Source organism: Oryzias latipes, chromosome 5 (genome assembly GCF_002234675.1).
Source record: "Oryzias latipes chromosome 5, ASM223467v1".
Taxonomy (NCBI): domain Eukaryota; kingdom Metazoa; phylum Chordata; class Actinopteri; order Beloniformes; family Adrianichthyidae; genus Oryzias; species Oryzias latipes.
The window spans coordinates 1,849,674-1,908,998 of record NC_019863.2 but is presented as its reverse complement, the minus strand read 5'-3'; the positions used below and the strand labels follow the sequence as shown (position 1 = coordinate 1,908,998).

Here is a 59,325-nt window from a genome sequence, read left to right as displayed (position 1 = left end):
CCGCCCAGGAAGGGGGAACCCCGGGGAAAAAAGGGCGGCCCACAAGGGATGTTATAAATATGGCCCGACCAGGCTCGGCCATGTTGGAGGTTTGGCGGGGCCCAGCGCCCAGGGGCAAGGACCAGGACCCACCCCCCAGGGACACGAACACCCCCGGCTCAGGTGTAATATGAACCCCCCCACCGTGCGGAGAGAGCACCGCCGGGCCCAGGGAGCCGGCACCCAAGGGACACGGCCGCCATCGCCAAGGGGCCCGCACCCCCCACCAGGGAAGGGGTAGGGGACAGATGGACCCAGGTCCCACCTTCCTTGTAAAATGTGTGTGCGTGTATGGGTGTTTGAGAGGGTGTTTGTGTGCATGTGTGTGTGTTTATGTTTGAATGTATATATTGAAGGGGGAGGGGTGTGTGTACTAAGGGGGGTGCAGTTAAAATTGGCGAGTAGGGCACTAAGGGGACATCTCCTGATTACTCACAGTGATGTCCCCTCACCCTCCACACCAAGGGGCCCTAAATGTCTAAGGTGCGGTTAAAATTGGCGGGTAGGGTGCCAGGAGGACATCTGCTGCTTGCTTGCAGTGATGTCCAAGCACCCCCCCTACCAAGGACCCTACATGTCTAAGGTGCAAATAAAACCGAAAGAGGGGGGGCCCACTCCATACGGCAACCATAGGAGGGGGGCCACTCCCAAGTAGCCCCCCCCCAAGGCGCATCGCAGGCTAGACCCCCCACCCCCTCACCCTAATATGAGGTTATATAAGGAAGGGGGTAAGTTGGGGACAGCTGGTAGACTGTCCCCCGGTGGTCAAACAGCCGTCCCCCAGCCCACCCCCAGCAAAGGGGCCAGGGCCACCCAGCCCAGGGGCCCACCCCCGGAGGCGCCGACACCCCAGGCCCGGCACCACCCACCCCACACAGAGAGAGAGGAGCCAGAAAGCGTCGCCCCCCCCCGGAGCAAGCCCAGGCCCCCACCCCCAGACGCCGGCCCTAGAAGAGCTCTGGTCAGGCCTCGACGGGACCGAGGAGGCCAACCGGCCGAGGCAACCACTGATTGCCTCAGCGGAGACCCCGACCCGCTAGCCCCCCCGACCCGTACTAATAATGGCCCCCCCCTCCCCCCCAGAACGCCCCCCCACAGGACAGGGCCGACAAGCCCCCCACCCCACCCCACCCCAGACCCCGCAGCCGAAGCGGGTGACACCCAGAGCGACCGGGGGCCCCGAGAGGGTTGTCCCGTCCCGCCCCAGAGCCAGGGAAGGGCCGATCCCAGCCCCAGGCGCAGATGGGCAGCCCATCCGGCGCCGCTGGGCCCCCCCCACCCGAGCAGGGCCCCCCGCCAACCCCCCCCAGCACAGGCAAAGGGACCACCCCCCCAAGCCAAGCCAGACCACCACCCCACCCCCCCACCACGCACCCCCACACCCAAGCCCAGAGGACCACGCAGCGCCCCAGCCCGCCCCACCCAGGCACCGGACCCGACCCCCGACCAACGGAGCCCCCCACCGCCCCCGCCAGGCACCGGAAGCCCCGACCCCCACCCCAAACCACGGCAGAAGGGCAAGGAGCAGCGACGACCAAGCCCCCCACCCCCTAAGTCATGGAGTCAACCACAGGAGACCAGAGAGATTGAATTCTTTCAAAGTTACTTGAGCTTTGGGCTGACATTTTTTCCAAGCTGATATGATCAAACAGCAGATTTCTGTGTTGACTTATGTTTATATTTTTCTTGTTTTTCCAATTTATTAAAATAGTTTTTTTGGCAATACAAAGAGTTATGAAAATGATAGAAGCTAATCCTTCTTCTCTATCGATGGCACTCATGTCACCAAGCACACAAAATGACGGTGAGGCAGTGATTGAAACCTTAAGCCAGACTGATAAATCGGCACATACCTGCTGCCAGAGAGCCTGGACAGGAGTGCAGAACCACAGTGCGTGCATGTAGCTGTCGGGTAGATTATTATCACAGTGCTCGCAAATGTCTGAGTTACTGAGACCCATCTTGAACATCCTCTGTCCAGTGTAGTAAATTCTGTGAAGAGTTTTGAGATGGATTAGCTGCAGATTTGGACTTTTTGTCAGTTTAAAGGTGTTTAGACAAAGTTCTGACCAGAAGCTTTCATCTGTGCTGATGCTCAAATCTGCATCCCATTTTTTTGTTGGAAGGGCAATATTGTTATCTAAATTACATAAAAGTTTGTATATTTTGGAGAGAGTTCTATTCATTGAAAAATTAATCAGAGTGGTAACTACATCTGGTAGCTTTAAATCGTCGTCTTTAATTTTATACTTTTTAGTAATACTTGATTTAAGTTGCTGATATTCCAAGAAGTTATTTATTCCATGTTTGTCTTGAAGTTCCTGGGGGGTTATGAATCTTCTATCAATAATTACGTGCTCTAGTTGTTTTATGCCCCCTGCTTGCCAAGCTGGGAAGTGAATCATTTTTTTGTTAATAAGGATGTCCGGGTTGTTCCAGATGGGTGTCATTCCATTAAAAAATTAAAAAAATTTCCATTAAAAAATTCTGAAAAACACTCTCAGAAAGAATCTTAATTCTTCTGAAATTACTTAATTAATAAAGTAAAACCCTATCAAAAATGTTTTGACTAATAAAAATCTGTGTCACTCATCAACAATTCTCTTCCTTCCAAAGCTTTTGTTCAGACTTTTTTCCTAATGAAGCCAGTCCTTTGCTTTTACAGAATTAGTGTGACGGTGATCATGAAATGATGTCATTTATTGGTTTTAATTAATACGTAATATTAATTACATTAATATTACGTATTAAGTAGGAAGCAAATCTTGAAATGAAACCCATGTTTCATATTTTCTGTTACCAATCATAAAACAGAAACAAACATGATTAGTTAAAAATATGAAAACTCTAAAGTCAACTTAACTCATAACTCAAAGAGATTGATTCAAACAAAGAGCAAAAGTATCAAAACCTTTAAAGAATTTAACATTTTAATGGCAGATTTCAACATGCAAATAGTGAAACAATAGTTTTATTGACACAAAATGAAACCTTAGCTTAAATGTCTAATAACAAGCAAACACCATGCAGCTATAGTGTCGTGTCTTTCAGGTGAGATGTTTTGAAAGATTTAAAATTGCTTTAATTCCCACTCCGATCATCTATTTTCAAAGCGTTCCCTCGTCTTTTAATGAGGATTCTGCCGTCTTTAGACATAGAAAAACCTCTTAATCTAGAAATACAATTTTAACTTTCTTTGTAAACATTCTCAATCAGAAAAATAGCAAAAGAACATGTTAAACACAATTTTCATCAGAGTGGGACTTTAAATCACAACTCCAAGTTTTCCTGACTTTGCAGATGTTTTTGAGGCTCATAGATGACCGTCTACTCTGGTCTAGGATCAACCAAAGCAACAAGAAGTTTCCTGTCCAAAATTAATTATTTTGGGGCCCCTTTCTATTCTACATACTGGTCTCAATGAACAAATAAATAAAACTCACAAGTATATTTTTAGTTTGAAGTATCTTTATGTAATAACAAATGCAAAAAAAAAGTGATATAACATCAGAGCTGCTCTGTCACTCCATGACAATAAATAGTCTTTTACTGCAACATAACGATGCGGGACAGGACGCCAGCAGGTTCTTTGCCGTCGCCGAGCGCTGCACGGAAGCCTTCTTGTTGCCGAGCTTTTGCTACTTTTGCCAGGGACTGGAAGGTCCTGGGTTCTGTGATGGCCAGATCGCTGATCACTCGTCGGTTGAGCTGAACGCTGCTCTAAATGGGGGGAAAGCAGAGTGAGCTGCCGGCGGAAATGCCACAGTGGCGTGCTGAGAAAACGAAAACGCCACCTTTGTGAGGTTGTGCATGAGGGCAGGATAGGTCATGCCGTGCTCCCGGGTCGCTGCTGCGATGCGCGTGATCCACAACTGCAGAAACGAGAAACGCATTCAAACCAACATTTCCTGCTTCTTGTTTTGTCAAAACAACAATTTGGCTTTCTGCTAGTATTGATGCAAAATATATCACCAACAAGATTAAGCTGAAGTAAGTGCACAATAAAGCTCCATAAGGAGTTTTCAGGGGGAAAACCTAAGGGTAACAAGGAGCTGTTTTACCAAAAGCCAAGTTCCATGACCGGGGTTCGGGCCACCGAGGCACCCGCCTTTGACTGCCACCCAAGCCGCATTGCACCGGCCCCTTTTGAGGTCTACTATGGGCGGTGGGCCCATGGGGGATTGGTCCCACGTTGTTTCTTCAGGCTGAGCGCGACCGGGGCCCGTAGGGAGGGCTCTGGTCACCAGGCCCAACCCCAGGCCTGGCTCCAGAGTGGGGCCCCGGTAACACCAACCATAACTGAGTCCTTGATTTTTCTTCTCATCTGAACCGATCTTTGTCTGACTCGTCCCCCAGGACCCGTCTACCATGGCAGACCCTACCAAGGGCAAAAGCCCCAGACAGCTTAGCTCCTGGGATCACTCGAGCTCTCAAACTCCCCCACCACCTTAAGGTGGCGGTTCACAGGCATCTGGTCCGGATGCCTCCTGGACGCTTCCCTGGGGAGGTGTTCCGGGCATGTCCCATTGGGCAGAGGCTCCGGGGAAGACCCAGGACTCTCTGCTGGTCTGGGAACGCCTCGGTGTCCCCCCAGAGGAACTGGAGGAAGTAGCAGGAACGAGGGAAGTCTGGGGATCTTTGCTTAGACTGCTGCCCCCACGACCCGGTCCGGATAAGCGGAGGAAGATGGATGGATGGATGGATGATGATATTCATAATGAAAGTTAAGATGGTCTAAAAACTTCACAAAAACTTTGGAAAACTTCAAGAAACTTTAACAGAAAAAAGCTGAATGGACATTAGTACAGGTGTAGTGGGTTCGTACCGTCCTCATGTTGCGTTTCTTCAGTTTTCGGGATTTGGTGGCGTAAACGAACGCCCTCCTGACAGCCCGCACGGCCAGACTGTAGCAGCGGTTCTTCCGGCCCCTGAAGTGCTGTTGGACGGCGGGACGTTAATACACAATCTCAAACCAACGCCGTCGTTTAGGTCCACACGAAGAGTGCACTAGCAGGACGAGTTAAATGTATATCATAGCCTACACCATTTGAACAGACCAACGGAGGAAGCTCCAGGAAATAGTCACCCCCTTACCCGAGCATGTTTGAGAAGATCTTGGACCTTCCAGAACCGGTCCGGTCCACGGTTACGGATCCAAAGGGGCAGTGTTAAAAACACCATGATTGTGTATTTGCTCGTTCACCCCACTGCTGCCTCTGTCGGCATTCAAACGACCTCAAAGAAGCCTCACGTGCGCACACCGCGGTTCACGCGCCGCAGCAATTTAGCAAACGGGACCAAGGGGTACGTTCGTTTTCAACCCCGCGTTAAAAATAGTTTGCGTGAGTGACGGGAAAAAAAATAACACAACTCCTCAAAATCTGGATTTAAAGAAGAAAAAATATTGACAAAACGCTGCAAACTATTTAAAGGTGAAGTCAAGTCAACCTATTAAACCGTTAACACGGAAAACAAAGAATTAACATCCGGGTCGTGAATTAAAAAAAGAAAAACTTTATTGTAAACGCCACCAGATACAGCAGAAGTATCAGTAGTGCATTAATACGAACATATGAACAAGGATGGAAAATAAAAAAAGATATAATAAAGTTAAAGAAAGTGCCAGGAGGTGAAAATGAATAAATAAATGCAGAGAATGGGTAAATTGATAAAACTTTACCATTTACCAAGTTTAACATTCTAAATAACTTTACAAATTTCAAGACATTTTAAAGCTTTTTTTAATATCTCGTTCTATATATAGTCTGACATTAACCACAAATAAAAAAACATTTAGGATTTTGTTAGAAATGTTACATTTATAAATGTAAAATCTGCAGGAGTAGGAACAAGTTTAGAAAGAGAAATGTAAAGAACACATTCCTTTGTTGGTGAAACTAAGCCATACAATACATGTTTCCCAAACTAAGAAATGAAAGTGTAAATGTGCAACAAAAGAAGTCACAGAAAATTTGCCAAAAAGGTCCAGAAAAGGGATAAAGCCCCAAATAAGCCCTGTCATCTACCTGCTGCACAGATGCTTTTCCCATCTAGATGACACTGGTAGCACTGTGAGAGTCATGTTCTTTGACTTCTCCAGTGCTTTCAACACCATCAAACCATCACTGCTCAGGGGGAAGCTAGAGGGAGCTGGAGTCAACAGTAGCCTGGCTGCATGGACCATCGACTACCTCTCCAACAGGCCGCAGTATGTGAAGCTTCATGACTGTGTGTCTGATGTGGTAGTCTGCAGCACTGGGGTACCACAGGGTACTGTGCTCTCTCCTTTCCTCTCCACCCTGTATACATCGGACTTCACACACAACACTGACAGCTGCCACCTCCAAAAGTTCTCTGATGATACAGCCATTGTTGGGCGGATATCTCAGGGAAACGATCTGGAGTACCTGGAGGTCATCACCAACTTTGTGGACTGGTGTGCTCTGAACCACCTGCACATCAACGCCAGCAAGACGAAGGAGGTGGTGATCGACTTCAGCAGGAAACCACATCTGACTGCACCGGTGAACATCCAGGGCTTGGAGGACTATAAATACCTGGGTGTTCACCTAAACAATAAACTGGACTGGACACACAACACAAATGCCCTGTACAAGAAGGGCCAAAGTCGTCTCCACCTGCTCAGACGACTGAGGTCCTTTGGGGTGTGCAGGACACTGCTAAGAACTTTTTATGACTCTGTGGTGGCTTCAGCCATCCTTTATGCAGTGGTCTGCTGGAGCAGCGGAAGCTCGGAGAGAGACAGGAAGAGACTGAACAAGCTGGTCAGACGGGCCGGCTCTGTCCTGGACTGCTCCCTGGACTCCATCGAGGAGGTGGGTGAGAGGAGGATGTTAGCCAAGCTAACATCAATCATGGACAACCCCTCTCACCCACTGTACCAGACTGTTTTAGACCTCAGCAGCTCCTTCAGTGGCAGACTGCTGCACCCACGATGCAAGAAGGAACGCTATCGCAGGTCCTTCATCCCAGCTGCTATCAGGCTGTTCAACACCAGCCTAAGTAAATAGTTTTCATAGTTTTTGTTTTTTATTCACTGTACAAAAACTGTATATACAGATGACCTCTATATAACTGCACATCTCTTTCCCTGTTTATTTATCAGAACACTCTTACTTTTGTATATATTCTTTCAAATGTGTGTCTGTCTAACTTGTCATTACTGTCTGTACATACTTGTGCCAAACTCCATGCTACTGTGACAAGGAAATTTCCCATTCGTGGGATTAATAAACAAATCTAATCTAATCTAATCTAATCTAAATAAAGAGTAACTGTTAAAAATGTACATGTCAATACTGGGTTTAAAGTTTCAAAAATATGTTTTTGCAATATAAATCTGTGTGAAATTTAGTAACACATGTCTTGTATCTTATTGGAAAAAAAGCAGTAAAAAGGTAAAAGCCAGATCTTTTTCCAAGATAAATCAGCTACATATTGTTTCCAATATGAATAATGTGGCGACGTTATAATATTTTTCTGAAAAGGTGTTTTTAAAAAGGTGTTTTATTACTTTTCCTAGAATGGGATGTAAAACTGATTTTTACCAATAGTTGATAGTGACAGAGAAATATTTAAAGTGAAAGATTGAGGGACCAGTTTTTGACTAAATAACAAACAGTACAGACCAAAAGTTTGGACACACCTTCTCATTTAAAGAGTTTTCTTTATTTTCATGAATATGAAAATTGTAGATTCACACTGAAGGCATCAAAACTATGAATTAACACATGTGGAATTATAGACATGACAAAAAAAGTATAAAACAACTGAAAATATGTCTTATTCTAGGTTCTTCATAGTAGCCACCTTTTTCTTTGATTACTGCTTTGTACACTCTTGGCATTCTCTGGATGAGCTTCTAGAGGTAGTCACCTGAAATGTTTTTCACTTCACAGGTGAGCCCTGTCAGGTTAAATAAGTGTGATTTCTGGCCTTATAAATGGGGTTGGGACCATCAGTTGTGTTGTGCAGAAGTCAGGTGGATACACAGCTGATAGTCCTACTGAATAGACTGTTAGAATTTGTATAATGGCAAAAAAAAAGCTGCTAAGTACAGAAAAACGAGTGGCCATCATTACTTTAAGAAATGAAGGTCAGTCAGTCCGAAAAATTGAGAAAACTTTGAAAGTGTCCCCAAGTGCAGTCACAAAAACCATCAAGCGCTACAAAGAAACTGGCTGACATGTGGACCACCCCAGGAAAGGAAGACCAAGAGTCACCTCTGCTGGGGAGGATAAGTTCATCCGAGTCAGCAGCCTCAGAAATGGCAGCTTAACAGCAGCTCAGATTAGAGAGCAGGTCAATGGCACACAGAGTTCTAGCAGCAGACACATCTCTACAACAACTGTTCAGAGGAGACTGTGTGAATCAGGCCTTCATGGTAGAATATCTGCTAGGAAACCACTGCTAAAGAAAGGCAACAAGCAGAAGAGACTTGTTTGGGCTAAAGAACACAAGGAATGGACATTAGACCATGGAAATCTGGGCTTTGGTCTGATGAGTCCAAATTGGAGATGTTTGGTTCCAACCACCGTGTCTTTGTGCGACGCAGAAAAGGTGAACAGATGGACTCTACATGCCTGGTTCCCACCGTGAAGCATGGAGGAGGAGGTGTGATGGTGTGGGGGTGCTTTGCTGGTGACACTGTTGGGGATTTATTCCAAATTGAAGGCATACTGAACCAGCATGGCCACCACAGCATCTTGCAGCAGCATGCTATTCCATCCGGTTTGCGTTTAGTTGGACCATCATTTCTTTTTCAACAGGACAATGACCCCAAACACACCTCCAGACTGTGGAAGGGCTATATGACCAAGAAGGAGAGTGATGGGGGGCTGCACCAGATGACCTGGCCTCCACAGTCACTGGACCTGAACCAAATCCAGATGGTTTGGGGTGAGCTGGACTGCAGAGTGAAGGCAAAAGGGCCAACAAGTGCTAAGCATTCTGGGAACTCCTTCAAGACTGTTGGAAGACCATTTCAGGTGACTACCTCTGGAAGCTCATCCACAGAATGCCAAGAGTGTAAAGCAGTAATCAAAGCAAAAGGTGGCTACTATGAAGAAACTACAATATGACATATTTTCAGTTGTTTTACACTTTGTTATGTATATAATTCCAAATGTGTTAATTCATAGTTTGATGCCTTCAGTGTAAATCTACAATTTCATAGTCGTGAAAATAAAGAAAACTCTTTGAATGAGAAGGTGAGTCCAAACCTTTGGTCTGTACTGTACATATTCCATGAGATATTGTACCAAAGACTTTAGAATATTCTCCTGGAGTAATTGGGATTTTATATTTATAAAGGAATTCAACAAAAGAAAAAAATACTTTTTGTTTATAAAGAGTCAATCAAAACAAAACATTTTTGAAATCAATAATCAAGGAATTGAGATTTACATTAATGGAGATATCCTTGTTGTTCAAGATTAAATTACTGGGCAGAGAAGTTGTGTTTGTCAATGAGAAATCATGAGAGTAAAGCAGATCATGTGACTGGGAGCAACATATACATAAAATTATACTGTAAAAAAATGACAACACCAAGTTGGCAAATAGTATGATATGGGGCTGCATAGTAAGGGACTTCTGAAAATGTCCAAATCAATTCAGTTTAAAAGTGGACATAAGAAAACACTTCAAACAATTTACTGGCACATCAACTATTAACATTTACAGTAAATAGAAATAAAAGTTTTAAATAACTTTACAAGGATAAGGTCTCTCATATCTTAGTTATGGAAACATGTATTCTTTGGCTTTCACCAACAAAAAATTACCGCCGTTTACATTTTTTGAATGTATAAACTTGTACCTACTCCTGGCTAAATTTTACATTTATAAATGTACACATTTTAATGACATTTAAAAAAAAAAGTTAGGATTTTATCCATAACTAAGATATGTGAGACCTTATCCTTGTAAAGTCAACATCTCCAAGAAAGACTTAATTGATTTATGCACTATCATCTGTGAAGGATGAATACATGTTTTAGAGATTGTAGGCAGAAAAGAATAGTTAAGTATTACAAATCTAGGGTCCAGATTATTGTTTAATTTATGCTGAAAGTTTTTTATATTGCTTACATATGTGTACATTCTTTTTTTTATCTTTGTTTTTGTGAGGAGCTGTGCATTGCATCTTTGTGTGGTTGTGTCAGCGAGAGTTTTGTAATGATTATATTTCATTTGAAAAAACAAAAAAAGGAGCAGTTAAGTAAGCAGGGACACGCTGGTTACCAAACCATGCCTTTCTGCGCTGACGCGTCACGCAGCCGCGGTGGATGCTGGGAAAGCAAGACTCCGGAGGTCAGTCAGTGCTAAAGCGCAGATGATCATGTCGGTTGCGGGATTGACGTCCTTGAGACGCTGCGGCGTTTTAGTTCTACGCTCCCCTGCGGGTCTGGGGGTGAGTATGTCCTCATAGACAGACACAACATTTCCTTTGTACTTTCTGAATCTTAATAATTTGTTTGAGACGAAAAGATTCTGACCGCTACTCCGGTTACGTCACGGCGTTTAGTGGCTAGCATGTAGCCGAGTCCGTGTTAGCTTACGCTTTCAGTTACAAAACATGTCATTTGTCGGTGAACGTAACCTCAGAAACCGGTCAGAGAGCTTTGTGCAGTAACGGAGATGTTTTTGTCTGAAAGTCACTCTTTAAAGCTTCCTCTCGAGATGTTTTACTGCTGTTTTCTACAGTTCAGGTCATTTTCGGGGTTTAAACAATTCCAACTGAGATCTCAAGATTCTTCTCGAGCTAATCAAAACGATTGAAACCTAATGTTAGAGATTCACCTCTAAGTCCTAGTTTTTGTGAATCATTTCAACGGATGTATTTAAACGAAATCCTCTCATAATTGAAGGCATAAACTAAGTCCAATGTTGAAAAGAATGAACTGAAAGAAGGAACCACACAAGCCAACATTTTCTAAGGTCCAGAGACAAAAGTTGATGACCACTAATAATGATAGAGCTTCTAATTCTGAACACAGAAATAAATAAAATAGCCCAATGGACCTAAAAATAATAAAGTTATTAATAGTTTACGTCTTGCTGATCTCCTTTGTTTTATGGATAGAAAACAAGGGGAAAACTTGGTAATCTTACATTTAAGATACACCAACAACAAATCCCTGTACAAATGAACAAATACTAAAACACAACTGGAAATCACAGAACCATTTACAGTCCTGAAAAAAAAAAAGAATTAAAAAAAGCAAATGACCACATACCGAATTACAAAAGCTACCCGATGCAAATGACCAAATTCAGAAACACAACGAAAGCGGATACACTGCTTCTCACAAAAAGGAATGTAATATAAAACCAATCGTGAATGGTTTTTAAGTTATTTATTACTGTTTTCTTTGTGTGGAAAGTGTAAAATGTAAAAAATCATACACGATTAGTTCTATATTACGTCACTTCCAGGATTCAGGACGTTCCCTTAGAAACCGTGGCTCCGCTTTTGTTGTTGTGTTTCTGGATTTGTTCATTTGCTTTTTTGTTTCAGGACTCTGTCATTTAATTCGTGATTAGCTGTTGTGCTTCCATATTTGTTCAATTCTACTGGGATCTGTTGCATCTTAAATGTAAACGTGTTTTGCACCTCTTGGCCACCGTAGTTTTTGTCTGTTTCGATCTGTGCGCTAAACACCATCAATTTGTCACAGGACATTATTTTGCAATTTTAAATGTTTCTGTTAAAGATCGTTCATTTTATGTTATTTAATGCTTTACGTCTGCTGAGTGCAGTTTATCATTTGTATTAAGGGCTCGAACCCGTGACCCCTCACTGATATGATTTGGGACTCGGGTCTGCAATGACGAACGTCGCGCGTTTTATCAAGTTTCCTCAAAGTTTATGGGACCTAATTGATCTTGTACCTTTCACCAAGCTGTGAAATTGATCCAAAGTCACGAGAAAGCTGTTTGGCTCACAAATGGCCGCTATAGGTCCACTGTACCTTGTTCAAATCAAAGTAGAAGCTATCCCAGTAAGCACCGCCACGCATACGTTCAAACTTTTTTTATTTAACAAAAAGCGCTTTTCATACCTTGTGCAACACAAAATGCTTAAACATATAGAACAAACAAAAACCCACAATATTACAATAAAAACACTTTTCCCACTCCCCTCTGTTAAACCATACGACCTTTGACCTCACGCCGTACATTAACACAATACATTTTCCAACGCGGGAACAAAGTTCTTCAATGGCGAAGTGAGCTTCCACGAACGGTGTGTGCGGTGACACCCGGGGGTGTTAAACTGAAGCATTTATTGTATTCATAAAAGTAAAAATATCCTGTTTTAATAAACGTGCTGAATTTCAGGGGCATCAAATGTTTGTTTGTTTTTCCTGGGTACAGGTGGTGAGATGTGCCCAGACGGCCGCCGCCCCCGCCGCTCAACCCCGAATAAAGAAGTTCCAGGTGTACAGGTGGGACCCAGACACCCCAGGGGACAAACCACGCATGCAGACCTATGACATCGACCTCAACGCGTACGTATTTTAAATCTTAGTCTTGTTCTAATGTCCAACGTGAAGCTTTGAAGGAGAAAAATCATTTATGGTTTTATAGAAACCCAGAGATCTTTGGAGGAACACATTTTTAACTTGTTTAGTTGAATCTTATATTATCAAGGATTCATTTGTAAGATTCATTTTTTTGTTTTGTTGGTTTGAATGCACACTTCACCATAAGAGTTTTTGGAATGCTGACACTGCAAAAAACACCTCATCTGCTCCTTGTAGTCAAACTAGATGATAGTTGGAGGTTATGGCCGCTCACGGTCATGTAAATGTCCGTCTCCAGCATCAAACATGGTTGCAGGACAGAGACTAGTTCAGGATCTGCACATCTTTTGAGTAACTGTTAGACTGTCCCACTCTGATCATCTTTTGATTAAAGCATTCCCAGAGGTCTTCTAATGAGGATGATGCCAAAATTTAGCCAAAATTAAAACAAAAAAAAGTTCACTTTTCATTTTTTAAGATGTGGCTTCTGCAGAGCAGCAAAAAACAAAACACATCTCTCAGTTGTGGGTGAGACTTTTGATGTGGAGCAACCCCGCCCCCACTTTCCAGCACCCATCTCTCCCACTAGCTTACAGCCCCTCACACCCCCAAGCTAACATTACAGGTGCAACAAGTGGCGAGCAACATCTGAGCTATCCAGCCGTACAGATAAAATCCAGATTCCAGCTCAGGTAAACAAAAACGGTCATGAATCCGTTTGCATCAGAATGGAGCAGAGCAGGGAGCTCGTGGCCCGCTCAGCGCATCTACGTAAAAACTACAAGCTTTGTTCAACTGCAATTCTTAGTCTGCTCCTGATTCACAACAATTTGAATAAAGAAAAATCAGGAAATTTTCAGATGAATTTTCTTTATATATGTCCTCCATCACTAGGAAAATGCCAGCAGAAGACGTTAAAAACACCAAAAAGACCGTTTTGATTGGAGTGGGTCTTTAATTGTTCTGGTGGTGTTTAATTAATGTGATGTCATCGGTCAGGCAGACGCTGAGGCGTTGTCATAACGGAGAGCAGCAGTTAGATGTACAAGGTGTCGTCTGAAGCCGCTTTTTTCTGTTTCTTCTTCTGGTGATTTGACGCGACAATAAAAAAAATAAAACAGAAATCGTCTGCAAAAGTCTGTGTTTCTGTCTGCAGATGTGGACCTATGGTTCTGGACGCACTCATCAAGATCAAAAATGAGATGGACCCCACCCTGACCTTCCGCCGCTCCTGCAGAGAAGGTCATTCTCACAGTGACGGTTTCTGTGGCGCGATGGATCACCGTGCGGCCTTTGAGATGTTCTTTGTTTTCAGGGATTTGTGGTTCCTGCGCGATGAACATAAACGGGGGAAACACGCTCGCCTGCCTCCAGAGGATTGACCCCAACCTGAGCAAACCAACCAAAATCTACCCGCTGCCACACATGTATGTGGTTAAAGACCTGGTACCTGTGAGTCCACACACCCTTTAAAATCCAAAGCCAGCACGTTTGGGTTCACGTGTTGTGCACAAACTGTGCTCAGATATGTTTAAAGTGATCATAATTTCATGTTTAAGGGTCTAAATGAATTTAAAATAGTCTTTCTGCTGCTTTGAACAATAATGGGGGGCAAGCATTTTCAGATTTGACCTGAAATATCACTTTTTATAATTGTATAGAACATATTTAATAAAATGCCTTATGATTTGAACGTGCTGCTGCTTTTTTCAGGATATGAGCAACTTCTATGCCCAATACAAATCCATTGAGCCTTACCTGAAGAAGAAGGATGAGTCCAGGGAAGGGAAGGAGCAGTACCTGCAGTCTGTGGAGGACAGGCAGAAGCTGGTATTTCTCTGCTCCATGTTCAGTCAAAACGCCAAGACTTGATTGAGTTGTGTTGATGGTTAGAATCCCTTCCTTTTTGCCGAATAGGACGGGCTCTATGAGTGCATCCTTTGCGCCTGCTGCAGCACCAGCTGTCCGAGCTACTGGTGGAACGGAGACAAATACCTGGGCCCGGCTGTGCTCATGCAGGTGAGCCCAGGCCAGACGCTCACGGCTCAGTCAGCACCACAAACGGCAGAACACGTTCATATGTTTGTCCTGTCCCGCTTGGCAGGCGTACCGCTGGATGATCGACTCCCGGGACGAGTTCACAGATGAGCGGCTGTCCAAACTGCAGGACCCCTTCTCGCTCTACCGCTGCCACACCATCATGAACTGCACCCAGACCTGCCCCAAGGTAACCTGTCGGTGCTTTTAGAGGAGTCAGTGTGGGCCGTTTTCAGTGCAACACCTAAATGAACGTCCCTGTTGTCCTAGAAAACGACAGGTTTGTTAATTTAGGCTAAAAACAGAATAAGTAAGGGTTAGTGGCCTTCGAAGTGTGCATTATCAGAAATGAACACACAAGCCTGACGGTTCAGGCCGTTCTCCCACTTCTACCACAGTCACTTACAAAAGAAATAAATATTCAAACAGTTTTTAGGACTTTATTCTTGTTATTTTTTCACAAAAACAGACCATATTTTGAGTGGTGCAGTAGACAGTGCGCTGCTCTGACCTCGACTGCAGCAGCAAAGGAAAGTGAATGTTATGTTGATGGTCACGATGGGTTAAATAAAGCATCAGTTTAGAGAGAAAGTTCATCTCTTTCTGCTTGTTTTTGTCCAGATGATGAAGCTAAAGGTTGTTTTTAAGAAGCCGGCGCAGTGATACAAAACGTTTAGGTGATGTGACCGGAACTTCTTTTTTAGGCGTGCTTTTATCACTGTGCGTTATCACTTTTTAATGCACAACCAGGAGCCAATCAGAGACGAGTATTCACCCGGACCGTGGTATAATTATAATTAAGGAACGCTTTTACAACAGATCAAAGGATGATTGGAGTGGGGTTTGAAAGACCCACTCCAGACTTTTTGTGGAATAGTTCCAACAGAAATGTTCCTCTGAGTTGTAGGCGGGACCGTTGGCATGGGGGTAAGCCTGCCCTCATTTCACGTGATCCCTTTGCCTACACTCTCTCCCACTAGCTTACAGCCTCTCACAAACCCGACCTAACATTCAGCAGTTTGGATCCAGATTCCAGCTCAGGCGAGGAAAACGGAGACGTTCATGGATCCGTTTGTCTGCATCAGAATGGAGCGGAGCAGGGAGCTTCTGCAGATTGTGGCTTCTACGGAACAACTACAAGCTTTTCCCAACACCTTTTTTCATCGCTTCTAATTCACGTTTTCAAAAAAGGAATAGTCAGAAATGCAATTTTAATTGTCTTTATCTGTCCGCCATCATCAGAAAAATGCTATAAGGTTTACATTGTTTTCCTTTTTTGAAAATAAAGACATATCAAGTCGCCACCACACAAAGTTCCTTCTAACAGCATATTGCAATGAATTTTTTCTTGACAAACAGAATCTGTGTGGGTTCCTGCGTTTTACCGATGGTCTCATCCTGATTATAACACGTCTGTCCATGGAATCAAATCTTATCCTGTTTTTATTGTGTACACTTTGAAAATGTGTTAACATTGAGTTTGATGTGTTGAATGTGGAGCTCAGAATTCAGTGTGTTGTGTCTTTCAGGGCCTGAATCCTGGTAAAGCCATAGCTGAGATCAAGAAGATGATGGCCACATATAAGGAGAGGAAGGAGGCCGCCGCCTGAAACCCGTGTTGTTCTTCCATGAAATGACATGATTTAAATTATATACTGATATCAAGTGTAAATAATTGTGGTCTGATGGGCTGTGTGTGCATGTGTGTGGAACAAAATTGACATAAACGCACAACTCCAGGATGAATGGGGAGAGATTGTCGTATTATGTACCAGAACACAGACGTGCTGGTCTCAGCTGTTTGGTGGTTTGGAAAAGTTCATGTTTGCTTTGCGTGCAAAATGTTCTCTGCTTTCAGTTCCCAGACCCACAATATACATGCTGCATACAACTGATTTTGTTTTATTTGGAAATAAAGTCTTTAAATGCACATTTTTTCCCCCCTAAATTTTGTTTTTTGTTGTCATACAGGTTTGTGTCCAGTAGATGTCGCTAACGTGCAGAACTGAAAGCAAAGGCTGGCTCTTCTGACTGCAGAATTATTTCTGAACTTATTGCAGTTAAAGCCAGATCACCACAAATTTAAATGCAGTTTTACGTTTAAAGATTACAAAGATAAATATGCTCCTTAGTTTCTGAGGTGCTTTGCAAAAAGCCAGTAAAAAACAAAGTGGTGATCATTTAGTAATGATCAGAGCAATTACAAGTTCATAATTATAGTAAAAATGAATAAGGAACTGCCTCTTGACGGTCTATTAATGTATAATCTAATGTCGCAAAGCCAGAGCATCTGGAGAGGTGGAGGTTTGCTCTAGAAAAGGAAAAAGAAAAAGGTCAGCTGCAGCGAGACGGTGTCTGTGTGAGAGGAACCGAAGTGGAACGGTGAGGTCACAGGGAGCAGAGATGGAGAAGATGGAGGACTCAACAGTCCAGAACACCAGTGTGGGAAAGAGGTGAAGGGGCGTCTGCAAGCAGGTTGGAACGGGTGGAGGAAGGTTTCAGATGAGATGTGACTAAAGAGTGTCATCGAGAATGAAAGAAGAGGGGGAGAAGACTGTGATGATTACAGGTTGTATTTGGGAGAGACCAGGATGGATCGGGAATGAATCCATCAGAGGAACAGATCATGGAAGATGTTCTGAAGATAAGTCCAGGGAAGCAGATGGAGATTTTTGGACACGTTGAGAGGAAGAACGGGGAAGATTCTGGTAGAAGGAGATTGAAGCTTCCAGGAAAGAGGAAGTCTAAAGAGGAGGAAATGTTTGCTGTTATTGAGGAGGATATCAAGGTGGAGGCGGTTGCTGTGACAACCCCTAACCCTTGTGCTCAGCTTTCGCCTCACCCACTCAAATGCTGAAGAGCCTCTGGGCACGACGCTGAACCCCCAAATTGGTTATAGGTTGTCGTGAGTGTTTGGTAGTGAAGCAGTGTGTGAATGTGTGTGTGCATGGGGGAATAGGACACTTTAGGCCTTAAAGCAGGTCAGAAACGTGAAATATAAGAATGCATCATTTACTGGGGTTTTCTGAAATACTGTTTTTTCTTAAATAATAAAATAAGTGCATGTTCATTGATGGAAACCAGGAGTTCAGTCAGACATGTTTTACAGAAAAGTGTGCTTCTCTTGGAAATATGTGGTACTCATGATGTTTTTGAGTGAAACGTTTGACACGATTTAAACAGATTCGGCTTGAAACCAAAAGATTGTGTTAAATAAAGACAGACTATCTAGTACAACATAAAGTAGGCTGTTACCTCAACAACAATCTGGTTTTCTGCACTCCCACAAACATGTTTTTTTCTTTTCATTTACTGCTAGTGAGCCAATGAAACCTATGGGATGTAAAACACCCCCTTTCAGTCCCTTTCCTTAAACCGCTGGGATTAGAAGTTGAAGAGGGAGGCTAACTGCGCCTCCTGCTCTGGATTACTGGTGTCCTCCGCAGTTATGAACCCTGAGATGAGGCCGAATAAACGCCAGGACCCAAAGTGACCTCAACAAGTTCACTCAACCAAAACTCTGCTTAGCTTAATGGCTAGTAGAACACCGCCTGTTTAGAAATAAACTTATTTGAATCTGTCTATGAAGACTCTCATTCATCCAGCTTGATTCCATTGCAGTAGTAGGTTTAAAAGTTGTCATCTGGACTTGGTTTTTAAAGTTGAAAACGTTTCACCTCTCATCCAAAAGGCTTTGTCAGTTCTGGTAAAAGAGCTGGTCTAGATGTGCTCATGGGGGAGGAGTCAGAACTGAAACTGGATGGTTTACTGCATTGTTTACGTCGACTACATGGAGTCCTTTGTCCTCAGCTGGAGTTAGGGAGACAGTGGCTAACCCCCCCCCCCCGTTTGTTGGGATTTCAAAGAACTGCTGTAGATGGATGGAAGTGCAGTACACCTCCACCGGAGGCCACAAACCTCTGCTACGAGGATCGGGGGTCCGAATTTTAGCCAGAGAGAAAGGATTTGTTTGAGCGAGGAGTGAAAGAATCTAATAAGAATGATAAGAATGGTGGTCTCAGGTTTATTCTTCCATCCATCTACAGCAGTGTTACAGTGTCAGGTCTGACACCTCCCCCGTGAGCACATTTAACCCCTTGTGCTATCTTGTGGGGTCCAGATGACCCCCCCCCCCCCCCTTCCATTGAGGTGTTCTCCCTACCATGACAAAGGTGGATAAAGGTGGAAAGATTTCATGTAATCCATGGACACCAGTGAAGATCACAAATCATTGAAGAAAAAAGGTTCAGAGCACTGTCTAGTGGGTCTAGATGACCCAACTCCCAACCATAAGAGGTGAAGTGTTTTCAAATTTTAAAACAAAGTCCAAATGACAAACTTTAAACCTACTACAGCGACTTCTTTGAATCCCTGTCTCAGGATTTTTTTTGTTTTGTGTGAATGAACATGAACTTCAGAATCCCAAAGGTGAGTTGATGCAGGACAAATGATGTCTCTTTGCTTTACTGCTTTGTCATTGAACTTGTTTAGTTAAAAAAAAGCTCAAAATTAAACATTTGTTTTGTAAAACTGTTCAAAATTTTGAGATATGGAGTTAGTCACGTGTTTTGCTAAAGTGTCATTACAAATTACAGAGAATGTCGATTTTACAGTTCAGAACGTTGTGCAGCAACAGTTTCTATAAATAACGTCATTCAGCTGTTTTATGGTGTCATTTAGTTTGGAAACATGGTCTAACTTTAAGGCTTTATATGAGCCCAACAAAGTGAAACCAACTTTAGCTTACCTAATAAAGGTTTTAAGGTAAAATTTAGCTCTCCTCATGTGCATGCATGGTTGATAAATCATAACAATGTCACAGCAGAAATTAAATTTTATTCGAGATTTCTGCATGAGGCAGTTTTTTGTCAATCAATAGCTGATTGACAAAAATCTGCCTAATTTTCTGCAGAAAAAGACTGTTCTTGTTGAAATTCTAGGTATTTGAAAGCCGACACATGTGAGTAGTCGGTCCCCCGTCCCCACATCCCCACCTGTGGTCTGTTCCACGTGTCCCACTTGGACCACAGCCTGCCAGAGGCCTGAGATGTGGACGGGGAGGAGACTGCAGATATGGGGTGGAACACTGTGGAGCAGTGGGTTCCTCCTGCATTCACAGAAAACATCAGAGCCGGCAGAGCTTGGAGCTAATTGAATCAAAGATCCAAGCCGGTCCTTTCAGGTAAAACATTACTTTGTGCTTTTTATTTTCACAAGCCTGCATGAAACCCACCAGGCAGGATTTGCATTTAAGGTGAAGAGTGTGAGGAGACTACAAGGACCGAACTGTTACGGGGCATTTATTAGTATGGAGGGGTATGTTAAAGTCAGCTGACAGTGGTTTGGCCTGGTGAACCTCCCGCGGCACAGTCAGGATGCTGTAAATGTTTGTTCTTTTTTGTAGACATCTCATCTTATTTTAGTTCACCAAACAGTGGGAGCATGGGAGCATCTCCTATTTGTGTGTGTGTGTGTGTGTGTGTGTGTCTGTGCGTGCATGTGCAGGGGGTGGGGTATGGGGTCTCTGTTGCTGGAAAGAGCAGGACTCAGTTCAGGGGGGCTAATTGCTCCCAGATGTGTGCTGTGAAGACATATGGTTCTCGAATGTCATTGTGGTGCAGAAGAATAGTGTGTTTGTGTGTGTTTGTGTGGTGATAAGCATGCAAACAGTGTTCAGTGGGACTGCAGTCGGTCCAGTTTTGCGTGGTTGGAGAGTTTCTTCCAGAGCCAACAGTCGGAGGAAGAGGAGGGCTGAGTTTAATGCACATAGCAGACAGACCTCCTTCAGTGGACGGACTCGACGCCATAAACTTAGTTTTGGTCCATGGACTGAGGATTCGAACGCTCCACATGTTTCTGTTACTTTGGCTCCTAAAATTCTGGTTTTTGGGGGCTTGAAGGGGTGAAGAAGAAAAAAGGAAATGGGGAGAGAAGAGGGGGAAGGGTTGGAGGAAATGACCAATGAGGGCATTGGAAGGGAAATGAAGGTTGTGGGGATGGACAGAGTCAGCCAGGGATGAAGAAAGCTCGCCAGAAAATGGGGGGGGGGCCTTGAGAAGCTTGCTTTCCTGGAATGCAGCCTCCACGCCGTCTGCTGCCCCACAAATGCAGCTCTTAGGAAGACGGCTGTGCCACATTTTTGTCATCAACCCCCCCACCCCCACCCCACCCCCCCATGGCTGATTGAGGCCAGTGGAGGGAGGACGTTGAAGGGGAAAGAAGGGGAAGCGGTCGGGGGTTGAGAAGGTGTCGGAGGGCAGAAGCAAAAGAAAAAAGGGCAGATTTCAGGAAAGCAAAGAAACCAAATGTTGCTCTGTTCTCAACATCCTTTCAGTGATTCCAGTCAGACTACCTCCCAGAGAGACCATGAGAGCCCTGCTGCTTCTCTGCATGCCAGGTAACTACCGCTGGTTCCTACTAGACAAAGCTGGACAAAGCTTCCACTGATCTAAGATCAGTCTGCAGCCATTTTTCAGCCACCATCACCATCTTGACAAGAGAGGAAATTAGAGGAACACAGACCAAGATAACGCCTTGTACTGTCTTGTGGGGTCCTGATGACCCCCCCCCCCCCCCCTTACAGTGACGTGTTCTTCCTACCATGATAAAGGTGGATAAAGGTGGAAAGATTTCATGTAATCCATGGACACCAGTGAAGATCACAAATCATTGAAGAAAAAAGGTTCAGAGCACTGTCTAGTGGGTCTAGATGACCCAACTCCCTATGTTAACCTGCCTCCACGGCACGTTAACGTGGACCCCACAAGACAGCACAAGGCATAACTGTTGGGATACATTGAGAATGATTACGTTTTACCTTCAGAAGAGACACAAACTGGATTTGGAAGTAGCCGTGTGTAAATGCCTGTTCCCAAGTTAGTTTACGGTGGGTGAATAACTCGCTAGTGGGAACTAAGCTTTTCAATGACTCATTCAAACTACCTTTAATGACAATGAAAATTGTGTTTTAGGTGTTTTTAAGGTGTTCTTGTTGCATTTCTCTAAAGCTTGAGGACATATATTAGAAAAATCAAGATCAAAATTGCACTTCCAAATATGTTGTTATTTAAATCGTTATGATTCAAGAGCAGAATTTACAAGCTTACGTTTTTTTTTTTTTTGCATAGTTTGGCTGAGGGTGCGACTTATACTCCAGTGCGATTTATATATCATTTAAAAAAAAGGCTAACATGCTTGTAATTTCAACCACTAGAGGGCATGTAGGTGTGCGTATCAGGATTTGCTACAAAGAAGAAACGCGGCTCGGTCTCACTCTGTGTCGCATTGTTCCAAAGCGACACAGAGGACGAGGAATTGAACGGATGTGGTGATTTTAAATGATAGAAAGGATTTAGTTGACTTGTTAGCCTGTTCTTAGGTTATCTGGATAATTATTCAAATGTTGTTTTAGCATACTAGATTCTATCCTCTGGCGTGTTAAGGAAGTGAACCGTGCAGATATTCAGTCTATCATTGTTATCTATTCCGTTATGGTTTACCGTTCTAGATGAAATGTCGGTCCTTGCTCCCATATTTTGTCAAACTTATTTTATTGTCAAATTCCGGAACTCTTTCTTTCCCTCTGACATCACCTTTGCACCACTGCTCTTACATCTTAATCTTCAGCAACATCCACGTGAATCACACTCTTTAGCTTATGAAAATCTCTTTTGCACAGTTGTAAAGTGTGCAGTGAGGAGTTTTACTGCCATAAAACGTCTGTAATCAGCCTCATCAGAGAGAACAAAAGTTAGTGGTCCTCACAACAGAAAGTTTGGGGACCCCCACTCTAGCATCCATGTGTTGTGGGAAGATTTGCTGTTTTTCACTCTTCTGATCATTCAAACACCACATGAACGCAGCATTTCTCTAACTTTGAGTTTTACATGAGGTACATCAAGCCGTTGGTGCAAATGGCTCTAAAATAAGACTAGAAACCACAGTTTTGAAAAAATGAATTCACAAAGGTTCTGTTTTAAAATATAAATGGATTTTCCCCTGGTATTTAGGTTTAGTCATTTACTGATGCACGGTTATATTTTATGTTTGGTGTGAATATTTTACCTTCAGGCATTCAGAGCAAACAGCTCAGTCAGTATCTCATTGTAGATGGAAACCTGTTTCCTTACTGTCCATGTGACAATAAACCTCCTTTGAATCCTTGAAACTCTTTGAAAAGATGTCAAAGATGATCAGAGTGGGAATTTAGAGAGCTGCAAAGTTCCACTTCAGACTTTATTCATGTTTATGTGGCCGTTAAGCCATTCCTTTATCAAATGTGGCTTTTAAATATTTACAACATATGAAAGGTAACAGTGTTATATCTGTTTTTAACAATTAAAATACTTTTGACAGACATTTTCTATCATTATGACTTTGGTGCATCCTCATTCTTGTTAATATTAATTATTATGACAACATTTGTATAGAAATCAATTAAAAAAAAGATCAATATACAAAAATTATATAAACAAACCACAAACGGCTCTGAAAAGTAATTGAGACTTTTTACCTCATTTTGCTAAGTTAGTTGACATTTTAAAAATGTAAACATAAATGACAAAACTACATTTTAACTCGTGTTTACATAGATTGTTAGCATTTTTCCTCAAAGCCAAAGAGCCACGATGGAGGGATAAACCCTCAGGTTGTAGAAGCCTGCCACACACCATGGTTGAAGAATAAAACTTTGATTCATCCCACAGCGGGTAAAAGGGATGCACTTTTATGGATTTATTGACATGATGATGAAATGCACTGAAGTAAAGATTATTGAACAAAATAGGAGAAAAGAGTTTATTCTTTCTAAACGATTTGGATTTGACATCTTTGTAAACAAAAAAGCGATGAAAAGCAAGCGTGACATGTTTGGGTTTTCCCTGAGCAGTGCGGTCAGCATCCTTCAGGTCTGTCACGGGGGTCAGCTGTCGGCTTTAACCATTGTGCTGTCTAGTGGGTCATCTAGACCCACTAGACAGTGCTCTGAACCTTTTTTCTTCAATGATTTGTGATCTTCACTGGTGTCCATGGATTACATGAAATCTTTCCACCTTTATCCACCTTTGTCATGGTAGGGAGAACACCTCAATGGAAGGGGGGGGGGGGGGTCATCTGGACCCCACAAGATAGCACAAGGGCTAAACATACTTTTACAAACATTACTTGTATAATTCCCTAAAAGCAACAAACAATAGAGAAGACATTTTTCTAACTGATTATTTCTCTCTGGACATTTTGAACTGGAAACATTTACTGAGAAACTGAACCACAGGTTCCTACAAAATACTCCGTTTTTTTTCTTCTTTTATTTCTGCCTCAGGAGCTTTCATCTTCAACCGACATTTGGGGTTTCTTTGGATTTATGCTCCTAAATGGAGGATTTTGTTTAATCCACAAAGATTTGTGGAATGCTTTCATTATGTTCCAATGAAATTTCAGATTTGGGGGGAAATGTTTCTTGAATTTTGCTCTAAATCCATCACACTGCATCTAAACCATTCGGTTGGAAATTTGAAAAGAGGAGACGACGAAACACCAGCAGATCCAAAGTTCTTGTGATGTTTTTGTCTCATTGGCCCAGCCTTGTGATTTTAACCTGTCTGTGTACATTTTCCACAGTTCTGCTGCTCGCTCAGCAGCATTACTCAGATCCGTTTAACTATTCCGGTGAGTTCACACAGAGAGTTTGGGTCTGCCTTGTTTCTGCATCTGTTTTTCGTTTCTCTGTTTTCTGATGTGTCGCCGCCTGAAGGATCCACCTCCTGCTGTCATGTTTACTCCCAACCTGCCTGGCAACAGCTTAAAAGAGTGAATAGGAGGATTTGGATCCCATTCATTCTGAACATCTTCCACATAAAGTCGTCAATCTCACCAGACACTAAACTTAATATACAGTTGATTATTTTCAACCCAATTCCTGGGGGGAAAAAATGGATTCCGTCTTAAATAATGAAGACTGATGGAGGTGCTTGGATGAGCGGTGAAACGTTTCAAGAAAGAAGATTTTAAAGCCACGACTCAACATCCAAATGCTTAAAATTAAAGGAAAATGTCATTTACACGTTTAAAAAACAAAAAGTTCAGCACACACAGCAAGCTGCTCCATAAAGAGAGACAGAAATGAGCGGAGCCGATTCTCCACTAAAACCCTCAACAATAGATGTTTTGATGTCATTAAATAGTTTTCTATCACACTTCAGTGTTTTTTTTTCCCTCATGAGGGAAACATCACTGGAGCAGAACTGAGAAATGTAGGAAAGGTATCAAATGTCCTAAAATATCTGCCCAACCTTATGGTGAAAATCTAGTAAATTTCATTTAATGCATGTAGACAAGATGAATTTCTAAACTATATAGAACTTTAAATCTATTTCTTTCTACCCAAATAACCCAGTACAGCAAAGAATTGGGAGAAAATGTAAATGGTGGGACATGCAGCTAAACTGGAACAGTCTTCCTGATGAGACAGAAAACAAATCTTTTGATTCAAAATGTGTCAGTCTTTTATCTGAACTCTCCTCTCTTGATTTTTAAATTATTTTGATAAATATAATGAAATTTTATTGTGTAAAGTGCAACTCTGATCAATGTGGATTTAATTTTTGTAATATATAAATGACTTTAACCCTGTGTGGCCCACAACATGAAAAGGAATGACGGAAAGTTTAAATGTTTGTTAAACCCTTTGATGAAATCCACAAAAAATATAATTTGTAATGAGATATAAATAATGTCACTTCTGAGGAATTAAGTGAATAAGTACGTTTTTTTCCCACAACAATGTTAGGCATGCAAAATGAATGTTCAAGGAGAAAAGAAAAACACCTTCTCAAATTTGATTCACACATTTTAAACAGGCCTTTAAAAATGAAAAACATATCAGTTATTCTCTGCATAAAGTTTTGAAAATGAGCTAAACTTTCTCTCAAAAGTATGATTTCATGGAAGCAGCCATTTTAAAATGATCAGGAAAAGCCCTTCTACTGCCTCTAGTGGAATGATGAGGAACTGCAGGGCAGAAAACATGGATCAAGCCATGTATAAAGTCTTTTTTTAAAGAAAATCTTGGATCATACTAATGAGATCGGGGTCTGAGAAATGCGTGCATTCACTAAGAAAAGAATGGTTGTATAGAGTTAGATACAGATGTGTTTTTCAGACATGTTTTTGCACAGCTCTTTTAGAGCTGAAGGTCATGCATTCTCCATCTGTTGATCTTCATCCTCTGTTTCCCCTCTTCTTCACAGAACAAGAATATGACGATTACTTTCCAGGTAAGGCCTTTTAAAGCCCCATATCCGGCAACAGAATATGGCGTTTGAATGTCGCTGTGTGCTTAAAGTAACCCCCTCCGCTTGGGCAGGGGGTCAGGAGTCTGAGAGTCCCGCTCCTCTTCCTGGAACGTATCAGCAGCAGGTTCAGCTCGAGCCCTTGGTGCGTCCAGAGAAACCCGGTACGCCTCCGGTCAGAGCCGCACAATTCTCAGTGTGATGAACAGAACTGAGCTGACCTTGTCTTTCCTTTGGACTAGTATCTGAGTTTGAGACCGAGCCCACGGAGCCTGGACCTCTTGGTACGTCGAGCAGCAGGTTCAGCTTCTTGTGTTTGAGCTGAGCCAAGGACATTGTTGTTTGATTTGTTCCAGACTGCAGGGAGGAGCAGTACCCCTGCACCAGGCTGTACTCGGTCCACAAGCCCTGCAAACAGTGTCTCAACAGCCTCTGCTTCTACAGGTACAGCATGAAGGGTCTGCTTTGAGATCAATACATGAGCAATATTATGTATATTCTATTCAAGTGACTAAAAGATTTGCTTTTTTTAATTAAACTCATGGATGTTATTGTGTCTCGGGGATCTTTGGATCGCTGACATCAATCTCAGACACCTGTGATAGTTGGTTTGGCAGGTGAACCCAATTAAAGAAGGACGTTCCACATCATTAAGCAGACCAACATTTTATAACATTATAGGAAAGAAGAAGAATCTCTGTTGCTGAAAAGCCTGATATAGTTCAATGCCTGGGACTAGGTATGAAAAACCTTGGATATTTCATGGAAGCGTGATCGTGGTACTGTTAAGAGATGTGTGGCTGATCCAGAGCACACACAGGTTGGTGCAGAAGAAGGAAGGTTTCTGCCAGACAAATCCATCGGATTAACCCTTGTGCTATCCTAGGCACTTTACCATTGGGAGTTGGGTCATCTAGACCCACTAGACAGTGCTCTGAACCTTTTTTCTTCAATGATTTGTGATCTTCACTGGTGTCCATGGATTACATGAAATCTTTCCACCTTTATCCACCTTTGTCATGGTAGGGGGGGGCCATCTAATACCATTACAAAGCAGCAAACACAGATTAGAAGCTGCTGGTGTCTCTGGAGCCCCACAAACATCAAGGTGTAGGATCCTCCAGAGGCTTGCAGTTCTACATAAACCTTCTATGCCCCCCCTCCCCTCCCCAAACAACACTAGAGCAGAAACGGCTGCAGTGGGCCCAGACTTACATGAAGACTGCCGTGCAGCCCTGGATGGTTCAGATGCATGGAGTAGTTGGTGGGTTAGGGTCCCAACAAGGCTGCTACATCAGCAAGGAGGAGGCGGAGTCACGTTTTAGGCCAGAATCATGGGGAGGAGCTGGTCGGCCCCTCTAGGGTCCCTGAAGGTGTGAAAATGACCTCTGGATAGTAGGTGGAGTTTCTGACTGACCACTTTCTTTCATGGTACAAAAAGAAGAACCGTGATTTCAGTAACCAAATCATCTTCATGCCTCTGCATTAATGGCTGCTATGGGCAGAAAAGGAGATAAACTGAGGCTGTGGCCCCCATCCTCCCCTGACCTCAACCCTATTGAGAACCTTTGGACCATCCTCAAGCAAATATCTGATGGGGGGAGGCAGGTCACATCCAAACAGCAGCTCTGGGAGGCTATTCTGACATCCTGCAAAGAAATTCAAGCAGAAACTCTCCAAAAACTCACAAGATCAATGGATGCAAGAATTGTGAAGCTGCTCCAAAGTAAGGGCTCCTGTGTTCAAATGGAACTTGACCTATGAAGATGTTTTTATTGAAATAGCTTTTGATTTCACTTAATGACATCCTAATGCAGCAAATTCAACAAATGACCATTTTCAGAATCTAGAAAATGATGTTGAACTCTGTTGTGCCTAAAATTGTGGAACAGTGACTTTGAAAGGTTTTTATTTCTGAAAAAAAAAATACTGTTATCTTGAGGTTTTAATAAATGTTCTAATGGTGAGTGACTTGAAAATTATGCTGACTGTCATTTACATTGAGTATTTAGAAAAATCATAGAAAATATAATTTGCGTAATATTTTGGCTGACCATGAATGTCACACTATCCGTGCTGGGTGTTCATCTAAAGAACTGCAGAAGAAGAGACAAAAAAGGCTTAACCCTTGTGCTATCTTAGATGACCCCCCCCCTTCCATTGACGTGTTCTCCCTACCATGACAAAGGTGGATAAAGGTGGAAAGATTTCATGTAATCCATGGACACCAGTGAAGATCACAAATCATTGAAGAAAAAAGGTTCAGAGCACTGTCTAGTGGGTCTAGATGACCCCACTCCCAATGGTAAAGTGGCTAGAATAGCACAAGGGTTAAAGATGCAGTGTCTTTTGTTTATTCTGCCAATTGGAATTTTGTCAGATTGAATATCTTTCTGGTTTAGGGAGCCGGTTTAGCTCGTGCTGGTTTGCGGCGCCTTCCGTCCGTGAAACCAGGGTTCGACTCCGGGCTGCTCCCTGTTCCCTTCTCTACCTCCGTGCCGGTCCCAAGCCCGGTTTGAGAAGGTTGCGTCAGGAAGGGCATCCGGCGTAAAACATTGCCAAGTTTACCATGCGACTTGTTCGCTGTGGCGACCCCTGATGGGAGAAGCCGAAAGAGGAAGAAGAATATCTTTTTGGTTTAACAAACTCTGTGTTGCGTCCTCCAGGAAAACGTTTTCTGATTTACTGTTAGATTGCATTTCTCTATAAGTTTGTCTTCTGGATCTGAGCTAAATGGCAGAGTGTTGACAGGAGGAAGAATCTGTCCTGGAATGGATGATGACAGGAAGTGGGTGAAGGTTCTCCATCATCCAGGTTTTTCCCGATGTCCTATTGTTGAGTCATTGCAACTGGAATTAAAATCTTCTTCTTTTCAATGAAGAAGATTTTAAGTGCAGTTGCTGTGACTCCACTTCAAGACATGTCAGCAAAAACGAAAAAACAAACCCCAGAGAGGCTGATCTCTCATTGAAACTTCATCCATCTTGTCATTTTGTCGCAGCGTGAGGCGAATGTACGTCATCAACAAGGAGATCTGTGTGCGCACCGTGTGTGCCCACGAGGAGCTGCTGAGAGGTAAAACCCAAACACACCTGACATGACAGCACTGATTGGCATGAGGAGGAAGGACGCTGACGTGCGTGTCCTTGTGTGTTTTTAGCGGACCTGTGTCGTGATCAGTTCTCTCGCTGTGGGGTCATGGCGCTGAGCGGCCAGTGCGCATCGCTGGCAGGAAGCTGTGGGAAGAGCTGCGGTGGATGCTGATGATCAGGAACACCACTCGCCCGGATACTGCCCCCCCCCCGCTCCTCCTCCTCCCCCCTGCATCCTCGCTGTGCTTCTCCTGCACAATCCATTAATCCTGTGCGAAAAGCATCTTGAAAACTTTTCACGCTTCGACCTTAGCGTCTCTGTCTGCCCAGTAAACCCCGTCTGCATGGACGAACATCCTCAACACTGATGCTCTGGTGCTATGAGAACTCAGAGGTGCACAATAAACCGTGAGATGCCTTATTTTAAACGTCAAATATGATATTTTGCATAATGTGATATCATTATCTCACATTTTTGTACTGTAGCTTCATTAAACAAGCAGTGACTGCCACAGTCCATGCAGAAACCACATCCACATGTAGTGATGATGAGTCTTTGTGTTGAGTGTCTTGAGTGAAGCAGATGGTGAGTGACCTCAGTTTTTGCCTCTGTGCTACTGCTTTGTGAAACTAACACAATAAACACTGAGGGTAAAGAAAGCTTGGACTGTTTCTTCTTTTGGGGGGGTGGAGGGGGACTGCAGCTGATAGCTTGGATCAAATCTGAGGCATTTCAATCTTTACCGATAAATCGCAGGAGTCATTCTGCACAAAGATGCTTTATTCTTCACCAAACCTATCTTTACTGTTCTTGTCAGTGTGGAACTATGAAAATATGATCTAGTAGAAAACATACAGGGCTGATGCTTCATTTTCAGTCATAACAAAAAACAAACATAAGACATAAATCAATCTTGCATCCAGAATCCCTTTTGTTCCATCATCACATCTGACTCCACTCTGTACATCCGACCCTGTTTGGGACGCTGCAGCATTTCAGTGTCTTTCCTGTTCTGTTTATTCACCTAACGCTCTTAACCCTTGTGCTGTCTTGTGGGGTCAAAATGAACCTGCCTTGGACAGCACAAGGGTTAAATATAAGAGATGTCTGGCTAACTTAGTGTTTCTTATGTAAATCTTCAGTTTTCCATCCACAGTTGCCTTTTGTTTTACTCAGTAGCCTATAGATGACACAGACTTGATTTGTGACCTAAATAGACTATTATCAACATCCAGGGAGGAAAATGTGGCTTCATTGGATTGAGCTGAACTGTTTGGAATTGTCACAACTGGTTTTGGTTTGTGTAGCACCTTGACAAAACCTTGGCTATGAACGGATGCTCGTTAAATAAACTGAATTAAATCATGAGCAGCTACATCAATAAAAGGGAAAAAAACAAACATTGTTGTGTTTCAAGTTCCACGGTTCCAACTAGTCAGCTGCAAAGGGTTTGACCGCTGTGGTGAAACCTTCACAGAAAGATCAGGCTGATTTGTGTCCTTTTAAGGGTTAAAACATTCTGAAGGTGGGGTTAAACCAGACAACAAAACTTCAAACTCTTGAGGAGGGACCAGAATAATAATAATAAGAATAACCTGTCCTTGCCGTCAAATTAGAAAAAACGTTTAATGCCCCAAAAAAACTAATACTGATTTTTAATACATACTAAGGTTAAGTCCTGGGTTTATTAATCATTGGATGTGTCTAATTTTCCTGTGTGAGTGAATAAAATGAGTGTGTAGATGCATCGTTCATACAGCTGCTGTGACCTGGTTTGTACTGACAGCTGCCCTTTTCAGTTCACTGTAAATCCTGTCACGTCCTCAAGGCCTTGTGCTATCTTGTGGGGTCCAGATGACCCTACCCTTACATTGGCGTGTTCAATAATCCATGGACACCAGTGAAGATCACAAATCATTGAAGAAAAAAGGTTCAGAGCACTGTCTAGTGGGTCCAGATGACCCCACTCCCAATGCTAACGTGCCTTGGAGGCACGTTAGCATTGGGAGTGGGGTCATCTGGACCCCACCGGATAGCACAAGGGCTAGACTGCTGTAAACATCTATGATCAGGAGTGGAAATGGAGTGCTGGGAGTTGTTCTCATGTTTCCCTGAACCAGAAGCTGCTTCAGGATCAGCCACGCCTCTCAGATCCCAGTGGACGTAAACGTGGACGGAAGAGGAGGCTGCCGCCGTTTCATCTCCTGCTGCAGCTGCTCCTTCAAAGTGGACACCTGCAGAAAAAAAGACCGTATCACCCTTCAGAGGTAAATAAATACGGAAAGAGAAACACTCAGAAAATTGAAGGGGCATTTAGTGTGTGTGTGTGTTGTTGTTTTTTAAACTGTGTTCATTTTAAAGTGGTTTGCTTTGTTGACTCTTTCTCCTCCCACATACAGGGAACAGTCATCTACGGTTTTTAGAGTACCACTCCAGTCATCTTTTGATCCATGCTCAAAGCGTTCTCAGTGGTCTTTTCATTATGATTCTGCTGTTTTCAGCATAAATCCAAAAGCCAGTCGTTTTCTAAGACATATTTTCTGCAGAGCGGCATGAGTTTATCAGACATAGTTGTGGACGGGGCTGTGGGTGCCAACCCTGTCCCCCTTCCATTTTACCCATTGTGGAGCAGAGCAGGGAGCTTCTGACCCGCCCAGCATATTTCCTGTCACAAATAAGCTCTTTTTCAAACGGCACCTTCTTGTCTGCTGATTCATAACGATTTGAATAAAGAACACTCAGAAATGCATTTTAAGCTAACCGTAATTTTCTCTATATATGTCTGCCATCATCAGAAAAATGCCACAGGAACATGTTAAAAACGCCGTTTTCATTGGAGTGGGTCTTTAATAGCTGGGATTCTACAAATGAGTCCAAAGTGAAAAACAAAGCCCAACTGCTCCTTTATTTGTGCTAATTTGAGCTCAATTATAAAATCAAAAGATTTGATTTACAAAAATTCATTCCCAGAAGATTTGTGTATTTATACGAGTCTCCACAATTGAGAAAAATGTCATCAAAATGAGGGTGTAAACATTTTGTTTTTGCTTTTATAAACTCTAGGTGGTTGTTCCAGTCCATCTGTAACAAACTTAACTTTGATTAAATCTTTTAGAAAAAACAGCTGCAACTTCCAGCTTTTTCCACCACAATTAATGCACATAAGATTGCAGAGGGACTGTAGATCAATACAGACTATGAGTTTCTCCTTTTTTAATTTTTGGATGCTGGTGTGCCGCGGGATTTTTGTCAAGGAGAAAGTGTGCCTGCAATAGAACACTACAAAAACACTGCAATAGAGAACCTTTGGGATGTGGTGGAGATCAGCATCATGGATGTGCAGCTGATAAAATCTGCAGCAACTGTGTGATGCTGTCATGACATTATGGACCAAACTCTCTGAGGAATGTTTCCAGAACCTTGTTGAATCTATGCCACCAAGGATTAAGGCAGTTCTAAAGGTCAAAGGGGTCAAACCCAGAGCTAGAAAGGTCTACAGTGGAGCAAAAAAAAGGATTTAGTCAGCCACCAATTGCAGTTAAAAAGGTGAGAGAGGCCGGTAATTTTTCATCTCAATCATGAGAAACAAAATCCGGAAAATGACATTGTCTGATTTTTTACTGAATTTATTAGTAAATTATTGAGTAAAATAAGTATTTATTAGAAACAAGCAGGATTTTCCGGCTCTCACAGACCTGTACCTTCCTCTGTAGGAGGATCCTCTGTCCTCCACCAGTGATAATGGCTCCTGTTTGAACTGGTTATCTAGATAAAGACACCCGTCCACAACCTCCAACAGTCACAGTCCAAACTCCACTATGGCCAAGAACAAAGAGCTGTCTAAGGACACCAGAAACCAGATTGTTGACCTGCACCAGACTGAATCTGCAACCGGTAAGCAGCTTGGTGTGAAGAAATCAGCTGTGGAAGCAATTATTAGGAAATGGAAGACATACAAGATCACTGATAATCTTGATCTGGGGCTCCCCACAAAATCTCACAAGAACGGTGAGCAAAAATCCCAGAACCACATGGCTGACCTAGTGAATGACCTGCAGAGAGCAAAGTAACAAAGGTACCATCAGTAACACACCACCAGGGATTCAAACCCTGCAGTGCCAGACGTGTCCCCCTGCTAAAGTCAGTACATGTGCAGAACCGTCTAAAGTCTGCTAGAGAGCATTTGGATGATCCAGAAGAGGACTGGGAGAATGTCCCATGGTCAGATGAAACCAAAATAGAACTTTTGGTGATAACTCTAGTCGTCGTGTTTGGAGGAGAAAGAATGCAGAGTTGCATCCAAAGAACACCAGACCTGCTGTAAAGCATGGGGGTGGAAGCATCATGATTTGGGCTGTTTTCAGCAAAGGGACCAGGGTGACTGATCCATGTAAGGAAAGAATGAATGGGGCCATGAATCATTAGATTTTGAGTGAAAACCTCCTTCCATCAGTATTGAAGAGGAAACATGGCTGGGTCTTTCAGCATGACAACCATCCCAAACACACGTTGCCCGGGTAACGAAGGAGTGGCTTCATGAGAAGCATTTCAAGGTCCTGGAATGGCCTAGCCAGTCTCCAGATCTCAACCCCATAGAAAATCTTTGGAGGGAGAAGAAAGTCTGTGTTGTCCAGCAACAACCCCAAACATCACTGCTCTAGAGGAGATCTGCATGGAGGAATGGACCAAAATACCAACAACAGTTTGTGAAAACCTTGAGAAGACTCACAGAAAATGTTGGACTGCTGTCATTACCAACAAAGGGAAAATAAAGTACTGAGTTGAACCTTTGCTAAATACTTACTTTACAAATAAATTCTTTTAAAAAAATCAGACAATATAATTTTCTGGATTTTGTTCTTATTTTGTATCTTATCTGCTAGGTCCAACTATGATCAAAACTAGAGGCCTTTTCCATCTTTTTAAGGAGGAGAACTTGCCTAAATACCTTTTTGCCCCGCTGTACCTAATCAAGCGGCCGGTGTGTGTAGTTCTGCGCTGAGGTGAGGTGTGTGACAGAAGCAGAGTCATGAAACCAGACCTGCTCCTCCAGTCCTTTGACTCGGTGCCGGTGGGCTCGTTCTCTGGTGCTCAGAGTGCGTTCCAGGTCCTTACAGCTGTTCCTCAGTTTCTCCGCCTCCTGCTGAGCTTCATCCCGCTGTCGCAGCAAACCCTCACACCCACTGTGGGCCTGCTCCATCTCAGCCAGCTGAGTCTAATCAAAGACACCCAGGAGAGACCAGAACTTAGAGGGGAGAAAATGGAACAAAAGGAAGAGAAATCTCTCTACTATAGCTAACGTTTTATTTATCATCAATCTTGAGGCCATGTGAGATCTTTCTGGACTTTACTTTCTGAAAATAACCCTTTGGAATTATCAAATAGAGAAGCCACCAGTGGTTGTGGTGATTTTCTGGATTTTTCTTCTCATTTTGTCTCTCATAGTTGAGGTGCACCTAAAATGAAAATGACAGGCCTCTCTCATCGTTTTAAGTGGGAGAACTTGCACAGTTGGTGGCTGACTGAATACATTTCGTGACCCACTGTATTCTGAGATTCAGCGGTGAATGTAGAAGTTTAGACCATTGACATGTTTGAGCGACAAATGCAACGTCTAACGTGCGATATGAAGCTTCTTTCCCCGTACGTTTTAAACATTTATTGGCTTCACAAGCATCCGTGAGTCATTGTCAATGGATGCTTTTCTTTGCAGGCCATGTTTGCAGTCAGATGAAAGGGATTCGCAGTAAAAAGCAATAAACAAACGCGTTTTATTACTTTCAGTTTTCAGCTTCAGCCTAAAAGAAGCTTTGGTTTTGTTGCCAACACCGTTTTTGTGGTTAAAAACAAATAATAAATCTCAATTTTTAGCAGCGAGAAAATGATTAAGAGCTGAAGATTTCAAGCAACCAGAAAACTATGTGACCGCGTGTAACCAAATACACAACATCAAATGTGGTTGGATGAGAATGTTAAACCAAAAATTGACATCATAAACTAAGGGAAGAAGTTGTGTAAATCTTCACGGCGGACCTCCTAAATGACGTGAAAAGTTCTCCACCAGAGCTTTAGCTCCGGTGTTCTTTCGGCTAACGTAATTCATCTCTGCTGATTCACAACAGTTGTATATTTCTGCTAAGTCACAGAGCGAGTGTTCATTTGGGTGTTGAAAGCGCTCCAGCTGGGTTTGGTAAAGCCGTGCTGGCAGTGGAGTGAGCGCTGGAGTTTGACGCGGTCACCTGCAGCATCAGCATCTGCTGCTGCGCCTCCTGCAGCTCCTGCTCCACTGCGTTCAGGGAGCGGTCCAGCCGGGTCTTCTCTGCTGAGAGCCGCATGCTGCCCTCCTCACACTTCAGTTTCTGCCTTTCAACCTGACTTGGCACAGATGGGGCTTTAGATGCACAAAGACGGTCAAAAGATTTGTTTGGTGAGAATGAAAGATTATCAACCTTATCCAACGTGTTCCTCAGTGCATCCTTGTCCTTCTCCAGCCTTGCAGCTTGCCTCTCTGCATCTTTTTTCTCTGTCTCCAGCAGAGCCACAGCTCTTTGCAGTGCGAGCAGACGCTCCTCCACAGCTGCCCGCTCCGTCTGAGCTTTCTGGATGCTGTGCTGAGTCTCTGCCAAACTTCCTGAGCGCTGTCGGAGTGCCTGATGGGAAGGAGATCAGATTGGTTTCTTATTTCCTGTCATTAGACATCCACAGAGTTTGTCTTCTTTGCTCTGACCTCCTGTGTGTTCTTAAGCTCCGCCTCCAGCTCCTCTCTCAGCAGTTCACTCTGGGTCAGCTCACCCTGGAGGCTCTGCACGCGCTCAGTGAGAGCAAACATGCTTCTCTTTGCTTCAGTTACAGAAGTGCGGGCTTCATCCATCTTCTCCTGAACAGCACATATAATCAGTGTTTATGATTGGGCTCCATCCTCCCCTTGTGGACCCACTCACCTGCAGAAGTCTTTTGTCCTGTTCCACCAAGCTCAGTGTTTTCTGCAGAGCAGTGAGGCGAGTCTGCGTGCTGCTGTGATCAGCTGCAGCCTCCTGGAGGCTCTGGCTGAGAGTCGTGACCTTCTGCTTCAGAGCAGCTTCCCCTTCCTGAGCTTTCAGCAGAGCTTGACTCAGTCTGTCCACCTCTGTCTGCAGCAGAGAGACTTGTGCTTCTCCTTCCGCCACCTGCAGGTTTTAAAAGACCCTTCAGTGTTTCAAACTAAAAGTGAGTTCCGCCCTGTGTAACTCTGTGCTTACACTTCAGTAGAAAACCCCCACTCTGATGGAAATGATGTTTTTGCTGTGTTTTTTTACATTTCTTTCTGATGATAGAGTACATATATAAAGAAATGTATGCATAACATTTCATTTCTGAGTATTTCTATATTTAAATAGCTGTGAATCAGGAGCAAATGAAAAAAAAATATATAGATAGGTGGGTTATGCTGATTGTTGATCCAATCGGGCTTCATATAAACAGTGCATTCCGATCATGGGTCACTACTGCTCTGGCTTTACGTCATGCATAGACGGTGTGGCGCTGAGAGAAAGCTTTGGAGCGCCAACAGGACTGGCCGGCTGCTTCACACCGCTCTATGTCTCTGAGCAGAGCAGCCGGACTCGTAGCTTTGTGTTTGCGGGCAGGGGAGGGAGCTTTGTTACGGTGTTTGCTGCAGAGGAGGTTTCAGACCCCAGTCTGTCGAGCAGCAGGACTCAGGAGAACCGTGTCTCCCATCAGAGGAGCAGCTTTGGGACGGTGTGTGAGCTAACGGAGGCAGCTTTTGAATCATCTCCACACAGTCCTGAGAAACCGTGTAAACAATCATTTAAATTTGTGTTTCCAGTCGTGTCCCGACAAAATAAAGGCTGATGTTATTCCCACATATTTACGTGCAGCCAAGATGCAGATAGCAGCATTGACTGCGTGGATTTTAAGTTCATCCAAAGCTAGATGTTGTTAGCACGTGTTAGCCTAACGCTAACCCGTCTTCTTGGTCTGTTGCGCCGAGAATAAACCACTGACCGCACAGAATAAAACAAATTATGAGCTAACAGGCACTTAATAATAATCCTAACAATAATAAAATCACATTTAGAAGATCTTCTCGCTCTATGCTGCAGCTTTGTTTGTTTACAACAGAACTCAATGTTTCTTCTTCTACGGGCGTTTCAGGGTTTTTAGTTAGTTCTGCGCATGTCCAAATGATTTATTCCGACCGAAAGTGTGGCGTATGTAAACGTTTGTTATAATCAGAGAGAGTTTTTCTGGGCCCAAGTACACAGTTCAATTCTAATCTGGTCTTTGAACCAATCAAAGACATTTTGCTCACTTAACCGCGGCTACTGACTACTTTCTGTTTATTTATCTTATATAAACCAGGTAAGTTAAATGAGAACCATATCTCAGGACAACCAGGACCTATCAAGCCTGTTTCTGGACTGAATGTTTGAGGAAAATTGGAGAACCTGGAGAAAACCCACCCATGCACAAGGGAGAACGCGTACACAGGAAGGTCCCAGCAGGGATTTGAACCTCACTATGAGGCGAGAGTGCCAAGCGCTGCACCACCGTGTGGCCCGTACCTGTCTGAGCAAACAGTCGTGGCGCTCCTGTGAGGCCTGGCTTTCAGCCTCCCGGTCTCCCAGACCGAGTTTGAGCCTCTGCAGCTCCCCTTCCAGGCTGCGCCTCCCCAGCTCCACCCGGGTGGCTCGAGCTTCGGCGGCCTCCAGAGCCTCCCGCAGGCGCTTCCTCTCCGCCTCCAGGCGTGCCTCAGTGGCCCGCTGCTTATTCAACTGCTCCTGCAGACGAGGAGGGGGACGGCAGTCATGTCAATCGATGCAGACTTTGTTTATGCAACCGAGGTGAGACCTTTGAGGATTATAGAGTCAGGAAACGACCCCTGCTGCTCCAACATGGTGGGAGTCCATCAGGAGTCATTGTGGAATAAACAGACATATGAGGAGCGGACCACTGAAGGGCGGAGCCTGCATGTCTGTGACATCTGTTGTTATTACAATCTCTAACAGCTTACACTTATAGATATGGCCCCACTGTTGAGAGCTGCCATATGCTCATGTGGTGACTGCTGGGCAAGTGCAGATCCAAAAGTTACAGAGTTTAAGTGCGTGCATGCGACACACGAGCGTGTTTCTACCTGAGTGTGCTTCTTCTCCATCTCTGCGGTGTGCAGCGAGCGCTCCAACTCCCTCACCCTGTCGGCAAGAGCTCTCCTCTCTCTGTCCACTCTCTTCACCGCATCCTCCTGCTGCTGCAGGAGAATCTGAGTGCTGGTCAGACGGTCGTCAAGTCCACGCTTCCCTGCAAGCACACGTGACGATGTGATCAAGGAGCAGGTTCAGGCCTCTTTGATGTTCTGTTCTAGTGTTTAGACCTTCTTGGCATTCCTTCAGGCTGTTTTGCAGCTGAGTGGAGCGGTTCTCGGCACATTCTCGCTCCAGCTTCTGCTCCTCCAGCTCCCGCTGCAGAGTCATCAGCTGGCATTGGGCATCATCCTATAAGGCCGGCAATACACAAACAAAGACTGTCCATGAACTTCTACAGATATCCAAGGCCTGTGCTGTGTCTGTTTCATGTTTAAAGCAGTCATTAACCCTTTGTCTGTGTGCGTCTCGCAGCTCCTGCAGGAAGTCTCTGAGGCCACTGCGCAGCGTGTCGGGATCCAGCTCTGGCTGAGCGGGAGGCAAAGGAGTACCGCCTCCTTCAGGAGACACAGCTCCTGATCCCATGGTGTTATCAGGCGTGCTTCCTCTGAATTCTGCCAAAAGATAAACATTTTTACATGTGTGAGTGCAGCAAACACTTCTTTCCTGGAGTGAAATGGGTTAACAGAAATGACTTGCAACTCCAGCCTCTCTAACCTCACCTGAGAGTGGATTTTTTAAACATAAAACTCCGTAACTTGCATAAAATCCGACTTCATCTGGACTCAGTTGTTAAAGAAGTTAACCACGACACCGCGACACCGCGCCCCCTGGTGGTTCAAAAATCCCACACCGTCACAGCTCTACGACACACATTCAAGAACCTGCTAAACACGGGTTCTTGAACGCACATTTAGCCCCCGGTGCTCACACTGGACAAGCAGGGAGGGGCTCCTTTTCCTTTCCTACCGTTTCATAGCACATGTCCATCACCTACAGATGGAAGAGGCTTGGTGTGAAATGTCGAAGCGGTGCAAATCTGGTGATTCTTGCTCCAGACTTTTTCTTTCACAGCTCTATTCCGATAAATGAAAGACTTGGTGTCTTATAACTTTGTCTGGGACAAACTAAAAGGAATCATTTCTCAGAGTCCTCCATGATCAATTTTCAAACGATTGGCACTTCTGTGAACCGAAAGGGACGCCGTCCATACAGCACTACCAAATCCGAGACCCCGATGGGTCAAAGTTCAATCTGGTTTAGCTTTCCACACATGGTCAATGAAGACAGTCCTAAAAATGTGACTGAAATGAGCCCGAAAGCCATGTTTTCATTTGAAGTGGCCGCTTTAACGCGTGATGCAGAGGCCGGTGTGAACATAGCTTCAGAAAGCTGTGGAAAGAAATGTGAGGAATATTTTCAGTTTTTTCATCTCCTGTCATAACCAGATCACTATGGAAACGAGCTCTGTTTGCCTTTCATTGCTTTTTTTCTAAACCAGACAGATGGAGCCCAGAAGGAGCGGGTTATTCATGCAAACTTTCTGAATGTACGATCTAAACGTCACACTAAAAGTCTCTGCATTTAAGAGATCTAAATTAGTATGAAGCCAAACGTTTATGCTCACCTTTAGGGGGCGACAGCGAAGGGCGCAAAGGTGAGATGCTGTGGTGACGGGAGATACTGCCAGGTGATGCAGAGCTCCCGCCTGGACTCCTCCCCCTGCTCGCCCTGCCGCTTGCCCCGATGCCCAGCGTTCGCGTCAGCGCCGACTGGAGGCTGCTGAGGCGAAACTCCAGATCCCTCTTGGAGGCCTCCGCCCGCGTCAGCTCAGCTTCGGTGGCGGTCAGTCTCCCCTGCGCCTCGCTGAGCTGCAGGCTGCACTGAGCGGCGGATTCCTGCGCCGCTTGCGCGCGCACCGACAGGTTCTTGGCCTCATCCTGGAGCTTCTTCTCGCAGCCTCGCGCCTCCTGCAGCTGTGCCGTCAGCTCCCGCTCACAGCTGCGCCAGCCGGACTCGGACTCCACCAGACGCTTCTGTGTCATGGAGAGCTGCACATAAAAGATAACATGAGATACAGTGGCAGAGGCAGAGGCAGTGGGACAAGAAACGCTTCAAAGTTTCCATTCTGCCTTATCCTCACCTCTCTCTTGAGGGACTCTCTGGCCGTTTGGGTTTCAGCGAGCTTCTGTTTTAAAATGAAAACCTCCTTTCCTCTTTCCTCCTCTCTTTGCTCCTCCAACGACAAGCGGGTTTGCAGCTCCGCCAGCTCCCTCCCTTTCTGCTCTCTGTCTGCATCCAGAACCTTCAGCTGGAAACAGTAAACACCCTGTGACCATCACTCTGACCTGACGTGTTGGTAAAAAGTGAGCCTGTGGAGCACTGAGCAAACAGGTTCATAGGTTTTTCTGACCTGTCTCCGAAGCTCCTGAAGCTCACGGCGAGCCTCAAGGCGGGACCTTTCCACCTCCCTCAGGCAACTCCGCAGCTCTGCCACCTCCTTCTGCGAGGAGGACAGGCTCTCCTCCAGCACAACCAGCCGCTGCTCCTTCTCCTCACACTGCCGTTTCACGCTGATGGAACAAGCAGAAAAACTGTCTGCAACCAAAACGCCGACGTTTGTCGATCCGCCGTTTCAGAAGTTACCTTATTCTCTCCGTTTCTGCGCTTCGGAGAGCTTCCCTCAGCTGAGCATTTGATTGGCTGAGAGCATCTCTCTCCCTGGTGACATCACAGAGGCTGCGCCGCAGCTCGGCTCCTTCCCTCCGGTGGTTTTCTGACGCTTCCTGAGTTTGGGTGAGTCTGCGCTCCGTCTCCAGGAAGTCCCGCCTCAGCTGCTCTCGATTCTCCTCAGCAGCAGAGAGAGAAGCTCTGCACTGCTCCAGCTGAGAGGCAACAACGAGAAATGTTCTCCTCAGCAAGTCATAAAGATAATAGGAAACTGAGCTGCATACACGAGGCAAAAAAGGCAATTTGCTAAAGGAAGTGACCCCTCAAAAGCAAGTAACGCTTTCTGATGACAAGGTTCGCAAATAGAAGAGCGAAAAAATGTTTTTTTGACAGAAATGCTGAAGAGAACCAAAATGTCTGAGTTTTATACTCATGGAACTTGTCCAATACTATTGTTGATTCTGAACTACGGTGGCCCAGGAGGGCCACACAACACAACACAACACAAATGAATACACTACAATTCGTCACAAAGCTGAAAAACTTTACTTACAACACGAAACTATTAACTCACAGCACAACACTTTATCTCAAAACGGAAGTTGCTCTGCTTTTATTCTGAAATTTCCTCTGGGCTAAAACATGGGTTATCACGTCTCCATTCAGGGTTCATGGGATAATTTAAAGATTCTCCCGGTCCCGGCAGCTTCTCACCACCATGTTTCTGTGGCCATGTCCGAATTCTCACCCTAACCCCTGACTACCAACAAACTATAGCGCGGGCCTATGTAGTGAGTAGTGAAAGTATCTAAAAAACCAATAGAGAAAAAAAGGCTCTTTAAAATTACAAATGTAAGCTATAATAAACAAAACTCAATCATTTTATAAAACAGGAAAAAGATCTTGATTCTAGATTCTGTGTTTGTCAATGAATCAAATGTAATGTAAAAGAAAATATCAGAACATCTAAACTAGATTCACACTGCAGGGCTTAATGCTCAATTCCGATTTTCTGAAAAAATTCGATTTTTTTGCAAGACCGTTCACATTTCCAATTAAATGTGAACTGTTGTGATCTCCTGTGTGACCGTGAAATGACCCAGAAGTGACCATCATGTGCAGAATAGTACTCAACGGTGAACGACGTCACTGTTGTTTGCGGAAGTAGCTAACGTTAAACAATGGATGTCAACAACAGTGTTGTCAACAGCGGAGCTCTTTTTGCATTATTAAATATATTTTCACAAAGGAGCCAGAACAATAACAATCTTCTCATTTTTAAGAAGGCAATGGAGCCGGGATCGTCAGTACCCACTGTTGTGTAATGGGGATGTGTATGTGCTGGGGCCGCGCGCGTGTGTGGAAGAGAGAGGAGAGAGCGCGGGCAGCGAGGTAGGGAATTAGGGCGACGCGCATTCATGTTGTGTGTTATGGAGGAAGGAGAACGGTAATAAAAGAAGGTTTCCCCCAGAATAAATGCTATTGACTCTTTATTAACCCGCTCTGGAAAATCTGAGGGTCCGAACGGGGAAGTGAACCCCGAAGGAGGATCCGCCTTCGGCCCTGGAGAAGGTCTCCCCCGCGCTTCTTCTGACCAAAAGTAATGGCGGGAAAGGTTCAACACCACACTCGGCCATTTCGCAGGAAACTTTTTCAAAAACCGCCCGGTTGCAAAGAGCCCTGTAGTTTGGCCTGGATAGAGCTGTCACCCCAAATATGAATCCAATCGGTGACCTCGCTTCCCTTCCACTGACTGGTCTCAGCAGCATCGTCCGCCATGGTTGATGTTTACGTTCTCGTTCCCGCCTACTTCAACGCAGAATGATGACGTTTGTAGCGTATCGATGACGTACGGTTAGGATACATGTGGTCTGGCCGTTCAGACGGAGGTCGCATTTCAAAAGATCGGATACGTATCGGATTCAGGACCACATACTCAAGTGGCCTGGGTCGCATTTTAAAAAAGATCAGATCTGTGTCGTTCAGACTGTCATGAAAAGATCAGATACAAGTCGCATAGGGGCAAAAAAATCGGAATGGGGTCGTTTCAGCTTGCAGTGTGAACGTAGCCTTAGCGATGTGAAGCCTTTACAAGCCATGATCAAGGCGTCTAAGAAAGGTGGGAATAGGATAAAGGTTTTATTTTGGAAGATTCCAATAAAAGTTCGGTCTGTTTAAATTTTAGAGGTAATGTTTTCCACAGATGAAAACAGAAAAATTCCTCCAGGATTGATGTGAAGGTCTGATCAGACAAGACTAGAGACCTTTAGGTGATGACTATGACACCAGAAATAAGGAATGCTTGCTGATTTAGGAAAGCACAATAAATGATGTTTTCTTATTTTTTTCAATTGAACGAATGATTAATATTGTGAGAATCTGAACATTTGTTTGGCTCATATGTTACGTCTGAACAGAGAGTCTTCAGATTTGTAGCGGGAGCTCCTGCAACTCTAAACAAATTCTGTCTGCGTGACTATTTTTGTGAGAGAATGACATTTTGTGTGAACTATGACATCTCTTGTGAGGGATCGTGTACCTCTTTGAGGGCAACATCAGCACGAGAACGGAGGTCTGCACAGGTTTCGTTCAGACTCAGGATGTCCCTTTCATGACCGGCCGCTGCATCTTCCATCTGTGACCGAAGTTCTTGCAGTTCGCTGGTTAGAGCCCCAACTCTGATCTGGAACAAACAAGCAAAATCAAATAAAAATAAAGTAAAAGGTAGACCTCTGAGTCGGTGTAGATGTCCCTGCAGCCTCTCCTGTCCTCACCTGCTCCTGCTCTTTGTACTGGGCAGCTTCTCTGGCTGTCCGCTCAGCCTCCAGGCTCAGCGCTGACAGATCAGCCTGCAGACCGGACACCTTCTCCAACAAAACCGTTTTCTCTGCCTCCTTCAGTGAAAGGGCCTGCAAACAGAGGAAATTCTGCTCAACACCAAGGCGTGGCTGAACCCCGCGGTCAGAAGCCGCCTTCTCTTCATGGTTTCACCTGTTGTTTCTCCGTTTCCGCCTGCAGCAGGCTCTGATCTCGCTCGTGCTGCAGAGCCCTCAGTCCGTCCTGCAGCTCCTCTTTTTCTCTCCTGGCTTTCTGGAGCTGATCTTCGACTTCTTGTCGGAGTTTCCGGACAGCCGTCTCGTGCTCCATCTGCAAGCTGTGCCGCACGACTTCCTGTGCAGGAGAGCAAATGGCTTCATGAGGACACCCAGAAGGAGTTTTCAATGATATTTAACGTGACCGCTGACCTTCTCTAAGGCCAGTCTCTCCACCTCCTCCTGATGCTCGGAGGTGGCCTTGCGTGAAGCCTGCTGGGCCTCCAGCTGAGCGGCGCTGAGAGCTTGAGTCAGCGCTTGTTTGTCTCTCTCAGCCTGGGCCAGCTGATTCTCAGCATCTGAGCGCAAACGCCTGAGCTCCACTGCAGTCCAGGAAAACAGAAAACAGGGATACAACTCAATCGGAAAAGATCCACTGTGATCATCTCTTCCTTCACAAGTCAGATCTGGTTTTTTTTTCTGCATTTAGCTGGTTTTCCCTTCACCTGTGGCAGTTTCACAGCGAACGCGGAGGTTTTGGTTTTCTGCTTCCAGCTGTTCCCTGCAAGACTCTGCCTGCAAAAGCTGCTGCTGCGCATCAAAGAGACTCGTTTCCAGGGTCTCCCGCTCCGACCTGCAGGCCAAGCACGCAAAAGCCACAAGAATACGATATTTAAGCACCAAAGAAAAATGAAGACACATCTATCACTTTAATTTTACTGTTCCCTCACTGCTTTATTTTACGTATTTTATGCTCTTGCCCGACATCTTGTCTTTTTTGATAAACTGAGTGACAAACAGGAGAATGATGGTCAGAAAAGAAACAAAACATTTTGGAACAGCTTCAGGCCTTTCTGAAGGAGGAAATATATATTTTATCTGACGGGCTAACAAACACATTTGTGTTGATGTGCAAAAAAAAACAAAAACCACACATCTCAAAATCCACAATTACCATCCATAACCATCAACCCAGGTCTGACCTGAAAGCTGTCAGTTCCTCGGCTAGCATTGCGTTTTCTCTCTCAGATGCCGTCAGCTGAACCACTAGAGCTGCTTTGTCTTTGGTCAGTTCTGCTCGACTGCGGCCGGCTTCCTCCAAGGCCATTTCGCTCCTCTGGCCCTCCCCCTTGGCGAGACTCAACTCTGAATCTAGAGAGGCCACCTCACCACACAACTGTCACAAAAGCCAAACCGACAGAAGAGACAGATGGAGTTGAATGGAAAAAATAAAGCACAGATGCGGTTTAAGCAAAACGGTACATTTAAAGCAAAAAACAATGTTATAAAACAACACAAAACCCTGACATCATTTCCAGAAGACACGTTTGGTTGTGTACCTGGGCGACCTTTTCCTGTAGCTTCAGTCGTTCAGCCCTGAGGTTCTGCAGCTCTGCCTCCACGCCCACCCGACTGAACTCGGTGTCCTGCAGAGACTGCTGCAGTGTGACGCGGGAAGACTCCAACTCCAGTCGGTTCTGCTCCTGCCGGACCAGCTCGTCCCTGATGGACAGTTTCTCCTGCTCCGCCTCCCGTTTCTGAGCCTGTAGGACGGCCTTCTCCTCCTCAAGCTTGGAGACAGAAGCAGCAGTTCATGCGACAACAAAGCCTATTCTTCTATAAAAATAAGAATACCATTTTGCATAAAAGAAGACTTCTTCATATGTTTATTAGTCATCAAGTGAGAAAGAACATGGAAATACCCAGCCGTGCTTTCATTTTAAATTCTTGCTTCTAAACTCTAATTTTTTTTAAATACTGAGCTTTTATTTTCTATTGTGTTTCCAAAGAATAATGTAAAATACATTAGCTAAAAAAAAGAAAAAGACTGCAAATGTACGTAATTAGAGGCACTGAGAGTAAACTCTCATGATTTAAGGTGTTTTGCTGCCATCACCTGCAGAATATACTTGTTAAGGTCCACCTTGTCCTGGACCAGACCCTCATTCAGGTTTCCCATCTTTGTGAGAGAGTCTCTGAGAGCTGCATCTTCATACTGCAGCTTGCTCAGATGCAGCGACAGCTCTTTGTTGGTGCTTGCAGCCTGCAGGAGAAACCTGGCTCAGATCTGGGTGGCATCTAACACAAAAACACCAACTGAAAGATGCACTGAGTCTAAAATGACTACAAATGCAGCCTTCTCTCACCCGAGCAAGGGCCTCTGAAAGGTGGGCACTCTCCTGTTCCAGCAGCTGCCTCTCCACCTCCCCCTGCTGGTGAGTTTGTAACACTGCAGACAGTTCTCCCCGCTGAGCCGAGGCTCGACTTTCACTCTGGTCCCTCTGCTTCTGTCTGTGTTCAGGTAACACATCCGTGCAGTGAACATCAGGAACCATTTAGTGATCATTTGCTAAATTAAATGGTTTAATACGAGGATTTTTCAGTCCATATTTTGCTAATCAAAAGATGGCTGCTGCAAAAGTTCCTGCTCATTTATGATTTCAATGCCAGATAAGTGTCATTTATCCAGGAGAGGCTTCAGTTTGTACTTCTTTGCAGCACCTCCAAAATCAAATGGACTTTTTTTAAAGTCCTGCATGTTTTTAATAGATCGGAACAGCTGTAATTTTAGAAAATGATGTTTGTGGACCATCAGAAAGACAGAAGCTCAAACAGATCCTAAAAAAAGACAGCAGGGTCTGCACATTTGCAAAGAGCCTTAGCCGGTGTTCTGTAGTCTGTGCTGACTGCACAGGATTAGTGTCCACATCTCATTCATTTAATCACTATCAATTAAACTGCTTACATCCTCTGAATCTCCGTCTTCCAGCGCTCCCCGTCATGGATGGCAGCCTCCTTCTCCTCCCTCTCGCGGTCTCGCTCTCGCTGTGCAGAAGCCACAGCCAGCTGGAGCTTCTCGTAGTCCATCTGCAGCATCTGGTTGCTGCTGTGCAGCGCCTGAACAGCCTTCTCCAGGTTGGCCTTCTCACTGGGTGTGGGCGACATGGTCATAAAACATATTGCAGCGTGCGGTGAGCAGACGGTCAGAGGAGAGGTCTAAAACCTGGCCAGCTTGTCTCTCTCTTGCTTCAGTTGCTCCTTCTCCCTCTGGGCAGTTTCCCGCTCTCTGAGAGCAGCGTCCTTGTCTCGCTGCAGAGCTTGGTTTCGTTGGTCTGCGTCTCTTTTAGCAGAGTCGATTTCTGACAGCTGCTTGCGAAACTTCTGCGCAGAGGACTGTGCAGAGAGCAGACGACCTCGAACATCCTAAAAAAACCATCAAACCAGGAGATTCATCAAACCAGCAACAGCAAAAACAAACCTGTGTATCTGAGGGACAAAAGCTGATTTGATGCTGCTGATCCTTTATCAAATCCAGACTTTTAGTCATCTGTAACACCCGTCTTTGGTTATAAGAATTGACTATACGTGAGAACTGGACTGAATGACGCCTCCCCTCTGGTGTTTGAAACAGGAAGTGCCCGCTGGTCTCAAAAACCAAGATCCCATAGACTTCTACAGAGAAATAAACAGCTCGTTCTATTGGTCAGAAGAAGCGTTCTTGCTCTGCCACTGTTTTTAACATCTTCTTGATAATCCTCTTTTTTTTCCCATTATATTTTTTCTGTGGTTCAGGTTATTGGAGTCATAAACTGACCAATCCAATGCCCTTAATAAGAGTTTGCGGTCGTACATCAAAGGTTTGAAACGTTTGATTGACAGATTCGCCAGAGCCCACTTTCAAATAGTAGGGGCGTGGACTTCCAAAAAGCTCACTCCTGACTGGTAAGGGTGGTTGCCATAGAAACCATAACTGATACCCACTCGGACCAATCATTGCTTACCGGCGTCTGGCTCCGACATGACGGCGTCCGTATCGCAAACTAATGGGGACTGAACTGGAAGTCATTTTCGAAGGGGGGCGTCACGCTCTCTCAGTCCAGTTCCTTTACAATACACGGGGTCAAAATCCATGTTTTCCAACCATCCTGCTATTGAGGCTCCTTATTGGCTAAACACACCTGATCCAGGTAATCAGCTGCAGCTAAGGCAGGATTTCTGGAAACCAGCAGGAGGCTGGGCCTCCTGGCCTGGAGTTTGACACTCCTGATATACAGTCAATGATTTTATGGAGAGAAAAAGATGCTCCACATCTTTAGATTTAACTTCTGTCATTCACACAAGGCCATGAACACACCCAGCAGGGTTATTAACCAGTCTATGAAATGCCTAAATAAAAACATAAAACCTTTAATCCTATTGGCTTATTTAGCAGCATCAACTATTCCAATCCTGTAGAGATTTCTGCTGGCGTGTCACCTGCAGCTGCAGCATCATGTTTGTGACCACCGAACGCAGCGCAGACAGCGCCGCTTCCGGGAGAGGGGACAACGAGGAGCTGGTTTGGGAGGAGCGTTGAGGGGAGGAGTCACGGATCAGCGCCTGCAGCACGACCGCCGAGTTGTCCGGATCGGCCTCTGAAGACGACTCTCCGTCTGACAGAACCGTCTGTGGAGGGAATGAAGTCATCCCTGATGTTTGTGTGATTGTTACAAACGGCGTTTGGACACTTTTTAACCGATGGTGTTCTGTACGTTTACACTGAATTTTCAAAACTAAAAATAAGCACATTTCAGTCAAACTATTGTAGTCGGAGACGCTAAAACAAACCGTAAAAAAAGGAATTATCTAGTCTGAGGCATAGCAGCAGTATTCACAGTTCCTTTATTTAGTTAGTGAGTTTTTTAGTTATGGATTTTTATCCATAAAAAATACTTTTTTATATAACGCCATCGTTCCCTTTTTTTTTTTAAAGTTCTCTGACCGCTTGGCGTCTGCATGAGGCTCACCCGCACCGCCTACTTTCATGAGGCTCACCCGCCCCGCCTACTTTCATGAGGCTCACCCGCCCCGCCTACTTTCATGAGGCTCACCCGCCCCGCCTACTTTCATGAGGCTCACCTGCCCCGCCTCCTTTCATGAGGCTCACCCGCACCGCCTACTTTCATGAGGCTCACCCGCACCGCCTACTTTCATGAGGCTCACCCGCCCTGCCTCCTTTCATGAGGCTCACCCGCCCCGCCTACTTTCATGTGGTTCACCCGCACCGCCTCCTTTCATGAGGCTCACCCGCCCCATCTCCTTTCATGAGGCTCACCTGCCCCGCCTCCTTTCATGAGGCTCACCCGCCCCGCCTCCTTTCATGAGGCTCACCCGCCCCGCCTCCTTTCATGAGGCTCACCCGCCCCGCCTACTTTCATGAGGCTCACCCGCCCCGCCTACTTTCATGAGGCTCACCCGCCCCGCCTCCTTTCATGAGGCTCACCCGCCCCGCTTCCTTTCATGAGGCTTACCCGCCCCGCCTACTTTCATGTGGTTCACCCGCACCGCCTACTTTCATGAGGCTCACCCGCCCCGCCTCCTTTCATGAGGCTCACCCGCCCCGCCTACTTTCATGAGGCTCACCCGCCCCGCCTACTTTCATGAGGCTCACCCGCCCCGCCTCCTTCATCATGAGGCTCACCCGCCCCGCCTCCTTTCATGAGGCTCACTCGCCCCGCCTCCTTTCATGAGGCTCACCCGCCCCGCCTCCTTTCATGAGGCTCACCAGCCCCGCCTACTTTCATGAGGCTCACCAGCCCCGCCTACTTTCATGAGGCTCACCTGCCCCGCCTACTTTCATGAGGCTCACCTGCCCCGCCTCCTTTCATGAGGCTCACCCGCCCCGCCTCCTTTCATGAGGCTCACCCGCCCCGCCTCCTTTCATGAGGCTCACCAGCCCCGCCTACTTTCATGAGGCTCACTCACCCCGCCTCCTTTCATGAGGCTCACCCGCCCCGCCTCCTTTCATGAGGCTCACCATCCCCGCCTACTTTCATGAGGCTCACCCGCACCGCCTACTTTCATGAGGCTCACCCGCCCCGCCTACTTTCATGAGGCTCACCCGCCCTGCCTCCTTTCATGAGGCTCACCCGCCCCGCCTCCTTTCATGAGGCTCACCCGCCCCGCCTCCTTTCATGAGGCTCACCCGCCCCGCCTACTTTCATGAGGCTCACCCGCCCCGCCTACTTTCATGAGGCTCACCCGCCCCGCCTCCTTTCATGAGGCTCACCCGCCCCGCCTACTTTCATGTGGTTCACCCGCACCGCCTCCTTTCATGAGGCTCACCCGCCCCATCTCCTTTCATGAGGCTCACCTGCCCCGCCTCCTTTCATGAGGCTCACCCGCCCCGCCTCCTTTCATGAGGCTCACCCGCCCCGCCTCCTTTCATGAGGCTCACCCGCCCCGCCTACTTTCATGAGGCTCACCCGCCCCGCCTACTTTCATGAGGCTCACCCGCCCCGCCTACTTTCATGAGGCTCACCCGCCCCGCCTCCTTTCATGAGGCTCACCCGCCCCGCTTCCTTTCATGAGGCTCACCCGCCCTGCCTCCTTTCATGAGGCTCACCCGCCCCGCCTACTTTCATGTGGTTCACCCGCACCGCCTCCTTTCATGAGGCTCACCCGCCCCATCTCCTTTCATGAGGCTCACCCGCCCCGCCTCCTTTCATGAGGCTCACCCGCCCCGCCTCCTTTCATGAGGCTCACCCGCCCCGCCTCCTTTCATGAGGCTCACCCGCCCCGCCTCCTTTCATGAGGCTCACCCGCCCCGCCTACTTTCATGAGGCTCACCCGCCCCGCCTACTTTCATGAGGCTCACCCGCCCCGCCTCCTTTCATGAGGCTCACCCGCCCCGCTTCCTTTCATGAGGCTCACCCGCCCCGCCTACTTTCATGTGGTTCACCCGCACCGCCTACTTTCATGAGGCTCACCCGCCCCGCCTCCTTTCATGAGGCTCACCCGCCCCGCCTACTTTCATGTGGTTCACCCGCACCGCCTACTTTCATGAGGCTCACCCGCACCGCCTACTTTCATGAGGCTCACCCGCACCGCCTACTTTCATGAGGCTCACCCGCCCCGCCTACTTTCATGAGGCTCACCCGCACCGCCTACTTTCATGAGGCTCACCCGCCCCGCCTACTTTCATGAGGCTCACCCGCCCCGCCTACTTTCATGAGGCTCACCCGCACCGCCTACTTTCATGAGGCTCACCCGCCCCGCCTACTTTCATGAGGCTCACCCGCCCCGCCTACTTTCATGAGGCTCACCCACCCCGCCTACTTTCATGAGGCTCACCCGCCCCGCCTACTTTCATGAGGCTCACCCGCCCTGCCTCCTTTCATGAGGCTCACCCGCCCCGCCTACTTTCATGTGGTTCACCCGCACCGCCTCCTTTCATGAGGCTCACCCGCCCCATCTCCTTTCATGAGGCTCACCTGCCCCGCCTCCTTTCATGAGGCTCACCCGCCCCGCCTCCTTTCATGAGGCTCACCCGCCCCGCCTCCTTTCATGAGGCTCACCCGCCCCGCCTACTTTCATGAGGCTCACCCGCCCCGCCTACTTTCATGAGGCTCACCCGCCCCGCCTACTTTCATGAGGCTCACCCGCCCCGCCTCCTTTCATGAGGCTCACCCGCCCCGCTTCCTTTCATGAGGCTCACCCGCCCCGCCTCCTTTCATGAGGCTCACCCGCCCCGCCTCCTTTCATGAGGCTCACCCGCCCCGCCTCCTTTCATGAGGCTCACCCGCCCCGCCTACTTTCATGTGGTTCACCCGCACCGCTTACTTTCATGAGGCTCACCCGCACCGCCTACTTTCATGAGGCTCACCCGCCCCGCCTACTTTCATGAGGCTCACCCGCACCGCCTACTTTCATGAGGCTCACCCGCCCCGCCTACTTTCATGAGGCTCACCCGCACCGCCTACTTTCATGAGGCTCACCCGCCCCGCCTACTTTCATGAGGCTCACCCGCCCCGCCTACTTTCATGAGGCTCACCCGCCCCGCCTACTTTCATGAGGCTCACCTGCCCCGCCTCCTTTCATGAGGCTCACCTGCCCCGCCTCCTTTCATGAGGCTCACCCGCCCCGCCTCCTTTCATGAGGCTCACCCGCCCCGCCTCCTTTCATGAGGCTCACCAGCCCCGCCTACTTTCATGAGGCTCACCAGCCCCGCCTACTTTCATGAGGCTCACCCGCCCCGCCTCCTTTCATGAGGCTCACCCGCCCCGCCTACTTCATGCTGATCAGCATTTTGCAGGTTTCTGGTGCGTTTCGGGGTCTTTCAGTAGCCGCAGTTTATTTGAAAAAGCTCTGCATTATTAAAGCTACATTTCCGGGCATTTGGTAGCAGTTCACCACAGCGGCTGAAAGCGCCACACGCTGAACTGACCACAACTCAAACCGCTTTACGGCAACGTAAACTGCCACCAACAATGACGTGAGGTTGAACTTTTACCACGAGTTAAATACCAAACTCATGTTTTGTTTTGTTTTATTGCATCCAAGACATTAAAATTTCATGACTTTTCCATAACCTTACAGATTTTGTCTGTGGCAAAATTTTCAAGGACCTAGACATTGCATTTTCAGTTTTCAAAATGTGTCCAGGTGTGTCATGACCCTGTAGAAAGCCCGTTTGCGTACCTGAGCGATGTCCTTCAGCGTGTCCAACAGAGCGTTGCAATGAGCCCTCAGCAGCTGGGAGTCCGTCTCATCGCTGCGGCTCTGCTCCTGACGGAGAATATCCAAAATGAGACGCAAACACGGAATAAAGCGAATGCGTGAAACCTCTCACCTCAAGCCTCCTGCTCAGATTGTCGATCTCACGGTCTCTTTCTTCCATTTGACTTTTTAGTCTTTCATTTTCTTGAGCCGCATCTGAAAGCCTAAACAAACAAAAACTGGATTTTCATTATTCCCAGAAAATGTATTCGACACATTCTTCCCAGGCCCTGCGACAGACTGGTGACCTGTCCAGGGTGTCCCCTGCCTTCGCCCACAAGTGGCAGGGATAGGCACCAGCAGCCCGTGACCCCGAATGGGTACAAACGGAAGAAGATGAATAAATGAATGGATGAACATTCTTCCCAACTCTCAGGAACACTGGAAACTGGAAAGTTTATTTCAAAGCACAGGGTGGTTGGGCTCCCTTACTGACCTGAGGCTCAGCTCACTTCTCTCTGCATCGGCTCTGCTCTGAAGGTTCATCGTCTCTTTGACTTGACCTCTCAGCTGCTGCTCCAGCTGATCCCTCAGAGCTCTCTCCTGCTCCAGGGCTAGAGCCGTTCCTGCTTCCTGACTGCGCAGCACGGCGGACAGACCCGCGCAGGACACCTGGACCAAGTGGGACATCCGAACCAGCTCGCCCCGCATGTCTGACAGGTCCCTGGGATCAGGGAGACACAGAGGAGTGAGTGATGGAGTGGAGACGATCAGACCTGGTGTCAAACCGACTGGATCACCTCTCAGCGCTGCTCTTCATCTCACAGACGTGCCTCCTGAACCCCACCACCTGTCGCCAAAAGGTCAGCAGTCGACCGTGTTCACTGCTGAAGTAGCTGTGGAAAGACTGATTCAATACAAAGTCATTATCAATGCCACAGTTCGGTTCTCTTCACTTCAGATTATGCAATGTGTGAGGAGGAGAAACTCCGATCCCACCTCCTCCTCTCTCCTCCAGTCCGACTCCTTTTGTTCCAGCTCCTCTCTGGCTTTCGTCCAATCAGCGGTGAGCCTCCGGATGTCCCGGCTCAGAGCCTCGTTGGCCAAGCCGGCCTGCTCCAACTGTTCTCTCAGCATGGCGTTCACTGCAGATAAACTGCTGCTCCTGCAAACCACATCGCCCCGCCATCACAATACTACACAAAGAAACGTCAGGAACACACATTTACGAACATAAAAAGGACTTCAAGCTGTTCGGCAAACAAGAAAAAAAACTATCTGAGCGTAGATATCAACCCGGATAAGATCTGTGGGAGCGATGCGTCACCTCTGTTGCTCCTCCTCCAGGTGTAGTAAAGCCTCCTCCAAACTGCTGCTCGAGTCCTCGTGATGGCGACCGTTAGACGTTTCACTGCGCTCCTGAAAGAGGGACATTTTCATAAGAAACTGCTGCCAAAGTGAGTAAAAATAATGAGTTTTCTTAGAACAGAAATGTCTACCCACACTGCATTTCTCTAACTCTGAGGACTTCTCCTGCAGCTTCTGCTCCAGATCCCCACATCTCTTTTTGTACTGAAGCACCTAAAGGAGCAAGAACAGTTGGTAACTATCAGCAGACTCCTTCATGGTCAAAAAGGCAGAAACCTCCCTCGCACCTTGGCCTGAAGCTTCTGCACCAGCTGCGCCTGCCTCTGCTGGCCTTCTTGGTAGGCGGTGAGTTTGCGCCTGTATGCAGCCTGTTCCTCGTCCAGCCGTCGGCGCAATTCCACATTCTGCTGAGCCAGGCTGCGGGACGCCTGTGAGTCGGCCTCTCCCTCCCCCGTTTCTGAGCGTAGAGCCTGCTCCAGCTGGGTTTTGTTTCCGTTAAAACAGAAAAGCCAAAACCTTCACACAGAGACCCTTTATAGAGCCTCTCCAATGAGAAGCGTGTTTTAACGTGTTCTTAGGGCACTTCTCTCATGATGGAGGACATCATCAGAGTGTTTCTTTATTCAGATTGTAAATCAGGAGCAGAGGAAAACATGCTGTTTGAAAAAGCGTGTAGATGTGACGTAGAAGCTACAACAGCAGGCTACAGTCTCCCTGCTCTGCTCCATTCTGATGCAGCAAATACATTCATGTATGTTTTCGTTTTCCTCGTCTGAGCTGGAATCTGGATCTAAACTGGACGGCTGGACAGATCTGATATCGCTCGCCATTTCCGTTGTGCCAGTCATGTTAGGTTGAGGGTCTGTAGGCAGTGGAAGAGAGCATGTAAACAGAGAGCTCTCAGCAAGGGTGAGAGGAAGGGGGAGCAGTCACAACTCGGAGAGGAATTCCTGATGATGATGCAGAAACTATGTCCTACAGAACGACACAGATTTTAGGATTTTGGCTAAAAATGGCGTCATGATGATTAAAAGACCACTGGAAACGCTTTACAAACAAATCAAAAGATGATCAGAGGGGACTTTAAGGAAAAAAAACCTTTTCTGCTTCGTCTTTGTGGTAAAGCGGAGAAGAGATTTACGATTTGGCAAAGTTTGAATTCATTTTTGAAATGTTCCATTTTATTTCCAATATATATGGGTATTAAAAACTAACTTTGCTCAACAAGTGAATGGATCAAAGGTGAAACTTTCATCACTGAAATGTTTAATTCTCGTATTGAAAGTTAGCCGAAATGCCAAGAACATTTTCTTTCCGGGAAAATCCAAAAGATTTCAGGAATGGATTTTGCAGCTTGTAGGTGAAGTTCAGTTAAAAATGAGGCTCTTTGTAAACTCAGCCACAGTAGAAAACCTGGGCTGTTTTGTAGAAGCTGCTCTATGAAGATGACGATGGAGGGGCAGACACTCAATGTTCTCTTATTGTCGTTATTGTCTGATGGCGTGCAGCGTTCTTTTGGAAATGTTCTGCATGATATGAGTTGTGGTGACCACCCCACCAACACCCCATCTTTCCTGTGTACCGAAGCCTCTGTTTACGGTCTCCCGTGGCGACAGCCGCCATGGCGACATTCCACTTCAGTTCATTCCAGCCCCCCATCACCTGGGAAACTCGCAAATCTCAGACAAAGAGGGACCCAGAAAACACTAAGATGGCCAAACAGGAGGGAGCCTGAGACATTTTTGTCTTACAAGAACAAAATAAAAACACACACGATGTGAGGTTAAGAGTAAAGACTGTTTTGGAATCCGTCTGACATTTCTCCTAAACTTGTTTAAATCTCTCCTGACTCAGCTGTGGTCGGCGGTCGGTCCTACCCGTTCACTGATTGCCCCGTACTTGATGGCGAGCTCGTCCCGATCCGCCCTGCTGTGCGCCAGCAGGTCCTCCAGCCGGGCCAGCTCGCCCTGCAGCACCCGGTTCTCCTCCTGGAGGGACATGAGCGAGGACATCTCCCCTGCTGCACAGACACACATCAGGCGACAGGCCTGGGGCCAAACCTTCCCGTGATGCCCCGGGGGGAGATGCCCCGGGGGGAGATGCCCTGGGGGGAGCACTCACTGCTGTCACTGAGGTTCTTCGTGACGATCTCTCGCACTCTGGCAGGCAGACACGCAGGGGGGTCATCCGGTGAAGGGCCTCGAACCGTCAACCTCTTCTCCTCAGACAGAACACTTTCCTCCAGCCTCTGAAGGAAACCAGACATTCACACTCAGACCTGTCCACATTTGTCCCCATCAACACCCGGCAGCCTGAGCACGCGCGGTTCTCACCCGGATCACTGACTCCAGCTTGCTGGGGTCGCTGTCGGAGTTTTCCGCAGCGCTCATCGCCTTTGCGGCGGCGGCTGCCAAACCCTCCGGGGAAGAGGATTAAGTCCGAGGACATGAACCGTCTCCCCCAGTGGCGGCGCTCCGTCTTTCCTTCTCTCTAACGGCGAACAGTAAACGAGTTGGTCATTAATGGCTATTAATGGTTGGTGTCCACAAAGTAGTGGAGGAGGAGGAGGAGGAGGAGGAGTGGGAGCGCGCGTTCCCGCCTCCTCCGGCCTGGATTGAGGACAGATTGAAGATTAGCAGAATTACCGAGAGCCGCCCCCCTCCGCACGCGCGCAAGCGCGCGCCCCCACCTACGCTTCTAAGCAGAACTGGATGCGAGTGTCGGTAAAACGTCGAGACGTCCATTAGCTAACCCCCGCCACTTTCGCACTGCCTTTGGAGACTTTTCAGGAAAAAAAACGGCGTCTTATTTCCTCAAAAGCGACACATTTAGCAACTTTTCCTGTTGTCACTGGAGACTTTTTTTTTCTGGAGTTTGAAAACTTAAGATTTGAAAGCAGTTCTGTTCTCACCGGGCAGGAGCGGCTGCCGCCGTGAGGTTCCGCCCGCTCCAACGCAATCTTGAGCGGTCAGCGTGACCGTCATCTCCCGGGCAGCGGCAGTTTTTACTCCTGTACGAGCAGAGCGGATGGAGATATTCTCTCCTTCACATTAAAAGTACTAATGAACTGCGCACGCGCAGTGTGGCAGCAGACCCCGCCCAGTTCAACCATGTGGGATTTTTAAACATCGTGACTGCTCTGCTCACGCATGTCAGAGCCAGACATCCGTTATGCTGGTCCAGCCATCTTCCTATTCAACACGTGATTTTATTCAATCTCTGCTTTTAAGACTGTCAGACATCCCCGTCACTGATAGATTATTAATGTTCTAGTGGCATTTCCCCACCATAGATGACATACATTAAGAATATTAAGCTTAAAATAGCATTTCTGAATATATATATATATATATATATTTTTTTTAATTCTTATCACTATGAATCAGGAGCAAACGAAAAAATGCACTTTGAAAAAGGTGCTAATTTTTTATGTAAAAAAAAAACATTGGGCGGGCCACGAGCTCCCTGCTCTGCTCCATTCTGATGCATCCACTTGCAGACAACTAAATCCATGAACGTCTTTGTTTTCCTTATCTGTGCTTGCATCTGGCTCAAAACTGCATTGGTGGATAGCTCTATAGTTGAAGCAAGAGCTCCAATATTGCCTCTCATCACTAGGGTCTGTAAGCTGGCGGGAGAGCAACAGTAGCTGCGTTTACGTGGACTAAAGTAATCGTGATAAACGACTGATCAGAATAGCAATGTGTCACATAAACACACCGTTTGGAATACTCTGCCCCGATCAGACTCATTCGGGTCAAAATGTCCTTCTGATGGAGATAGGTGGGTTATGCTGATCGTTGATCCAATCGGGCTGCAAATAAACAGTTTATTACGATCAGGGGTCATGTCGCGTGGTGGCATTGTCAGACAGAAGCTTAGGCAGATAGAACTGTAACTTCTTTCTCTTGAGGGCCAAAAAAGGGTAACAATCTGAAATGGAGACAACCCTGTAGCAGACGACCTTCAGCAGTTTTGAGCAAACTCCACCCACACCCAAATTTTTTTACTTTTGCATCAGTGATTTTCATTGAGAAAACAGATAAGGTAACCACACAGTACATCAAAAATGAAGCTTTCTGCACCTATCAGTAATGCAGTTTACTATCACATTTGACAGTAGACTGCATGCATATTTCTTGTATATATTCTTTTGCATAGGATTGCTTTGCCAATGAAGACATAGCCTGTGATTTTGATGAAATCGTATGCTCTATACCAGCCAGCCAGACAGATGAATGGTTACAGCATTTTTGTTGTTTTCTGTCACGGTTTTTGGGTGAGGGGAAACCCAAATATAACAGATCCAGGAGTACAGGCAGGATTTTATTGAGCTGATGGAACTAGGAACAAAAAGGCACGTGGACTCAAGTGCTGACTCCAGGTGTGAAGATGCTCTAATGTCTCACATCGCAACCCGTTATGACCCACAAGAGACCTCAGGTGGTTCATCACAATAGACTCAAACCTTTACCTATGACTGACTACACGCCTTTTCCACCTTCACCCGTTGACAGGACTCTTGAAGGTTCTCCACAACCAAGGAGGAACTCCCAGTGAGGGACCATGTGGACACTGAACAGAAGGACAGTTCATGGTTGGGACCAAGTGTTAAGGCACCTCCACATCACCCAGTGCTGAACCTCCAAAAATTGGCTACACTAGCATTTAGGAACCCAAACATAACTCAGAAAAGTGGCGATCAAAAACAGAACCCAGGAGTTGAAGTAATTAAGGATTAATTAATTCATCATTTTTGAACTGATTAAAATTAATTAATTTAAATTTAATTAGATTTACCTAATTAAATAAACTTAAATAAATCTAAAATAAAATATTTGAGGGAAATAACACCTTGAGTCATGCTGGCTGGAAGAGTCATATTTTTCCTACTTTCTGTACAAACATTCAGTAAAATTGGGGTTAAGAGTTCAGAAAAAAACGAATAAAATTCTGCAACAATCAAAAGCATTTGACTGTTAACGGAGATAAACAACGGGATATTTTTTATTTGATTCAAAAATCTTTTTAAACAAACCCTCTAGAATTTGTATTTGCTCTGCCCGATTCCATAGGATTTAGACTAAACATCAGATATGATTAAACTGCTACAGAGTATCTGGATTATTTCTTTGTCAGCTGCGTTTTTAGCTCTTACCCAAATAAATAAAACTTATACTGTCCGGTCCAGCTCAACTTGTTCAGACATCCAGGTCCTAAATGCCTTTGGCGCCCCCAGCTGGTGAAGGAGAATGAGACTTTTCGTAAAAACATCGGAATATTTTTCCTGGACTCTCAAACATGACAGGAGTTTCACTGTTTCCGGCTTCTTTGTTTGTTTGAGTCCATCCAGTTCATCCGAGCGAAGCAGCTGCAGAAGTGAAGACAGTGAAGGCGGTTTGAGCCGCTTCCTCTCCACGTCTGCGCAGACTCAGTTTGCTCAAAGGCAGTAAGGGAAGAGAAACAACTGTGGGACTCATTGCCAACATCCGCTTTAGCCTTTCCTGTCATTGGAAGACAGAAACACATCTACAAAAAAAAAGTCATGTCCTGGCTTTAAAAGGTGGAGGAGGAAGAGGAGGCGGTCTTCATTCACCTGTGTTTCATCCTGCAGTGGGTCTTCGGT

The 59,325-nt window shown here is 45.8% G+C and overlaps 5 protein-coding genes across 10 annotated transcripts in view; 2 read left to right on the top strand and 3 right to left on the bottom strand.

Annotated features, from left to right (window-relative positions):
* Positions 1-3,487: 3,487 nt before the first annotated feature.
* On the bottom strand, positions 3,488-5,522 carry mrpl20 (mitochondrial ribosomal protein L20). The gene is made up of 4 exons (XM_004086098.4): positions 5,134-5,522; positions 4,865-4,975; positions 3,834-3,911; positions 3,488-3,759 (listed from the first exon to the last, which is right to left on the bottom strand). The coding sequence occupies exons 1-4, from the start codon at positions 5,218-5,220 to the stop codon at positions 3,586-3,588; spliced, it is 450 nt and encodes a 149-aa protein (XP_004086146.1). The 5' UTR covers positions 5,221-5,522; the 3' UTR covers positions 3,488-3,585.
* A 4,817-nt stretch (positions 5,523-10,339) lies between these two features.
* On the top strand, positions 10,340-16,559 carry LOC101171309 (succinate dehydrogenase [ubiquinone] iron-sulfur subunit, mitochondrial). The gene is made up of 8 exons (XM_004086099.4): positions 10,340-10,474; positions 12,442-12,575; positions 13,747-13,832; positions 13,906-14,042; positions 14,304-14,420; positions 14,508-14,609; positions 14,695-14,817; positions 16,157-16,559. Exons 1-8 carry the CDS (start codon positions 10,397-10,399, stop codon positions 16,235-16,237), a joined length of 858 nt encoding a protein of 285 aa, XP_004086147.3. The 5' UTR covers positions 10,340-10,396; the 3' UTR covers positions 16,238-16,559.
* Positions 16,560-19,656: 3,097 nt separating this feature from the next.
* Positions 19,657-29,667, top strand: mfap2 (microfibril associated protein 2). The gene is made up of 9 exons (XM_023954713.1): positions 19,657-19,809; positions 20,962-21,024; positions 24,246-24,293; positions 25,874-25,900; positions 25,990-26,079; positions 26,158-26,199; positions 26,272-26,359; positions 28,917-28,990; positions 29,076-29,667. Exons 2-9 carry the CDS (start codon positions 20,994-20,996, stop codon positions 29,177-29,179), a joined length of 504 nt encoding a protein of 167 aa, XP_023810481.1. The 5' UTR covers positions 19,657-19,809; positions 20,962-20,993; the 3' UTR covers positions 29,180-29,667.
* A 1,315-nt stretch (positions 29,668-30,982) lies between these two features.
* crocc (ciliary rootlet coiled-coil, rootletin) lies at positions 30,983-56,958 on the bottom strand. 4 transcript variants are annotated; one of them, XM_020701421.2, is made up of 37 exons: positions 56,611-56,958; positions 55,821-55,947; positions 55,577-55,719; positions 53,987-54,178; positions 53,835-53,912; positions 53,659-53,750; positions 53,331-53,496; positions 53,132-53,238; positions 52,828-53,055; positions 52,465-52,555; positions 52,314-52,400; positions 48,111-48,299; positions 46,858-47,057; positions 46,600-46,782; positions 46,001-46,145; positions 45,751-45,897; positions 45,194-45,424; positions 44,837-45,030; positions 44,360-44,487; positions 44,067-44,236; positions 43,813-43,992; positions 43,596-43,730; positions 43,361-43,504; positions 40,798-41,036; positions 40,565-40,724; positions 40,295-40,462; positions 39,779-40,202; positions 38,602-38,765; positions 38,382-38,502; positions 38,145-38,308; positions 37,573-37,788; positions 35,950-36,174; positions 35,736-35,885; positions 35,458-35,658; positions 35,248-35,379; positions 34,050-34,223; positions 30,983-31,242 (listed from the first exon to the last, which is right to left on the bottom strand). In XM_020701421.2, the coding sequence occupies exons 3-37, from the start codon at positions 55,709-55,711 to the stop codon at positions 31,156-31,158; spliced, it is 5,847 nt and encodes a 1,948-aa protein (XP_020557080.1). In that variant the 5' UTR covers positions 55,712-55,719; positions 55,821-55,947; positions 56,611-56,958; the 3' UTR covers positions 30,983-31,155. The 4 variants fall into 4 exon arrangements, with proteins under 4 accessions (XP_020557080.1, XP_020557077.1, XP_020557079.1 ...); XM_020701418.2 differs by lacking the exon at positions 56,611-56,958 and adding an exon at positions 56,033-56,287; XM_020701420.2 differs by lacking the exon at positions 56,611-56,958 and adding an exon at positions 56,033-56,287 and having other exon boundaries at positions 52,314-52,394.
* A 1,690-nt stretch (positions 56,959-58,648) lies between these two features.
* Positions 58,649-59,325, bottom strand: part of LOC101171555 (adaptin ear-binding coat-associated protein 2) — a 16,121-nt gene continuing 15,444 nt past the window's right edge. The window contains exons 10-11 of one of the 3 annotated variants that reach the window (XM_023954711.1): positions 59,296-59,325; positions 58,657-59,203 (exon numbers count right to left, since the gene is read on the bottom strand). The exon at positions 59,296-59,325 is cut by the window's right edge and continues 9 nt beyond it. The gene's annotated coding sequence lies outside the window, so the exon portion shown is untranslated. The other 2 variants (XM_023954712.1, XM_023954710.1) reach the window with 2 other exon arrangements.

What these genes read in the sequence shown, in the direction of transcription:
- mrpl20 (XM_004086098.4), bottom strand. Translation starts at nt 5,220, where the DNA reads ATGGTGTTTTTAACACTGCCCCTTTGGATCCGTAACCGTGGACCGGAC. An exon ending in ATCTTCTCAAACATGCTCGG is followed by an intron (nt 4,976 to 5,133) that starts GTAAGGGGGTGA and finishes GCCGTCCAACAG; the next exon opens with CACTTCAGGGGCCGGAAGAA. An exon ending in AGAAACGCAACATGAGGACG is followed by an intron (nt 3,912 to 4,864) that starts GTACGAACCCAC and finishes TCGTTTCTGCAG; the next exon opens with TTGTGGATCACGCGCATCGC.
- LOC101171309 (XM_004086099.4), top strand. Translation starts at nt 10,397, where the DNA reads ATGATCATGTCGGTTGCGGGATTGACGTCCTTGAGACGCTGCGGCGTT. An exon ending in TATGACATCGACCTCAACGC is followed by an intron (nt 12,576 to 13,746) that starts GTACGTATTTTA and finishes TTCTGTCTGCAG; the next exon opens with ATGTGGACCTATGGTTCTGG. An exon ending in TGGTTAAAGACCTGGTACCT is followed by an intron (nt 14,043 to 14,303) that starts GTGAGTCCACAC and finishes TGCTTTTTTCAG; the next exon opens with GATATGAGCAACTTCTATGC.
- mfap2 (XM_023954713.1), top strand. Translation starts at nt 20,994, where the DNA reads ATGAGAGCCCTGCTGCTTCTCTGCATGCCAG. An exon ending in GCTGCTTCTCTGCATGCCAG is followed by an intron (nt 21,025 to 24,245) that starts GTAACTACCGCT and finishes CATTTTCCACAG; the next exon opens with TTCTGCTGCTCGCTCAGCAG. An exon ending in AACAGCCTCTGCTTCTACAG is followed by an intron (nt 26,360 to 28,916) that starts GTACAGCATGAA and finishes ATTTTGTCGCAG; the next exon opens with CGTGAGGCGAATGTACGTCA.
- crocc (XM_020701418.2), bottom strand. Translation starts at nt 56,089, where the DNA reads ATGAGCGCTGCGGAAAACTCCGACAGCGACCCCAGCAAGCTGGAGTCA. An exon ending in GAAGAACCTCAGTGACAGCA is followed by an intron (nt 55,720 to 55,820) that starts GTGAGTGCTCCC and finishes GTGTCTGTGCAG; the next exon opens with CAGGGGAGATGTCCTCGCTC. An exon ending in ATGAAGAGCAGCGCTGAGAG is followed by an intron (nt 53,056 to 53,131) that starts GTGATCCAGTCG and finishes CCCTGATCCCAG; the next exon opens with GGACCTGTCAGACATGCGGG.